Consider the following 70245-nt stretch of genomic DNA (forward strand, 5'->3'; position numbering starts at 1 on the left):
TGGAATATTCTCTGTCTTAACACTTGAGGTGTAGGGCCAGACATTTGTATGGTTCCTCATCCAAGGGAGAAGCCGCTTACTGTGCAGTTTTTCTCTTTGTACACAACATTTTGAGGCAAATGGAATAATTGCCCCTGGGGAGGGAGTTCATTTTATTCAGATAACATCACCAAATAGCAAGATTTGTGGCACATATTTCTGAGAAAACGCTCAGCAGCAGTCAGATGCCTGTCTGTGTTCCTGCTCCCTTGGGATTGCCTGCAGGTAGAGTCATAGCTAACTATGAGAATATACGATAAGGGAGATGCAGAGTGTGGTTTATAAATTATTTTCTGATGCTGTTTATGGAGGATGAGACTATAGTTGGGGTGGATGATGGCGGGATGCAAGATCAATAGGAAATATGTCCTCATCAGACACTCCAAAGACCTTGGAACATAGCTACTTCTCTCAAAGTCCAGAATCAATTCATCACTGATACACTTGTACTCAGCATCCCTTCTGGACGAACCATCATGTTAGGAGACATGGAGGAGACCCCCAAATACTTCCCACATAGACCAGGAGCTCTCACTTTAGTTGGAAAGATAAGATGTTCTTGTGAATAAAGATAAGAGCCCAGAAGAGAGACAGGCAGGAGGAGGAAAAAGCTAACACTGTCCAATCTCCTGCCAGGACGAGGCACTTATTTTATCCCATTTGACCATCACCATCACAAGGTAACACCTTCATCTAATTTTATGGATGAGAATACTAAGAGCAGAGAGGTAAGATGACTTTGCTCCAGGTGCCACAGCAGCGGTCAGGGGCAATAAAGTGTCCGTTCTTAGTCTGCTTAATTTTGATGGGGCCAGAACTGAAGTTTTCAAATTGCCTTCCCTATTGATTTTGTCAGAGATAATCACCAACTTTAGAAAAACAAAATAACACTTGGCTGTCCTTCCTCTTCCCCAGTTCACTGAGTGGGGGAGGGGAGTGCTGGGGAACCAGCTCTAGACTTGAAGCTTTAATGTCCTTTTCGGTTGATAAACCATATTTCTAAGCAAATAATTGCTCTTGTCCATTTGTGTTTTCAAGGCCAGATCTCCATCTCTTTCCTGGCTGAATGCTCCCTTCCCCCACCAACATCTTCCCACGTTCCTTAGCTTCTCCTTTCTCCCTCTCCTTCCCTCCCCTTACACACACACACACACACAATCAGACACACACCTTCCCACCACACACCCATATGCAAAATAAAATTAGAAATACCGCCTGACTCTCAAGGTATTTAGGGAATGGAGATCTTCAATCAATACAGCCAAGTCCTCCATTCCCTCCCTCCCAAGCCAGGGTGAGAGGCAGACAGAGCTTCTGAAAATGGTCCAGACAGCCATGATCTTGACACAGACTCTAAAGGAAAAAAAAAAAAAGACCATTTGTGCTTTCCTGTGCCTGCCCTCTGGCCATCAGGTCTCACAGGGCTGCCAGATTCTCAGAGGCCAACACCTGGCAAGCTGTTCTTTTGCTTATATGTAAGACCCTTGCAGAACACAAAAAGGTTTCCTGGTTGTCTTTTTCATTTTGATGCCTACCGTTAAAATACAGAGAAAATAGTATCTGATGCTTCAAAAATATAGGCTGAGCTGATAAGCATATTGTCCTCATTTTAAGGGCTTATTCTTGTTTTAATCAACCAGTTGAGGAAGCAATAAACAATTACTCGTTTATGATGTTTGCCTTCATCCAGAGGAGTGTAACAGGGTAGTGGGGTGATCTCTGACACCTCAAGAAGCCGAGGTGGTGGTGGTGCCCATATTCCTGCAGGGGTTCTAAAACCCTCTCTGCTCCCTCCAACCTCCATCTGACACACACTGGCCAACTGTCCCCACCCTCTTGGTGCCGCTCAGTACCTACCTCAGACTAGTGGGGTCAGAAAAAAGAAAGGAATTAGGAGGAGTGAGATGGGGCCAAGACTCCAGGCAGACGCTCCTGGTTCAAGCTGTTCAAGCTCTGTGTCTGGATAAATGGTTCAGTTATATCCCTTTCTCCCAAGTCAGAGCTCCCTCTGGGTCTCAGGGTGATGCTGGGCTGTGTAGAGGCTGAGAGCAGCTACATTAGTTCAAATCCAGGCTCTGCCACTTACCCGCCGTATGTCCTTGGGCATGTGAACTTAGCTCCTCCGTGCCTCAGTCTCCTTATCCATACAACGGACGTCACAGAGCTTCTGCTGAGGATGAACAAAGCTGCCTCATGCTAAAGGCTTAGCATAGTGCCTGGTTCCCAGTAAGGGCCCAACAAATAGAGTCAATAATTACAAATGAATGCTCAAATAGCGTTCACCCTGTGCAGGCACGGTTTAAGCTCTTTACATAGATTGTTGTCATATAAGCTCACTTCTCTCTTTTACAGATGGAGAAACTGGAATCTGAAGATCACCCAGCTGTGAATGATGGACATTCAGACCCTGGGGCAGACAGGCTCCAGGGTCGGGGCTCTCAAGCCATCACCACAAGGACACTGATCTTCAAGGGTGGTCGCCCCCCAGGGAAAAGCTGAACTCCTAATCCCCTCCGATTTCCTCAGTATGAGAAGGACGGGAGAGGATGGAAGGGTCTCAGCCACAGTGGGGAGGGAAGGAGCAGATGACGATGAGGGAGCCTCCACATCAGGGCTGAACCCAGAGCTCACAGCTGGACTGGTGGCTGAAGTCAGGCGGGGAGCCCCAGCCCGCTCCAGAGGAACGAGGTGGGGGAAGGTTGGGGAGGGGAGCAAGTCCACGAAGCTGAGCGGGGTGGCCAGAGCGCCGCCCCCAGGAGGGAAGGGAGGGTTGGCGGGGCTCTGGGAAGGGCGGGGTGGCGGGGGGATGCCCAGCTGCCGTCCCCGCCGCCTCCTGGCCCCCACTCGCCGGCGCCCAAGTGGGAGGACGGCAGCTGCCCGCTCCCTCCTCCCGACACCCCCGCTACCTGCCCGGTCCCCCAGCGAAGCGTGAGGAGGCTGAGAGCCCGTGGGGCCGAGCCCGCAACTTTGCAGCCTCGGGGAGGGCGAGAGCCGGCGTCCGGGGCTCCTCTTGTCGGCGACCAGAGCACGGTGAGTTCCTCTCCCCACCCGCTCTGCGGCGGCGCGGGGGGCGGCTTCCCGGGCGTCTGGGAGGCGGTGGCCGCCCAGCCCGCGGCCGCCCGCGCTGTCTGTCTCGCCGGGGCCCCGGCTGTGCCTCCCTTCTCGGCGGGCGAGGCCGGCGCCAGTGCTGAACGGACAGCTCCCCGCGCGCTAGGGCCGCCCGGGCGGTCCCCGCGGTCCCTTCTCCCGCTCGCGGCTGGGGCTGCGGCCGCCGGCCGTGCGCCCCTCGCAGCCCCCAGCCCGTCCTTCTTCCCGGCGCCGCGGCGCATCTGGAAGCTGCTCCCGCGGCCCCCCTGGCGACCGGCGTGGGGAAGACACTTGCTTCTCGCCGGAGCCTGGGTTGCCGGCACTCTGGGGGTGGGCAGAGCCGCCGCCGCCGCAGCCCCCCCCGGAGCGTCTGGCGGAGGGGCGGTGAGGGGCCCCCAGCGACCAACCCCAGTGGTCTCAGCCCTGCGCCGAGACCCCCGCCGCTGACAGAGGCCCGCGGTCCCTACGGCGGCCGCCAGTCTCCTGGGGGCTCCGGCACCTGCAAAGGCGACTCCAAGGTGATCAGTCACCCGATTGGCACGGGACAGCCTGGACCGAGGCCTCATGGCATTCGCCCATCCTGGGTGCAACAACCCTTCCTAGAACTTTTCTCGAGTCTCAGGCTCGCCTACTCCCGAGCCCCTGGAAAAGTTCTCGCGGGCGCCCAGAATCCTATTTTTCAGTGGCTTCCGAAGCTGGGCAGGAACCGGGACTGTGAGGGGCGAGGGGGGATAAATGTATTGGTGCGGGGCTGCAATCCGCGGCGGGGGTAGGTCCGCTGAAAGGCTGGCCAAGCAACCACTTCTGTGCCCGGGGAGAGCTTGTTGGCATCGAAAGGGTTTCGGCGGCGCCATCGGGGTTGTTTGGGTTTCTCGCACCAGGAGGGCGGGAGGCAGGCGCAAAGTGGGTGGCGGTGGGAGGGGGCGCAGGGGGATTTTAATTTCGTCGCCTCTTTGCCAAGAAATAGCTAGGGCAGTCAGCAGTCGGAGAGATGGACTGAGCAAAACCAGCTGACCCTGGTATTCCGGTGTGCCCCCCCACCCCCGCCTCCTAAATGTGTGTGTGAATGTATTGATTGTTGTCATTGATTTTTCTAAGAAGCCAGGTGGCAGCGGCTGCTATGTGTACACTCAGACACACACAAACACAGATACACAGGCGCACACACAGATTACACACATAGAATCACACACAAGGAACAGCCCCCCACACCCCATGCAAACATCAGGGGACCCACAGGCACATGTACCCCCAAAGCTCTTTGGGGTATGGGTAAGATTGCTGAGTACTGCTCAAGATGAGGGGTGGGGCAGAGAAAGGGGAGGTGAAACAGGATCGTCAGGAGGTCATTTCCATCTGCCCCCACCCCAGATCTTCTGCTTTGTCCTCCTAGGGGTCGGAGGGAGAAATCTCAAACCCAGGCACGTTTCCACTGCCATAGAGGAGAAGAGCCCTAGCTCCCCTCCCCCATCCCATCTCCTACAGACTAGGAACAAGCCCTTGACCTAGCCTTCCTCCTGCCTGACTCCCGGGGGGCTCCAGGGTGCTGAGGTTGCTCAAAAATGGAGGAGGCAGACACCAGGACGTAGGGCTTGGCCCCCAGAGGCCATGGTGATCTCAGGGTGTCATGCCTGCTGGGTCACGGTTAGGGAGAAGAGGAGGGGCGATCTAAGGGACGTGGATTTTCATGGAGCAGAACAGACAGAACTGGGGAGCACCCTAGGGCACCCTCGGGACACTGCGGTAAGTCTCCCTCTCCTTGGACCCTTAGGAATGTGATCGAGGATGCTGGCCCTGAGGCTGCTCAACGTGGTGGCCCCCGCCTACTTCCTGTGCATCGCCCTGGTGACCTTGGTGCTGCAGCTCTTCCTGTTTCTGCCCCGCATGCGTGAGGACCCCACGGCCGCCCGCCTCTTCTCGCCCGCCCTGCTCCACGGGGCGCTCTTCCTGTTCCTCTCCGCCAACGCCCTGGGCAACTATGTCCTGGTCATCCAGAACTCCCCGGACGACCTGGATGCCTGCCAGGGGGCTGAGGCCAGGAGGGCCCTGTGCCCCCCGCCCAGCACCCACTTCTGCCGCGTGTGCGCCAGAGTCACCCTGAGGCACGACCACCACTGTTTCTTCACCGGCAACTGCATCGGAAGCAGGAACATGCGAAACTTCATCCTGTTCTGCCTCTACACCTCGCTGGCTTGCCTCTACTCCATGGTGGCCGGCGTGGCCTACATCTCCGCGGTCCTGTCCATCTCCTTCGCCCACCCCCTGGCCTTCCTCACGCTCCTTCCCACCTCCATCAGCCAGTTCTTCTCTGGTGAGTGGGCCTTGGCAGGCAGGTTGGGCCCTACATGGACACCTTCCACCTCAACCCTACATTTGCCAGGTTTAGCAAATAATATACAGGATGACCAGTTACACTGTAATTTCAGATAAAACAATGCTTAACTTTTCATTACAAGTATTTCCCGAATATTGCAGGGGATACATTCATACTAGTTTTTTTGTTTGTTGTTTGTTTTGTTTTGTTATCAATTTGAAATTTAAACTAACAGGGCATCTATGTCACCTGGCAACCTCTCTCTCCACCCCCATCCTCATTCATTATCTCATTGGGTGCCACTGTCCATGCGCTCATAGAACTGTGGCCATCCAGGTAATACATCTGCTCTGTAGCAGGCAGGGCTGAGTGCTGGCAATCCCTCCATGCAGCCTGGAGGTAGCCCCACGCTATGACCTTCCTCTGCCTGGACGCCAGTCCGGCTCACTCATTCCTCCAAGGACTTTGGCCTCTAAAGATCTTGCCAACCAACTACAGGAGGGTTGACCAGGGTGCTGGGCCAGTCCTGCCCTTCTACCCATTATATTTGACCCCACCAGGTTGTTCTCCGGTCTACAGATGGCTCAGAGCAAAGAGCACCCTGGTTGGAGTTGTAGTCATATTTAATGACTCCATCTTCACACCAGTGTCATGGGACTGGCGGGGCATCTGACCCTCCAGGAGGCTCTTACACCTGTAGGAGTCAGGTGTGTGTGGGCCCTCACACTGGGGTCAGCTAGGCACCCTGGTGAGGGCTGTACCTTGTAAAGTGTACCCCAAGGAGACTGGGGTATCAAGGCCCAAAGGGACCTGGCCCCTGGTGGCAGTTCTTACCACCTTACCTGGCCTTGAAATCTGCCCTGACCTCATTTCCTTCACTTCGCCCACCCTGGCCCTGACTGTCTTGGTTCTTACAATCAGTAGCATATATATATATATATATATAGACAGGTAGCCGTGTGTGTATGATGTTATTTCCGTTTCTCATGAAGAAACAGACTCAGATGGGATCAAATGGCTGTCCAGTATCTTTATTTACGAATGACAGCCTCTGGCCTGCCTCCCAGGTCTTTATAGACAACACACAACAGCTCAGGACAAATGGTTTGTGTCCTCCCCCACTGACCTTTCAGGGACAAAGAAAGACAGAATACAGCTACTTCCACTGAGAACCCCAAATGGTTGTGGTATGTCTGGGCTGGATGCTCATATGAAATTCTGCTCTACTCTGGGGAAGCAGCATCTTGGTCTTTCGTTGGGGCTGTAGCCCAGTCCTTAGACAGAGAACTTGGTGCCATTTGGCAGTGGGAACACAGAGGCCCAGGAAGGACTCAGCAATGAGGGCTGTCTTGAGGGCTGGTGGTTGAGTTGGGCCCAGAACTCAGAGCTCTCGGGGCCTTCTGGACCCAGGCGGGCGCCAGCATGGGAGGCTGCCGGGGACTGAAATAACCAGGCTGGGGGAGGGCAGGTGGGTGGGTTAGGGGGTGGAGTGTGAGCACAGCAGGTGGAGGAAGGAGGAGAGCCAGAGAGCCTGATAACACTTCCTTTTCCAAGTAGTCTTATTCACATAAAAATGGATGCTTCCTAAGGGAGGATGTTGAAATGGTTTGATTTGAGATAAGCCTGGCCTTGAGGACTGTCCATATGTGCTAGGTTTGGGAGACAGGAAAGTAAGGAAGAGAGACCTCTTGCTTTAATCTGATGGGGAAACAGAGCCAGTCAGTCCCTTTCTTGGGGCCCAGATCCTGGTTCCAGCAGAAGAATAAGCCCCACTATCTTTTACCTCCTCGCCAGACCCCCTAGTAAAGGAGGCCTCGATTTCTAATCTCCAACTGTCTCATCTCACCTTCCTCCTTTGCCAGGCTTTCATCTTTCCCCTTGGAGAAGGGAATGGCAACCCACTCCAGTACTCTTGCCTGGAGAATCCCATGGATAGAGGAGCCTGGCAGGCTACAGACCACGGGGTTGCAAAGAAGTCAGACATGACTGAGCGACTAACACACACCCACACACACACACACACACATCTTTCCCCTTGCCAGCCTTTCTCTCCCCTGCCCTTACACACACCTCCCCTATTCAGCTTCTCCCTCACTTCTTAACACAAATGGTTGAGGCTCCCCCCGACTTCTCATCTGCTCAGGAAGCTGGGTGGATAGGAGGGTGTTAAAAGGAACAAAGTTGCCCAGGCTGACCTGTCCTCAACTGTGGGGCTGCTCCTAAAGCAGATCTGCCACCAGAGTATGGGATGGCTGCGAATGTGGGCCCTGGGGGCGAAAACTGGGATGGGTCTTCAGATGGCTACTGCCCACACACCCTCAGTTGGTGCCAGAGAAGGACTGGCCAGTGACATTTTTAGAAGTTGTTCTTTCTTTTGGCTTTATGGGACCACGCAGGTTGTGTCACCTCTCTGAGCCTCATTCTTCTCATCTGAGAAATGGAGGTGATGCCATCTGACCTGTGTTCATGGCACTTGGAAAACTATGCCAGTGTGGTAGGTGCCAAAAAAATCCAGTGGACAAATAAAAAGGTTAATGTTTGTTGGGCAAACTGTATGTGCTACTCACCATGCAGATCTTATTTCAGCCTATCCTCAGGACAAGTCTGTAAGATAAGTATTATTATATAATTCTTAAAGACTCAGCAACCAAAGGTTAACGAGGATAAGTTGCTTTGGAACACACAGTATCAAACCCAAGATTTGGACTCAGGGCTCCTAGCATCCAGAGCCCATATTCTTCCTACCATACTGCTTTCCTGGGGCTGCCCCTCTGAAGTTGCTTCTTGATGATTGAGCCACTTTGGGAGGGAGGGAGCTTCTTATCCCTGGATGGATGTTAAAGATCTGGGTGACGTTCTGTCAAAGGTGCTTGGTGGGAAACCGGGCTGGAGAGACTGGATGGTGTGACCGTTTCAACCCATTAGGAAAATTCTGTGATTTTCTAAAAGGAGCAGAGCTATTATTAAATAGTTCAGAGGAGCTGAGGCGGCCAGGCTAGGCATCTTCAAACATTTTGAGAGAAAACAGATCCCCAGAATAGCCTTTTATAGCTGCTGCAAGGGGCCAAGGCAAGGCCACAAGGTCTTTTCTGTATGCCTTGATTTGTGTCAGAAAAAAAGCCTGTGGAAAACAGCTTCCGTCAGCCCAGGCTTGTCCCTGAGGCTGCGTTGCAAGGCAGGCTTGTGGTTGACAGCTCTGATGTTCGCACATCCCAGCTTGCAGGCCCTCTTTGCCTGTCAGCATTCCTGCACCCCAGAGGGCACCGTGGTCCCAGGGTCCTTCATCCTACACGTGGCTGCCTGAGCTAACCTGACGAGGAAGAAGTGGGTCAGAGGCATGGCACAGCCCAAAGTGAGCCTATTCCACTGCTGTTCCCTGCTCCCAGTGCAAGCCAGCTGGACTGAGCGTCCCATCCCTTGGGCAGTGGGACTTATCTGTCCCCAAGTTTGCCAAGAGAAACTTGCTATCAAATCTCCTAGGGCTGAGGGCAAGACAGGGATGCTAATGAGCAAACCTGAGTCATATCCACATCCTCTTGGTTGCTGGGTCCAGCATTGCTCAGATTGGAAAAGTTTTAAAAGCCCAGCCCTCAGGAATCTGGAAATGGAAGCTAGGGGAGATGAGAAGAGGTCCTTGGGGGTCAGGGGAAACTGGAGAAGGGAGGTATATGGTTGAGATTTGCAGGGATGAGTAGGTTGTAAGGTGGGGTCTCTGGCAGGCACTTGCATCTCACTGGAGGGAGTGGTGGTGAGCTTGCCCTGCAGGAGAGAGGGGCTGAGGAGGGCTTTTGAGTTCTCTGCTAGGCCCACTGCCCTGATGGCTGGGCAGGTGGAGGCTGCCAAAGTTGTAAATCAGCCAGGTCTCCAAGCCCTGGAAAGGAGAAGGAGAAAGCTTGATGGTCTTAGGAGTTAAACTTGAGCCTCTTTTGGAGGTAATCTCCTTATCTGTGAAGGATGCTGAGCAGGGAGGGCTGAGCTGAGTGTGAACCAGAATGCTGGCCACTGGGCACACAGTGTCCCTGAATGATGCAACCCTGTGGAATTATTGCTATTCTATCCACTTTACATTATGAGCAAACTGCAACTCAGAGAGGTTAAGAAACTTGTGAAAGGCCACAGAGCTGGGAGATTCAAACTTAGCAAGGACCGACCACTCCAGCTCGGAAGGAGAATGGTGAATCACTTACTCAGTGGATGTTTAAGCCAGTCATGCAGAGTGCTGATTTAGAGGGGTTTAATGGAGGTTCAGCTCAAGGCAGGGGGCTAGACTGACAACCTTGGGGGCCTTTTCCAGCCTTAGCAAGCTCTGATAGGACAGCTCTGGTCGAAAGTTCCAGTGGCCATACTGTCCTCTTTTTAACATTGATAATTGAATTATCCTCTGCACTGCCCTGAAGCTCGTGACTTCTTCTTGATGACGAGGCCCTGTTCTCCATCATGCTGTCACTTTCCTGAATCCTCCCAGCCAGTGCTCACAGCTCCGAAGTCAGCAGGCTTTGCAGTCCAGACAGTTGCCCAAGCACCATCTCCCTGTCCAGGGTCTTCAGCTCACCCTTCTCTCCTTCTGAGAAAACCCCCTTCTCCCTGTTTCTAGCCCCCAAAGAGAAGGCAGAGAGACAGATGGGAAGCACTGACCCTGAGCAAAGGTTAGCATCTAGGCACTGCCCATAGGAGTTTCCTTTCCTTCTCCCCCACGTCCCCAGCGCTCCTCTCTCGCCTCAGAAGCCATCAGCACTAAGAAAAAGTTAGGACAACTAGTCCTCTCCCTCGCCACAGCGCTGAGACTGCTACAAAATGTAGTTTCAGTCTCATTCATCTCCCTCTCTCCGGAGCGGAAAGCGCCTGCCTGGATCGCAGTCTCCTACGTGGCCAGAATGTAAAGTGAGTCTGGTGTTTCCCCGCCCTCTGCAGGAGCTGTCCTCGGTTCTGAAATTTGTTTTCCCCGCCCTCTGCAGGAGCTGTCCTCGGTTCTGAAATGTTCGTCATCCTCATGCTTTATCTCTGGTTTGCCATTGGCCTGGCCTGCGCTGGCTTCTGCTGCCATCAGCTGCTGTTGATTCTCCGGGGGCAGACCCGCCACCAGGTGCGGAAGGGGGTGGCGGTGAGGTCCCGGCCTTGGCGCAAGAACTTACAGGAGGTCTTCGGGAAGAGGTGGCTGTTGGGCCTGCTGGTCCCCATGTTCAATGTTGGAAACGAGAGCTGCAAGCAGCGGGACAAGTAGCAGGTGCTCCCATCACTCCTCTGCGTGTGTGTGTCTGTCTTGACTCCTTGTGAACATGAGACCACAGCACCCCGTCTCCACCCATGACCCACTACAACTTTGGACTGGTAAGGTCCTAGCATCCATCCCTGGTCTATAACACCAGAGAACTGTGTTGGTTCTCAAGGAGGAAAGATGGCCACCCAGGCATTGCTAGGCTCCCCCATGAGCCAGCCTGGTGGCTGATTACTGCTCAGAGGCCTCTGTTTTTGTTTCCATCCCTTGGGTGCCTGCTTTCCCCCTCTGCCTGGTCCATACACTCTCTACCAAGTCTCTTGTCATCATTGCTATCCGCTAGAGCTTTTCCTTTCAACCCTAGACTAGGAGTGGGGAGCGGATTCTTACTGCTGGTATGATGCTCCCTAAAGGCCTGAAATCTGGCAAAAATGTTTAGAATGACCACGGGTGAGAGGCAGCCAAGTCAGCTCTGCCAACTGCTAGTGAGGTTGGGAAAGGAGGATCGTGTGTCCTCGTCTCTGTGGAACTGTGGACAGTGGAAGGAAAAAAGAACTCAGTAGCTTGCTGCCCAGCCCCCAAGTTGCAAGGCCTTTTCTCTGGGAGATAGAAGCCAACAGCCTGAGATTTTCCAGCTGCTGTCTCCTGTCCTCCCCACCCGAGCTGGGCCCCCCAGCCCAGTCCAGGACCTGGCTGGATGCTTCTTTTCCCTGGCACTCTTCCAGCCTTTGCCATTGGTCTCCAAACTCCAGGTCTTCCATAGATGATAGGAAGACAAGGGAGAAGGGAAGGGAGATACTGATGAATGAGAGAGGTGTGTGACTACACAGCCACATAGATGAGGGCACGTGTACATGTCTGTGTGTGTGTGGGGTGGCTGGTGGTGAGGAATGTTGTTACGAAAATAGAGTCAGAATAGGAGGAGAGAGGGTCACGCAGAGATTGGGCACTGGAATATTTTAGGACTGAGAATGAGGGTTGCAAATGGGCTTATTTCTGAAGGACATTCTAGCAGCTAAAGCTGCTCAATGTTTGAATGGTTGCCTGGGGATATAATGAGTGTCCCACAACTGGAGGTATTCCAGAAGGGACTGGGCAGTCATCTAATAGGTGTGCTGTGGAAGGAATTTCTGCTCAGGGCCAGGGAAAGGAAGCTCCTTTCCACCCCACGACTCCAGTGTCCTCTTCCTGAGCACAAAAGGACCCCTTGCCAGGTCAGGAGGCAAGGCGTGCTGCAGAGATGCCTGGGAGTTATTTGCTTTCATAGAGGATGAGGCAGGTAGGGAGGGGTCTGAAAATCATGATGCAAACTTTCAGGACCACTGGGTATTAATGCTAGTTGAGGGTGTCAGCATTTGAGATCAGGGGCATGGAGCCATTTCCGGAGCAGGTTGGGGCAGTGGTGGGGAAAGCAAAGCTGGAAGGGGATGCTCAACTCCGAGGAGGGAGACAGGAAGAGTTGAGGCTCAAGAAGGGGGGAGCAGAATATAGGGGTGCAAATAGGAGACCAACCCTGACTGACTCGGGATGAAGGCGCTGCTGTGCGTTCCGGGGCCCAGATGACCAGACCCCTGGGTTATATGAGGGAGTGGAGACAACACAAATGATCCCTCCTGACTGGGTCCCAAGGCCGTTCTGCCATCCAGCCTGCTGAAGCCCAGACTCTGCAGCGTCCAGCTGGTGGTCACAGCGACCCTGACCATGGCTGCACAACACCTCACAACACCTTGAGCTCTTGAGCAGAGCTTGGGAAGTTTCTGCCTTCATGCCTCCAGAGAACTGATGTAGTAACAGTGCCTCCCGCTCATACTTCTCCCTCTTATATTCATGCATTCATTCATGCCTCCTGCTGTATTTATTGAGCACCAACTATGTGCCAAGTCTCTATCAGGCACTGGTATACAACACTGAACAAGATGGTGAGATCCCTGCCTCTGGGAGCATCCCGTTGCTGTCCCCATGCACTGACTCCCACCCCCTGAAAAATGGTTACTCTGCTGTCTCGTTAGACAGCAGGACAGGTCATTTGGAGGGGAAGGATGTGGCAAAGGGGGTGAAACGGGGCTCCCAGGCTTCCAGGATGGAGGGGTTATTGGGGGGGGGAGCATGCTCACCCTCAGTTCTGACCACACTGAAGCAGTGGGAGTGGAAGAGGAGCAGGGAGACCCCAAAACTCAGGCTTGGAAGCCAGCCCTGCCATGCTCCAACTCCTGGAGGCTCAGCCCTTGTGAAGGAGCAAAAGACAGATGATGCAGGGAGTCATCTCCTGGCTGGTGGTGGGGAGGTTGCCAGGTGTGGGGCTTGAGTAATATTTGTACACATGGCTGAATATTGTCAGTAAAGAACATCAATAAAATATGTGGTTTTAAATTGGATTTGACGTGGTTGCTTTGGCAATGTCATTGGTAGCAGGGCTGGCCAGGCTGGAATGCACAGACACAGTCATACTAACTGCTAAAATGCTGAAGGTAAGAATTAACAATGCTTCTGTCCCAGCAGGTAAATACCCACTGTCCATAATCCACCTCTGCTCTCCCAGCTGCTCCTGCTCCTCCCCTGGGGTCCCGGGCTCTCCTCGCAAGTCAGCAATGAAAAGGGCAATGCCTGGCAGCTGCATGGGACCCCCAGGACCCTGCTCCTGCCCTTCAGCCAGTGCCCATTGTGAGGGGTCAAGGTTGTGCTGTGTGGCTGGTAAAAGCGTGGGCATCACCTGGCTGGAGACAGGTCTGCATGCTAGGATCTGCGGACCCACAGGCACCAGGGATGGAATGGCTAACCCTGCCTCCTCCTCCCTCTCCTTCCCATGTCAGAGGACAGCTGAGGAGTCCACCCAGTCTTCCATCTCATCCAGAACTCAGCAGCACTGAGAATCAGCCAGGGAGCCCTGCCCTCTCGGCTCCTACAGTATCAGGACACCTTGAGCTACCCAGCCCTGGGAGCTGCTTGAGGGCATTGAGGCCTGAGGGAGGGCCTGGCCCCTGAGAAGGTGAGTGGACATAACCTCTGATGGTATCCAAAGACCTGCAGGCCTGGACTGATGGCGGACACAACTGCAAAGTGCTTGCTACTTGGGCTGTTGGAGAACCTCCAGCCTAGGCCAGTGTTGTATACAGTCTGCACTCCCTGAATGCTCACCACCAGGCAACCAGCAAGGCAGCCCCTAGATACGCTGGGGCAGGTGGGGAGGGGGTGCATGGAGTTGCGGTCAGTCCTCAGCACTTTCTAGAGCAGGAGCCATCTGTACTCCACCAGGCAGAGACATCTGCCTTGTTCACCATCTTGCCCTGGATGCCACCGGCGGCTAAGCACATAGCAGATGATTGATAAACACTGACCGAATGTTTGCACAGGTCAGTGCTTATTCGCACGTCCCATATGTCTTCTTCCCCTAATGTGCCCAGCACTGGATTCTGCACACAGTGGGGCTAGAAGACAGATGAGACAGCTGTTCTCCAAGGGTTCACACCCTGGGAGAGGTTCCTGGGAGTGCTCGGAGGAAGGAGAGAGAATACCCAGATGTAGGGGACTTCTGGGTGGGTAGGGTAAGGTAGGGGAGGGTAGATGAGGTCTCAGCAGGTGGAGGGACCTGGGGAGGGCTGCCCGGGTGGAGGGAACAGGCCTGGAGCCTTGGAGTGAGTGTGGAATGGTAAGCATAGGGGACATTACAGAAGGAGTTAAGGCTAAGAGATGGGACCTGAGCAGAGGGGCCTTGAATGCCAAGCTAAGAAATCTAGAATGAATTTGACAGGTCATAGGGAATACTTTGGCTACCTGATGCAAAGAACTGAGTCCTTGGGAAAGACCCTGATGCTGGGAAAGATTGAAGGCGGGAGGAGAAGGGGAGGACAGAGGATGAGATGGTTGGATGGCATCACCAACTCGATGGACATGAGTTTGAGCAAGTTCTGGGAGTTGGTGATGGACAGGGAGGCCTGGCGTGCTGCAGTCCATGGGGTCGCAGAGTTGGACACAATTGAGCGACTGAACTGAACTGACTGAGGGAACCATTGAAGGTTTGAGCAAGGGGATTACCTGATTAGATCTAGAATTCAGAAATGGAGCCTTGGCAGGTAGACTGGAAGTGGGAGGGACCCGATAGGAGGCATTTGCCACAGTCTGAGTGTAGTGTAACCAGGGTCTGGGTGGTTAGCGGCTGTGGGCTGGTAAGGAGGGGGGATGCCAAAGCCACTTCACAGACAGGGAGCATGACCAGAGAGCTACTGGGGAAAGATCCAAAGTGATCCTGAAGGGTAGAAGTGGGGTGATCAGGGTGCCCTCTAGAGGCAGGCCAGCAGGAGCCCTGGAGTTGGGAGAACGTGACTCTAGGTGGGGTCCTGGGTGGGGTTCAGGGCCCCCTGAAGCACTTTGACACTGTCACTGGCCCATCATTGGCTGGCAGTTGATGGTGTCACTAATAACCACCCTGCAACCCTGAGTGGAAGAAGAGGGTCAGAGCTTACTTTAACGTACAACTCTCTGGCTCCCAAAACCGGGGGTCAGGAACCATCTGCCCGTGGCAATAGAGGTCACAGGTCCTCTGGCCTCCACACCCAGTATCAGATGGAGTGATACACTGGGCTCCTCAATGTTCAAGAACCAAAGGAGCTTTGGGATAACGATGTACTTGAGGAGACCTAAACCATATCGCCCTCACTGTAATGAGGAGCCAGTCCTAGGTCCTAGCAGGCATCTTTCAGCCAGTCTCCTCCCCTAAGAACACAGCTGTCCCCGTCATTCCATGCATTTGGCCCCCCAAGTTTCCTGGCTCCTTTCTGTTACCCTGCATCTTCCGACTGGCCTCACTGCTCCCCCTGCTTCTGGGCATGCTCTCAGGGATGCTTGAGAGGCAGCCCCTCCTGCTGGGGAGAAAGGAGGGCTGGGCAGGGAGCAAGGATACCTGGCTCCCATCTTATCCCAGGTGCTATAGAGGTGAGGCAGAACCCTGGTCCTGCTCACCAGCCAAGGTGAGCCTGTTGGTGTGGTGAGGTGGGGAGGGGAGCTCAGCTGTTCTTGATGTTGGTCTCTGCTTCTGCCTTCTTCCTCCCTCTCTGGGTGGTGCAGGCCCAGCTTCTCCACTCATTCCTTAAACTTTCATTGATGCCGACCCAATGCCAGGCAAGATGCCAAGAACCAGGCAGGTGAAGACGACTGAGACCCATTGCTTAATCTAGGGGAGTTCACTGGCAAGACAACCAATGACAGATGGTTGTGGTTCCCACGTATGAGAGCATAGATGGGAGGGAGAGGGACAAGGTGTTAGGGAAGCCTGGGGGAGAGCACTCACTGAGCCATGGGTAAGCTGGAAGACTGCCCAGAGGAGGTGACACCTGGCTCACACAGGATGAATAGGAGTTGGTTGGGCAGAAAAGCAAGGCTGTGGGTGGAAGTGGGGATGGGAAGGACTATCCAGAAGGAGGGATGCCAGGTGATTTCTGGGAATTTCAAGTCTCCATGTACGAGGGATGGGATCATGAGTAGGCAACGTGAGGCCACAGCTGAAGAAGGTTTTTAGTCTTGAGGGCACGTGCTCCCTGTCTCCTCCCTCTGATCACTTCTTATAAAACCTTGACTCAGCCTAAACCTTGGCTCCTCCTAGGTCCAGGCTGTCCCACTTGTGTGCATCAGGCACAAACTAATGTCTAGATCAGCAGGGTCCTCCAGGTTGGAGTCTAAGGCAGGGGGTCATGGTCATTGCTGAGAGTTTCAGCCTGAAGCTGCTGGAGAGCTCAACTGGGACCTCTTTCTGGGCCCAAAGAGGGGCCCCTGGGAACTCCCCCATCCCTCTTTCCTTCCCACCCAGACTCAGCAAATGGGGTTGGAGGAAACTGTTTCTGTCAAGATAGCCTCTGGGAGTAGAGTAGAATTGAAAAGCTGAAAACCCTGAAACGCAGGGAAGACTGCATGATGCACAATCTCCTGTCTTGACTGGTGAGGCCCACATGCCCCTTGTGGCGTGCTGCCCCCTGGTGGACAGCCCCACAACCACATGCCTCTTCCACCCGCCTAGCCCTCTCCCAGCCCCACCACATGCCATGGGGTATGTAGTCCAGCACTGGGGGGATCTTCCTCGACACTTGGCAGCTCTAACTGACTGCCTCCTGCGTGGGTTTGTCTCCCAACTCTACTGTAAGCCGTAGAAGGTGGGAGTGGAGATGATGGATTGCCCCGGATTCCCCCACACCTCGTGCAGAGTGTGGGCCACTGATGCTGCTCTTGCAGTAATTCTGCTGTGAGTGATAATGACCAACATTTTCTGAGCATTCTTTACCTGGCAGATCCTTATCATATACACACTCTACCCGCACTGTTTATTCCTCACAGTAACCCCTCGAGGTGTGCTTTAGTATTACCTCTGTTTTCCAGATAAAGGAACAGAGGCACAGAGAGGTTATATAATTTGCCCAAAGCCTTGTGGCAGAGCTGGAATTTGAACCCAGGCTGCCTGCTCCTGAGTTTATCCTTCTAACCTGACACTAGTTGGTCTTTCTACACGGACTGTTGTAGATACCCAATAAATTTCCTGCTGAAAAGTAACCACGAGTCGAGCTTTTATTCATCAACTCATTGACTGATGGATGCATCCAGCACATTTATTCAGCACTAGGTGTCACTTCCTGGTGGCTGAGACGGTAAAGAATCTGCCTTCCATTCAGGAGACCCAGGTTCGATTCGTGGGTCGGGAAGATCCCCTGGAGAAGGGAATGGTAACCCACTCCAGTATTCTTGCCTAGAGAATTCCATGGACAGAGGAGCCTGGTGGCCCACAGTCCATGGTGTCCAACAAAGAGTCAGACATGACTGAAGCGACTAAGCACGGACTCGCTATGCGATAGGCCCTGGTGGGGACAAAGAGGCCCAAGGCTCAGCCTCTGACTTCATAGAGCAGACAGTCAGCTGTGTAAGGTGGCCGTGCAGATGGAAACAGGCTGACTTCAGAGCCAGTGAGGTGAATCTGGTTCCTCCCAGACTGATGATGATGGCAAGCTGCCCTGGATGAAGCAGCTTCTTCTAGAGGCTGATTGTGGAGGCCTGAGGACAGTACAGGCTGGGGACCCTCCTCCAGGGCTCAGGGACAATGCCCAGCCAGCCGGAAAGGCCTGAGCTGTCTCTGGGCTGCTGCCCTCCCAGGCAGTGTTGTGGCGCCTGCAGGAGGGGACGAAGCGCTGCCAGGAGGCTGAGCTCAGCATCTCTCACACCCACCCCTGGGGACCAGAGCAGGGGAGGCACCAGAGACTCTGAGACGGCCTGGGCTCCGAGGAGAAAGCAGTGCATGCGTCAAAGCTCACCTACAACATACGGGGAGAGAGAAGCCTCCGCAGGGCCCGGAGGACAGCCCGAAGCGAGAGCACGTGGTAACGTCCTCCCGGCGGAAGGCAGCGGATGGCCCATGGCGCAGCAGACGGAGCCGGGCGCTGACCTGGAACCCTGAGCCGACAGAGCTGAGAGCCGGGGCTGGAGGCTTCCAGAAGGGAGCAGTCCTGTGTACGGGATCCTTTCCAGAGTCTCTGTCCCCAAATGCCCCTTTCTGGCCCTCTCGTAATGCCTGAAATCCCCACCACCAATATCTCCTTAAAAAAAATAGCACTGCCCTCATCACCACCAAATTCCTCCTTTCAAATTCTGGGATTGGCTTGAGCTGCTTTCCTTTCCTGTCTCATAGTGAGCTGAGAGTTGGGCCAGACATGGCCTGAATGGGGGATTTTCTCTTATTTTTTTGGCTGTCTTGTATCTTAGTTGCAGCATTTGGGATCCAGTTCCCCAACCAGGGATCAAACCTGGGCTCCCTGCATTGGGAGCAGAGTCTTAGCCACTGGACCACCAGGGAAATCCCTGAATGGGGGCTTTTAGATAGAGAGGAAGCGGGAGTGGCGTCCAAGACGTGGTGCTCTGAGGGGAAGGGGGACCCTGCATAAGCAGAAGTCAGGGTGGGGGGCTCACATATCCCCTATCCAGTAAGTGGCATCTTGGAAAGATCACCACACTGAGTCCAGAGTACCCAGGAGTTCTGATGCTGAGTCCCTGTGTGACCCCGGGCAACTCACTGTCATGACTGGACACTGGACTCTTTTTTTAAAATAGTTAAATATGCAATGTTTAAAACTGAAACCTAGACAGCATATTAAAAAGCAGAGACATTACTTTGCCAACAAAGGTCCGTCTAATCAAAGCTATGGTTTTTCCAGTGGTCATGTATGGATGTGAGAGTTGGACTGTACAGAAAGCTAAGGGCTGAAGAATTGATGCTTTTGAACTGTGGTGTTGGAGAAGACTCTTGAGTCCCTTGGATGGTAAGGAGATCCAGCCAGTCCATCCTAAAGGAAATCAGTCCTGAATATTCATTGGAAGGACTGATGCTGAAGCTGAAACTCCAATACTTTGGCCACCTGATGCGAAGAACTGACTCATTTGAAAAGACCCTGATGCTGGGAAAGATTGAGGGCAGGAGGAGAAGGGGACGACAGAGGATGAGATGGCTGGATGGCATCACCAACTCAATGAACGTGAGTCTGAGTGAACTCTGGGAGTTGGTGATGGACAGGGAGGCCTGGTGTACAGCAGTCCATGGGGTCGCAAAAAGTCGGATACAACTGAGCAACTGAACTGAATGCAATGTTTATTACTGTAATTCACAGTGTTTCAGGTATATAGCAAAGTGATTCAGTTGTATGTATATTTATTTATATGATTCAGTTGCGTGCATATATATATATATATTCTTTTTCAGATTCTTTCCCATTATAGGTTTTTACAAGATACTGATCCCTGTGCTATACAGTAGGTCGTTGTTTATTTTACATATGGCAGTGCATATCTGTTCATCCCAAATTCCTAATTGATCCCTCTCTCTTCCTTTCCACTTCAGTAATGATTAGTTTGTTTTCTATGTCTGTGAGTCTACTTCTGTTTTATAAATTAGCTCATTTGTACCATTTTTTTAATCCACATTTAAGTGATATCATATGACATCTCTTTCTCTGACTTATTTCACTTAGTATGATCGTCTCTGTCGCATCCGTGTTGCTGTAAATGGCACCATTTCATTCCTTCCGATGGTTGAGCACTACTCCGTGTAGATGTATATCATATATTCTTTATTCATTCATCTGTCAATGTACATTTAGATCGTTTCCATGTCTTGGCTATTGTGAAACAGTGTTGTTATGAACACTGCGGTACATGTATGTTTTTTAATTAGAGTTTTTGCCTTTTCCAGGTATGTGCTTAGGAGTGGAATTGCTGGATTGTGGGGTAACTCTATAGTTTTTAAAGGGACTTCCCTCCCGTTTTCCATACCTGCTGCACCAATTTACATTCCCACCAACAGGGCTGGAGGGCTCCCTTTCTCCACACCCTCTCTGGACTTAGACTTATCAAGAACTGGACATTCTCAGCCCTCAGTGGGACACTTGGTCTGAATGACCCCCCCAAAGGGGCAACACAGAGGGCAGCGGGAGGCTTCTGAATTGTGACCCCGAGAGGCTAAGCCTCAGGAGAGCTGACTTCTAGTCCGGATCATGTCCTAGATTCGCTGGGTGCCCTTCCACCAGACACTGGGCTCGGTCTGGCAAACTTCTGCCTAGCGTGATGTGCAGTGGGCAGTGGGGGAGAAGGCAGGAAGGGTGCTTAGGCAAAAAAAGCAGTGAAGAGTAAGCATGACTCCAGAACTGGAAAGACACAGGAGGTGAAACCACATATGAATTAGATTTTGACAGATTCCAAGCCAGCAGCGCCAGGAAAAGGGCTGTTGCTGCTTTTAACCAGGCTGGTAAGGGCTGCTCCCCAGGTCCAGGCGGAAAGGGCCCTGGGAGACCCGAGGAGGGAGCCGCCCAGGCGGCCAGTAGAGCCAGCAGCGAGGTCCATCCACCTGGGCACGCCTGGCAGTGGAGGCCAGGACTCCCTGGCAACGTGCTGGGTAATTAACGGAGAGAGGGGCAAGGAAGGGGAACGACTGCTAGCCGAAGAAAGGATTTAATTAGCAACGCTTTCAGGAGAGAAAATTAAATTACAGGAAACGGTGGTGTACTCCGAGGGAACACGAAACCCCTAAACCGATTGCTCAGACCCCTGCGTGGGCCAGGGTCGCAATTCCACTGCCCGGGCTCACCCCGTGGGTGCAGGACCGCGGGGGGCTGGGTGTTACCCTGGCTGGACTGCGCTTCCGCGTCGCGTATGGGCATCCCTGGGGCCCGCCAGGGCTCGCTGCCGTGACTCGGCTCGGCGGGAAGGGGGCGCCCGCGCCCCGCAGGCCACGGTGGCGCGCCGGAGAGGACCTGGGAGGCGATCCAAGCCTGGAGGGGCCACATGGGGTGTCTTCTCCTCACCGGAGCCGGAGCCGCAAAGACCTTCAAGGGGCAAAGCGGCGGGATCGAGGCCCAGACTCACGCTGCCAATAGTGGTCTGACTCATCTCGTCTGAAAAGTGGGGAGAACCAGCCTGATCCGGAGAAATAGGGCCAGAGAGTGCGAGGACAAGTCGGCCTCCTCCACACCCTGGCCCTTCCCCCATGCATCACCTCCTGGGAGTTTTTGGCGTCCAAGATCTTCGACCTCACTCTCTTCCCTGCCCCTCTGCATCCACAGGAGCCTGGTGTCCCTCTACCCCGCCCCACTGCACCTCCCCCCACAACCTTGCAGTATTTTTTTTTTCTTTCTTATAACAACAGCAACCATCCTTGAGCTCAGGCTAGATCCAGGCCTTCAGGTGAGCACTCTGCCTAGGGAAGAAAATCACTGAATAATGACCACAGCCCAGATCAGCAGAAGAGGAAACTGGAGTTCAGAGAGGCCAAGGGTGTCACCCAGGAACACACAGCTGTCAAGCGATGATGTTGACGTCATACCCCACTGGCCTCTGAGTACTTGATCTGCAGGGGAGCATCGTTTTTGATCCCCAGTCCCTGGTAACAGAGCTTCTCTCCTATTGGGCACTCAATAAGGATTTGTTGAACAAATGGTGGGTTATCTCCTTGTTTGTCAGAGAGGGTGTAACAGCAGAGAGGCTGTGAGGCTGAACCGAGATGGCGTGTGTAAACACTTGGCTGTGTACCTGGACCGCTGGGAGCTCCTGGAAGCTGCTGCCAGTGCCTCTCCAACTTGACAGTGTGCAGGAATCACCTGGGAACCTGCTAAAAATGCAGATTTGCAAGCAGATGGGCCTATAATTCTTCTGCACTTCTAACAAGCTCCTGGAGATGGCCATGCCCTGGATCGCACTGCACCGTGCAAGGCTAGTCCCTCTCCTTGGCCCCAAGCCCAAGCCCACAAGGGGGAGCCACTGCAGTAATTCCCAGTTTAGTGTGCACGTCCTCTGCTGCTGCTAAGTCGCTTCAGTCGTGTCCGACTCTGTGCGACCCCATAGACAGCAGCCCACCAGGCTCCCCCGTCCCTGGGATTCTCCAACACCGGAGTGGGTTGCCATTTCCTTCTCCAATGCATCAAAGTGAAAGTGAAGGCGCTCAGTCGTGTCCGACCCTCAGCGACCTCATGGACTGCAGCCCACCAGGGTCCTCCGTCCATGGGATTTTCCAGGCCAAGAGTACTGGAGTGGGGTGCCATCGCCTTCTCTGGCACGTCCTCTAAGGAGCCTTAATTACTGGCAGGGGTGGGAAGGGAGGTCCTACCTCCCAGAGAATCTGACAGAATTGGTGTGGCCTGGCCATCGGGATTTTAAGGCCTTCCACTATGGCTCAGACTGTAAAGAACCTGCCTGCAGTGCAGGAGACCCAGGTTCAATCTGAGTCGGGAAGATCCCCTGGAGCTGGGAATGGCTACTCACTCCAATATTCTTGCCTGGAGAATTTCATAGACAGAGGAGCCCAGTGGGCTACAACCCATGGGGTCACAAAGAGTTGGACACGACTGAGCGACTGACACTTTCACTATGCAGCCCAGGCTAGACCCGCTGCCCTGGCGGGGCGTGTGGCAGTAATGTGAGCAAGGGGGCCTGAAGTTCGCCCAGTACACGTGTGAGGACGGAATGTGCGGAGGCTGCAAGCTGAGTCACCAGCCAGGAGGCTGGGCCAGGTGTGAGATTACAGCGATCCTGGCTAGGGTGGGGCCTGCAGTCAATACCGATTCCTCAATAGCTCCCCACCCCTTGGTGAACCGCCCTAAAGAGGGGTGAGGCTGAGGACTGGGGAGCATGCTTGCCAAGTACTCTGCGAGGTATGTGCTAAGGAGGGGAATCTGTTTTCAGGGCAGCAGAGTGTGGAAGTCTGGCAGGGAGCTGGGCTGCTTACAGCCTCTTTGGGTCTATGTGACAGGCTGTGACCCTGGACACAGGCCAGTCCAGCTGGCCCATCCTCGCCCCTTCAACTGCCTGCTTCACCTGCAGTAACGATTGTACATTTAGTTCCTTGAGCCCCCCTTCCCCCCCGCCAACTCTACACCTTACGGCACAGTAGCCTTTTGTTATGGCACAGTAATCTAACAAACTTGGAAGTGAGGCCCAGGGAGGTTGTGTAACTTGCCAGGATCATGCAGAAACCCAGGTCCAGGTCCAAAGTCGTATTTCCCTCTCACCATGATGCCTCTACTCAGGCTCTGTGTGCGCGTGCAGCTCTTCAGTCATGTCCGACTCTGTAACCCCATGAATTGCAGCACACCAGGCTCCTCCGTCCATGGGATTATCCCAGCCGGAATACTGGAGTGGGGTGCCATTTCCTCTTCCGGGGGAACTTCCCAACTCAGGGATTGAACCCTCGTCTCCTTCATGCGGATTTTTTACCCCTGGGCTACCTGGGAAGCCCCTGTCTCTTTCCTTTGGCTAAAATGCTGGTCCCAGCAGCTGATGCTGGGAAAGATTGAAGGCCGGAGGAGAAGGGGATGACAGAGGATGAGATGGCTGGATGGCATCACCGACTCGATGGATGTGAGTTTGAGCAAGCTCCGGGAGTTGGTGATGGACAGGGAGGCCTGGTGTGCTGCAGTCCAAGGGGTCGCAAAGAGTCAGACGCAATCGAGCGCCTGAACTGAACTTCCTTGCAGCTTATCCAAACTCCACCCGACGCCAAGGCTGAGCTCAAATCTCAGCTCACCTTGCATTCCTTTTGAAGCCTTGGAGAGCTCCTGCAACTCTGGTCTGTAGCTGACCTGGGCACGTCACACCACCTTGCCCTGCTGCTCTCTCTGTGAGTCACGTCTCCTGACTCAGCTGTGAGGGTTCCAAGGTCAGGGCCACGTGGGCCCTGGGCCTCAGGAAGCGTTTGGTGCTGCCAGGACTGGGCCTTGGGTGAGGCAAGAAGGTGCCTACAGTGCAAAATTTAAGCAGGTGTTCAGGCCTGGGGTCGTGTGAATGCTTCTGCTGGCACCAGCTGGGGGGAGGCTGAGGAAAGCAGACGCAGGTGCTGTTGTGGGTGAGCCCTAAGGTCTGAAGGTGCCACCAAACAGGATAATCCGCTTTCTAGAACTCTCTCCTAGTGTACTGGATGTTGGGAGTGAAACTTATCAACTCATATACTGTGCCTCTATCAACAGTTCTATTCTCAATTAGCAGTTTAACATGAAGGACTCTTGCCCTAATCAAAGGATGCTAAAGCCAAAGATTATCAAAACATTAATCTTTGAAACAAAAGTAGGAGTGGGCCATATCACCTTGCCCAGGCTCACACGCCCAACTCTGGGTGTGTAAGACCTGGTGAGACACAAACCATCAAAGGAGTGATTGACTGAGGGTCTCTTCTACCCTCCCACTCCAACAGAAGCAGAGAGAATGGGATTCTCCAGGCAAGAATACTGGAGTGGATTGCCATGCCCTTCTCCAGGAGCACTTTCTTCCCTTGATTAAAAAAAATCAGTGTGAGAGACATTTATGCCCGGGTATAAGCTCTCCCACATTTCTCAGTGCCCTGCCGTTAATGGGGCCAGGAGGCCAGTCCTGCCACTGCACAACGGGCAACCCTGGTAACTGAGCCGTCAGGGGCTTCAGAGTGTGACTGAGCCTGGAGAACGCCTCAAGAACACAAGCAGCACAAACTTCCAAATACATCCGTACTAGACAGACAAGCATCGGCTTGAGGCTTTAAAAAAACGTCTTTGAAGTTACCCTGGCCCACCTGGCCTCACTGACATCAGTGACCATCAGTGAAAGCACCGCGTCTGACCCAGGCCTGGGGCTGCCTTGTCCGCTACGGGTATCCTGGGCTGTTGGCTTGGGTGGTCCACCGCCCTTCCTCTGTGTGTCTTGCTTAAGTGAACCCTCAGTTGCATTTACCGAGCAGCCCAGTGACAGGTGAGCAGCCCCGAAGCCTTGCTGGAGAACAGAGGAGTCAGAATGACTCATGCTCTGTGGGGACCACCTGACCTCCAGAACCAGGCTTTCCTGCGTTTGTCGAACAGGACGCAGGGCCTACCGAAGGTGCAGTGTATTTGTGGGTGTCTTTCGGCTTCTTCTCTTCCCCTGACTCTGGGGTGACATGAGTTTGTTATCAGGGCTGAGCAGAGATGGCAATTTCAGCTCAGCTCTCTGGAGTGGTATTAGGGTTTTCCTATCAGCAGGCAGGAACACATCTGGGGTTTCTGGCCAGGACTCGGGAGCTGCCATGCTATCGGCCCCGGACGAAGGATGGGCTCCAGGCCAAGCGCTCCCATCTGCCCAGGCAGCAGCCCAAGGTTTGTGGGTGCCTCTGGAGAACAGAGGCCCTGGCCCACCTCTGTTATACAAACATTTACCAGAACTAGCGAGCAGTCTTCCAGGGCCCCTGCAATGCCTGAGATGAAGTGAGGTTTTAGGAAAAGTAAAGGCAGCTATTTTTACTCTCCTGCTCGCCAGCCACTCCGACGGCCTTGTCCCAAAACGCTCATCATCCGACCTGACTCACGCGGGCTGGCCTCGGGGTCCTACTTCAGTTTTCATTCCCTTTCATCTCCTAAGAGCTTCCACCTACTCCCTGTGTTACTCTGCAGGCTTTTCTTTCTTTCTCGTCTCCTCCAGATGCTGTAAATTTGAGGCAGGACCCACACAGGCTGTTCTTTCAAGCAATTCTCTCATGTCTTGCATAACCATCCTTCAGAAAGAGATGGGAGTGCCACGTGTTGTAAGAATGGAGGAGGAATTCTGAGAGGAAAAAGCCAAAGTGCTCACAGGAGTCCAGGGATCCACAAAGCACCTCCTTCCGGGAAACCAGTTAAGAGGCTGGGTTGAGACTTGCTCTCTTCCCATTAGCTGTCAATGAGATTTTGGTAGAAGACGGTGTTAATTATTCCAAGCAAAGGACAGCCCTTCAGGGGTGGAATGCCATCACGTGAATTCCACTGCTGGGCTTCTGTGCACAGAAGCTACCTTGCTCTGTGGAGCAACTGAAAAAACACTTCAGAGACATCTTTTTTTTTTTGTACTTCACCATAATCTCAGCATGTCGAGTGGACCGAATGTCTCCTCTTCTAATGAAGGAAACAGATAAAGCTGCTTCCTGCTACCTCTTTCTCTCCAGCTACTCTGCTCGTTCCGTGTCACCCAGGCAGACCTCATCTCGTCTCTAACACCCCTCCCGGTGGGGATGAAAGGTGACACCCAGAGCCTGGGTCCAGAATAAAGTCCTGACAAAGTACCACCATATCTGCACAGTCTATGACTATTTACCATTAAAATAACTGTAAATCAACCTAAGAGGCTCCTTATAAAACATGCAGCAATATACTGTCTCAAAAGAGGCTTCCTAGCACGATGCACAGAGCGGAGTACCACACAGGTTCAGGGGAGGCAAAGGGAGTGGGCCAGAAGAAGAAGTGTTAAAGGCTGTGGGTAGAGAAATCCAGAACAAAATAAAAGAACACTGACATACTCTCTAAAACGTAAAATCCCATTAAATGTCCTTCATTTCAGAGGAAATAGCTATTTGCAGCTGACTGACTAGGAAAGGACACAATTTGATTTCAGTTCAGTCATTCTATCGTGTCCGACTCTTTGCAACCCCATGAACTGCAGCACGCCAGGCCTCCCTGTCCATCACCATCTCCCAGAGTTCACTCAAACTCACGTCCATTGAGTCGGTGATACCATCCAACCATCTCATCCTTTGTCTTCCCCTTCTCCTCCCACCTCCAATCTTTCCCAGCATCAGGGTCTTTTTAAATGAGTCTGTTCTTCGCCCCATTATTCTCCTTTGGGGGTAATATTTCTTCATTTGAGAGCAGTCTTTTATATGCGAATGAGTGAATCCATGTGAGCTCCAACCAGGTAATCAAAATCAAAGCAGCCTGGCAAAACGCTTCTCCCAGCCACATATAATAAGTTTAGAATCTGACAGAATGCTTTAAAATCAACTAAGCACTAGGAACCTGCTTTGTGGGCACCCCAGGGTTTTCTTTAAAATTTAACAGATTACAGGCGGTCTCTGACTTAGGGTTTTCCGGCTCTACAATGGTGCAAAAGAGATGGGCCTTCTGTAGAGACCCTACTTGGAATTTTGATCTCTTCTCTGGCCGAGTGACGTGCGGTACAATCCTATGTCCTCATGGTGGGCAGCTCCCGGTCAGCCATGCCATCGCGAGGGTCAACAACAGATACACTCACCACCATTCTCAAGACAGCTGTTCTGTTCTCACTTTCAGTGCAACAATCAACAAACTACGTGAGCTATCCAGAGTCAAAAATGCACGATACACCTAACCTTTGTTAGCCCCTATGGTGGCTCAGATGGTATAGAATCTGCCTGCAATGCCTGTGTGAGATGAGCTCGCCCAGCCGCAGGCTGATGTGTGTGTTCTGAGCACATTTAAGGGAGGCTGGGCTAAGCTATGATGGTTCGGTATTTAGGTGGATCACATGCATTTTTGACTTAGGGTATTTTCAACTTATGATGGGTTTATCAGGATGGAACCCCACAGTAAACTGAGGAAGAGCTGTTATTGTCAGATAACATACCATCAGGCTCGCTGTAATACAGCCAGAGATCTTACACGTGGTTACAGCTGGGAAGCACCCCAGAGAGGACAACTTCCGACGCTCCATTATTCCACTGAGAGGAGGGATGCCTATCCAAAGTCAGCCGGCCAATGAGGGACAGATGGGAGAGGTGCATGCAGGGCTCTGGACCCCACCGCACCAGGCCACGCTCTGCAGTGATGCCCCAAGGGACGTGGATGAAGCGGACATGCTTGCAACAGGCTAGTGTCTCCACACGCAGGAATCACGCCAAAGGGCCAGGAGCAACGGTGAGAGTGACCCAGCTCTCCCGAGCCTCTCAGGATCCACTCTGGGCTCCCATGTCTCTGGTCTCCATCTCTTATGGGAGGCTGGTTCTCTGTTTCATGAGGGGCCACTTCCAGCCATATTTTGAAAAGTTGCTTAAAAAATTGTGTAGGATAGGAATAACGCTGTAAGAATTAAGACTATGACAATCCTTCAGGACTTTAAATGAGGATAAGTTTCTTATTTTCCAGTGACTTAAAAAAATCCCAGGAGGGGTGTCCTGACTGGCCTCAGGACAGGGAAGACTCGACAGATTTCCCCACTGAGATTCAGTAGGTGAATTTTGAGGAGGAGCAGAGTCTCAGGAATCAACTCAGAGAAGTATGAACGAAAAGGCATGGAGAGGCACTCATTAAGGACCTCCCTGTAGTAGAAAGATCTTTACTTAATGTGGCTTTAGTTTATCCCAGTAGACAACTACAGTGGTTTTGTCATTTAAAAATTCCGTATGTGAAAGTATCGTATCAGATGGAAGAAACCAATGGACTGTATTCTCTTTTCTCCTCCCAACCTACCCAATATAAACCCTCCATGACTCTAGAGAATAATGTCAAACCACCCATTTATCTTAAGAGTGCCTGCATCGCCTTTAAGTTCACACTGGTGGGAGTCTGAACAGTGAATTTCCACAAGTTCAGTGTCTAATCTCAATATCCCCAAATACCTTGAGAATATGTGTATGAAACCTTTATCAATCAAACATTTACTCTTGATTTCAGTGTTTTAAGCAGTTATAAATCCCAAAGGCCAAATAGTTTTCAAGTAAGTGACTTTTATTTTTCTCTGACGTTTCACAGTCAATTTCTACAAAACTTCATACTTCCTCAAAAGAATTCACATTTGGTAAAGAAACCTCTACCGTAAAGAATTCATAGCTGGAAAGACACTTCAATATATGCACGAGAGTTACTGTTCTGCCAAAGGAATCAAACTCAGACAATACCATAATCAATAAAAGCAAGGAGAGTGTAATAAATTACAAATGTCACCAAACTCCATTCCCATAACCAATTAAATCAGCAGCTTTTTCTAGATGTCTTTCAACACTGCCAACACCATCTTGCCAAAACTTAAGGGTTGGTGTGAGTTAAGAACGGCTCTCAGAAAACAACAGCTTTGCCGCAGAACTTCAGATGAGATCAGGTCACGCATCAGGAAGACCGTGACTACTTACAGCCGTGTGAGACCAACGCAGGTCCTTCCGTCAACTCTGAGGTTCCTCCACTTGTCTGTCTGGCTTCTGGCCCCACACGTCTGCTAGTCTCAGTGGATGTCTCTTTGGTGGACCAGCTTCTCTAGCTGGCTTCATCTGCTTACTCCTCCACTAGGGAAAGACACCCATGCCAACAGCCTAGAGGGACTCACGGCACCAAGTTACAAGATCAGAGAGGAGCCAGGGTGGGTGCTGCTTCCCCCTGCCCCTCAGCAGCGAGCACTGCTGATGGCTTTCGGCATCTTTGCCTGACAGGAGGGAAGTGCAAACCTTCATCTAGGAAGAAGAGTCCAAGACGCGTACGGCTCCACAGGGGAGTTTTCCGATGGCGTAAATTTGGTTCTCAGCAAGTGTGTTCAGATTTTTGACTCAGTAAGACTCATGCCTGGTGCCCAGGCTGTTCTGAATGCACCTGTTTCTATGGCTTTGCTGCCAAACATATTCTGCCAAAAAGGAAGCTTCCTAGCATGGTGTGCAGAGCGGAGCTGCGGTAGCACCACACAGATGGAGGGGAGGCAAAGGGAGTGGGCCAAGAGAAAAAATATTAAAAGCAGCTGAGCCTGCTTAAGGACCTATTTGCTCCGATTTCTGAAACTCTTCCGGAAAGCACATGGCAGGTACTAATTCTGTGTTGATCAGGAGAGTCTAAGAGAGTTTACCGGGTTGTTTATTTCTAAACTGTGTTTGAGAACAAAATGCAGGCAATTCAAAGCCTTGTAATTTTAAAACTATATGAAGAGTTATGACTACATAGTAAATATGAGCATTAGCTTCTGGCCTTGCAAGAACTTCAAGACGATCTTCCTTGCAGAAAAAATGAAGTTGGTCATCCAGGATTTCTTAAGATTTTCAAGAGAATGAAATTTTTTAAATGGGAGGATAAGAAGTTGGCAGCTTTACAACCTAGAAATCTGGTTTACAATGAAGCCAGAAAAGTGTGTAAAACCTGCAAGTCCTCATAATACTCTTCTACTTCACAGAACCCACTATACCTCTGGCTTCACTGCCAAAATCCGACGCATAAAAGAAACACGGAAGACTGCTCCACATCACTGTGACATCAGACAAATGAAAACTCTGGATGTGGAAAGAAAATGGGTAACAAGAATGTTTTCCAATTTTTTGTAGACTTGTATGTCATAACCTTGCAATGATTTTAATTCAAAGTTAATCAAGCTTAATATTTTCTTTCTTCTTTTGTAAAAACAAGCAGGAAAAAAAAGTGGTAGCAGAGGGCTGACTTGGATTACACAATTGGAAACCATGAAGCTGTCTTTAAGATTTTAACATATAAAACAGGTTGCATTGTTTCAAAAGGAGAGAGGAAAAAAAGGCATAAATTACTAGAATCTTCCAGCTCCTAACCAAGAGATGCTAGCCATTTCTCCTTTCTTTAGACTGCATGAGTCAAAAATGCAATTCATCAACTGTAGCTCCAGATGGTCCTAAATCCATTCTATACTTTACAAATCTGAAGTATTTCGCCTACCAGTTTAAGAAAAATCTGGCTTATGATTAAAGTGTAAGAGTTAACAGTGCTACTCTTTCTCTTTGACTTTCAAGTTTAAAAAAACAAAGCTTTTAGTGATTAAGTGCTTGCATCCGAAGAGCAATCTGTGCCAAAACATTTCAGGTTTCTGCCAAAGGGCACAGGGCCTTGTGGAAGGCAAGCACCCTCCTCTTATATTTTCGTCTGTGACTAAGACCTTCAAGGGAAGATCCATGAAGGGTTCCTCATGTCACCTGCTCCCTGACTTGACAGGTGCTGCTCTGTGCGCTCGTCTGCGTCACTGCACCCTCGATCAGGGCTGGTGAGTGGGGTGGCGGGAGGTGACAGCTAGCAGGGCCCCGCACAATCACCTCTCACATTTTGCCCCGTGAGCCATCAAACTGCCTGCGGCTGAGGAAGAGGGACTCAAGGGCACCCAAACCTGAGGTCCTCGCTGGAACAGAGACAAAGGTAAACTGCATAGACCACAGGTTAAGACAGCAGCCAGGTCCTGGCGTGTGGCTTCGTAAGTGAACCATTGAACAGTCTGAGTTTAAAAGGAAAAGATCTTATGTAAGCTTTGGGAAACAGGAGTAGTAACAGTAAAAGAGTTAAAAAGAAGCACTCAAGTAACAGGAGAATATGCCTTCGATGTTATATGTCTGGCTGCTCAGAGAATGCTTCCAGGTCACTGCCGGTATGACCTGACCCTGATGATAAAGATGCCTGCAGCCTGGCCCAGGCCTGAGGAGCCCTGCTCTTAGTGGCCTCTATGAACAGCCGGGTCTGCTCCTTGAGCTGGTCGAGTTCCACCTGAGTTGCCTGGTTCTGACGAATCAACTCCTTGGTTTTCAAAGTGATCTCCAGCAAACCAGATTTGTGCAGGACTACCAGGGTATTCTGAAAGCGCCTGTGCTTGCTCTGCCGCTGCTCTGGAAAGCTATCTGGGCTGCGGCAGAAGTGCTCGGCGGCCCACAGAGCGGAGCTGTAACTGGCCGCCGGCGGGGACAGCGGGGAGCTGCTCTCCACCCCGTGCAGGGTACTGTCAGACGCACAGACGGGGCTGGCGGGGGAGGCAAAGGTCAGGCTGGGAGCTTTAGCCACATGGCTGCTGGACACTGGCTGCAGAGTCTGTGGACTGCCACCTGCCACCAGGGAGGGCACGCCCTGCAGAGCCGAGTCCTCGGCAAGCTTGGTGCTGGGGGGCGCGGGGGTCGGGGGCTGGGGTGGGCCAGCACCGGTCTTGGTTGGCTCGCGAGCAGACAGGCCGGAGCCGAGTCTCTCAGTACAGACCTTCTTCTGCATGCCGCCTTCTCGTTCTTCTGCACTGTGGGCAGGGCCCCTTTTGCCAGGGTGAGGAGCTATTTTGGTGTAAGAATTGAGAATGGGCAAGTAGTTCCTGGAGTCCGATTTTTTCTCACCAGCGTGACCCGGGCTGACAGGAGACGGGACAGGCGGATGAAGGAATAAGAGCTGTGGCTGGGCAGAGATCACTTCAAAGGAGGGCTGGACAGTCCACGACTGGAGCTGGGAAGAGCTGCTGCCCTGCAGACAAAGGGAAAGAGCGGCAAACTGCTTGTTACCCGAGGCTGTCCATGGGGCAAAGCACATACTCAGATGGAAGGACAGAGCTTTCCACACACGGGGTAGCCCTTCTTGATAAGACGAGATGAAAGTGGCTTCAATATTCACTTGAGTCTGACAGCGCAGATTTTCTCTCTTAAGGGAAAACTGGAGGAAATGGCTATCTTTAATTCAAGTGCTGTCACTCAAGAAAAAGAAAAGCGTAGGTAAGTGGAGTAATGACGTAGTCAAGGCCACAACTGAGGCAGTAAAAGTATGGACAGTACGATTTGCTGGCGTAAATTAAAACGTGCTTGTCTCAATACCATAAATGTGACTTTACACCAAAGTAAGGTCTTCCTTTAGTTACTTGTGGAATTTCTTTTACTTGAAATCAACTTTTGATTAAAAAGTTACATATTTTTTTTAAAAAGTTACCTATTGTCAGGAGTCCACAGGTCTGCTTTTATGGCAATGACCCTCAACAACCACAAAGCTCTGCAAGGCAGTAACAGCCACCACCTGCGGGGCTTCCACACTGGGTGTGATTTCACATGGCTGTCTCAGTATTCTCCTGTCTTTGGGCCTGGCTGGAAGCACAGCTCTCCTCACTGAAATGAGGAGATTTGAGAATAAAGTCATAAACACCTGAGGCCAGGCAGAGAGAGCCCTGACAGAGGCTCTCCCCCTTGGTGGAGTCACGTGATTTATCTGCAGAAAGTGATGCTCCCACGTGGGCACCTGATTTGCATACATTTCAGATCCTTAGGTACCTGGTTAGGAACTCTTAGCCAAGTTCAACTACAGTGCATCTCCTGTGCAAAGGGTGGGATGACCTGGAAAGTCCATTCTGGAGTCCTCCTGGTGTTCAAGTATACTGAGAGGTGCTGCAATAACAAGCAAGCAATGCTGGGCCTAGCAACCACGCTCCCCCAGCAGAGGAGACACAGAAATCAGGAGTCTTTCAAAGAAGACATCAGCCCAGTGCAGCTCAGCCACAAGCAAAACTTCAGGCTGTCCCCTTGGTCAATCACACCACAGGGATTGACCTCCAAGGCAAACAGACCCAGAAAATACCCAGTTCATTGCTTTCCCAAGATTACTCTTTCTAGTGCTGCTGTTATGCCCACTGACTTAGTCTGTTTGTACCAATTATTAGATTTGTACAAGGATACCACTCTTGTTAAAATCATCTAAGGGAATACCAGACAAGATTTTAGACCTGCACAGGATCTCAGGATCATTTCACATAAAGCCTCATGTTAAAGATGAGGAAACTGAAGTCCACAGTGATGAAATAATTTGTCTGTAAGAAGACATAGTCTGGTGACAGAACTGGAATCAGACTCACAAGAGAAAAATACCTAAAACCAAGCAGCAATAATTAAGACATTATATAATAAGCAAAGATTTTTAAAATTTGAAATGTGCTGGAATTCTAGCATATGTGAAAACACAAAACTCCTAGACCGCTCCATCAGGTCAGTCTGCCCCCAAGCCTCCTGTCTCCTGATCAAGCCTTCCCAGTGGGTCTTTATCCTGAAGACGACGGCTCTGCTGGGCCCGCCTCCTCACCAGCAACTGCGGGCTGTTCTCTGCCTTCAGGAGCTACAACACCCACAACAAAAAACACAGACGCCTAAGAAAGAGCGACAAGGGGGCCGGAGAGGAAGGCAGAGAGGAAAGAGCAGGAGACAGGAGTTCTGAGGAGCACTGGTGGGGCCTGAACAACCTCATTTGGGCTCCATTTCATGTCTTTATTCAAATCTCCTCGTTTCAGAGAGGAGAGCCGTGCTTCCAGCTGACATATGATTTGTCAAAGCAAATACCTTCAAATTCTTTTTCCAAACTCACCAGGTTGCCTTGTTGAAAATCAGTTTGAGTTGCTCAGTGATAACTAGGTAAGAGTTAAGACATTAGGGTTTCCTATCAGGCTACAGCCATGTTCTTCCACTTAAGGTGGGAAGGTCACCTACACACAGCCAGATTGCAAACTTCACTAGCTTCAAGCAGCCTCATTAACAGAACCACGAGAGGACTAGTCTGTTTCAGAGAAAAGCAGGATAAGGTTACATGTTCTTTAATTAAGTTCATGCGACTGAGTTCTCTGACTCAAACACTGGAGCTAAGCTTAGATTTTTCATCTAAATCTTTTCTTTCGTATCTAGATAATAACCACATAATTTGCATAGTTATATAATAAAACCTGAAACAAGGTACTATTCAATTCTATGGCAATGCTGTGTGGAGTCTGCTGGTAAAGTCATACCTATACCAAAGAGTTGCTTTTTCGCTAATAACATAGCTCTGGCTGATTACTAAGAAAATGCTCAGAATATAACATGAGAAACAGGGAAATTGCCTCTACTTCTTAAATACTTCTCAAAGTCCCCAGGGAAATTCAAATTAAAAGAGCCTTTTGCTTCAACCCTAAACTCTGTTATATCTTAGATGTACTGTGGAATAATAGAACATTTCTGCTTGGTTCCTTTAAACATGACTAAGGTATTCCAGACACCTTTGGACAAATGAGGGGCGCAGTCTTACTGTCTGGAAAATGAGAATACGCGTCCTGCCTCTTGTATTCCTTTCTTCAGTCCAGGTCAGTAGCTAAAAGGCCACGCCCTCTTCCCAGGAGCACAGCACTTGTTGGTGTGGTTTCTGGTGGTCTGCTTCTCACATCCCTCCTTGGCGCAAAGAAACTCTGTGCACAGGAAGCTCAGAAACTCGAGTGTGCAAAGAAGTGACGAGCGCGCGGTCCTCCTCACCTGTTTGACCAGCACATTCTTCATGACCACCATGGGGGACAGTGTTGGGAAGGCTCCGCTCGCGGGCTTGGAGCTTGGCCTTGGCTTGTCCTCTCGGCTCCAGCCTAAGGCGCTCAGCATGTCCTCGGACTCCATCTGCTCGGCCGAGCTCAGGCATTCTGAGCTCCCATCTGCTGGGCAGAGAAACAGTCAGTTCACTCAGGCTCCCAACCAGTCCTCCTGGGGAGCCACAGACCCCCTGAAAGCGAATGGAACATTTGTGATCCGTGCTTTTGAGAATTCTTCCAGCATGTCTATCTTTCATGGGATTCTCAATGGGATGCATAATTATCCCTCCTACCCCAAGAGATTAAGGATCACTGCCCTAGGACAGCAGACTCCATTCTAACTCTCTTATAGACAAAAGCCAGCATCAATTAGGGTTCATGTAAAAGTAATCATCGCCAATCTACAGAAGTGGGTAAAGGCTTCAAAGTTAGCTCATTACTTTTAAGAATCTGTGGTTGAAAAGGGAGAGGAGTGTGCATGGAACCTGAGAAAAGATGAAGATCTTTAGTGGCTCTGGGCACCACATGATGTAGTAATAACCAAAACAAGTAACAATAAAACCCCAAGACTTACCACTTTGCTGAAACTAAAATAGATGCCTCCTAAGTTCCCTAACTGTAAAAGTCTGGATAAGTTCATCAAGCGGAGGCTCAGGATGTCTGTCTTTGTTTTCCTCCTCCACCCAGTTAAGCACTTCCTTTGTTAGTGTCCTAAATGCATGGTGAGTGTGCCTACTGGGGATCCTGTACAACGGGTGATGGAAAGATTCTCTCCACGGCCAAGAAAAGAAGGTTGCTCTACGTGACATCCATAAAGAAAGGACTTAATTAGTTCCTTGCTGGAGTAAACCAAGAGACTGCAAGTAAGGAGGCTGGGAATACCCTAGATGCTCGTCAAAAATCTCAGTGTCGTCTGGATGAGGCAAGACTGGAATGTGACTATAATTTAGAAGACTGCAACTGTCAACACTTGCTTTAATCAGATTCTCCAGAGATGCTTTTCAGAAATTATGGGTCTTGGGGTCTTCCCCTCAATCTATGGAATTGATTTATCTGGGGTCCAGGCACACGTATTTTCACAAAGCACCACAAGTAATCCAGATGTGTACCTTTAGTTAAGAACTACTGGGCCGGAAACAAAGAACTTCAGAAGAAAAGTACGTACCCAGTACATGTATCTTGTTTTCTATGCAAATACCATTCTGCATGAAAAGGAAACCCGGGCTCCTTGGAGAAATGGCTGATGTCTTTGGCAGGGAAGCCTAGACATCTTATTGTCTAGGCTAGAAAGCAAGGAAGCGCTCAAACACAAATGCGAGACACGTCCAAGACACAGGTGCCATCTAGAAGGGACCCCCACTGACCCAATGTGGGACGACCTGGTATCAGAAAGAATACTGATAATGGGTTGACAAACCAAATCAGAAAAGAATTCCGTGAATCCCCAGTGATGCTCAAAAAAGGGGGCAGAGAAGTGTTTCCTTAAAGAAGATCAACAGCTAATAAAATGTAAAGGAATGATACAGAATTAGATCACCATTTTTCAAACCACAAATTTAATAACTGGTTCAGGTAAGCATCATCAATGGATGCAAAAACCAGGGTCAAGAGGCTGTTGGCAAAGAGTCACACAATTGTTGAGTCACACAATCTCAAAGTATCATCCCACAAACTGCTTATTAACTACAAAGAGAAAGGAATACTTTCATAATAAAGAAATCAGGTCTACAATTACTCCCTTAATCAGAGCATCACCAAGAATAAGACAAACCTAGGAGTCACCTCATGTGTTGCAATGAGGATATAACATCAAAAATTTAGTTTTCTATTTAAAAAATGTTTATTCTGTTTCTAATACTGGGGAAGCTACCAGAGAAGTGCAGTGTGAAACATCCTACAAAACAACAGGCCTAATCATTTAACGATGCTGATTTCATGAAAAAAAGAAAGGAGAGAAAAGGGAAGACAAGGGAACTGTTCTAGACTAACGAAGATCGAAAAGACAGGACAATGAAATGAAATGCACAACCTTCAACTGAGTTCTGCGCCCAAAACAAGCAAATATACAAAAAAGACTAACAGTTATAAAGGACACTACTGAGACAATGCGAAAAACCTAAATATGGACTCAGCTAATTAATAACTGCCAATTACACATCCCAAGGTAACTGAAAGGATAACTCCAGCAGCGATGACACCACTGGCACCTGGCCAGAAGTGGCTGGAGGCCTTCACTAGGACCACCTTCTGGGGCACATGAGTCTGAGTATTTTTAAGACTGCCTTATGTCGGAACAGCACAAAACTTCTTAAAGCACTGCTGCATTGAGAACAGGAAACTTTCAGAAAAACTACCCAGACTGCGCAACATGCTACAAAACAGGCGGCCTGATGGAGCTGAGGTTGTTAGAGGAAGTACCAAAACGGCCGCAGTATTGAGAACAACAGGGGGTGGGGTTACGGTCAATATTTATTTTCTTCTCTGCATGTACCTAAACTTCTAAGCTTCTACAATGAGCATATATTACCTTTATGATATATATAAAAAAAAAAAACAACAAATATGATATTAAGACAGAAAGAAAAAAAAAAGACACTAGGCCTGCAAAGTTTCCCAAACCTGTTTGATCACAGGCATCACCAGAGACACTTGTAAAAATAGGAAACCCACACTCCAGGCCCTCCCCGCAGACCCTCCATGTCACAATCTCCAGGAGAGGGGCCTGGTGTTTTTTAACAAATGCATCAGACGAGCCTTATGATGAGGTGAGCTTGGGAAACAATGTGAAAAGATTGAGAAGAAAAACCCAAAGAGCTATACGCTGGCCCTAACTTTCCTGAACTGCCCTTATTCTAATCCCTGACGCGGTGCTCTGCTCCTTTCTGAGCAACAATCTACTGGTAACCTGGCTTCCCCTGCAGCTTGACCTACAGAGAGAAAATTTACCAGTCTAAGGGTGAGAGAGTTCAGGGTTCCTAAGAGCTGCATTTCTCACTATAAATTCATAAATCGACAAGATGGACTGATTAGTCCTGTGGGCTGGAAAACAGAAATCTTCCTCCAGGAGAGGGCTCTGCTCTCGGGATGTTGGCCCAGATCAAATCCCCTGGCATCACCCCTCTGCATCCCCTGGGCCAAAAATGTTGCCACTCAAGCCGTATTTAAGCCACTACTCTCAGACCTGGAGATTAAAAAAAAGCCTCAGCACAAAATTACAAGATTTACTGGGTATGCAGCTAGTTGTTCCAGAAAAACTAGGAAGAAAAAGTGTCCTGCTTTCTCGTCTCTAATAGGTCCTCAGGTCTGGAATGGGGCCAGGAGACTCACAGACCAAGCACAAAGAGCAAACACTGGCAGGGATGAGCTGTCAGGAGGAAACGTTTTTAAACTTAACAAAATACTTTCTTAGAAAAAAGATATCTTAACAAATTATATACTACCTTTGTTAAATTTGTTATATGTGGTGACAACATGCAGTTTTTTTTTCCAATGTGATTACTGGAATGCAGGGTAACTGCAATATAACTATTCCTGTGAGAAAGGAGGAAAGACAACAGAATTACGAGTATTTTATATCTTTTCTCCCATAACCACTTGCCACAGTGGGAAACGTGTAAGATTTGAAGTTGAGAGTCTGAGCTGAAAAAAGACGTCAAACCATTCCTTCAGAACTAACCCCACTGTGACTCTGATGAATACCCTGCCATGTGGCAACAGAACTACCATTTTAAGAGACCAGAGAGCCATTCATTTCTCCTGTGGGTGAAATCTTCCCATCCTTATCACACAAATGAGTTTTACGGAGGACATTTTTCAGGTAAATCATTCACTACAGTGTAGAAAGGATAAGGTAATTTTAACCTGAAAATCCAGAGTCCTTATCTGACTCAGCGGCTGCCAGGCCGAGCTGACGAGCCGCCTTTTTCATCTCTGAGCCCTTGCTTGGTTTGGCTGACAGCCTTCGAGAGCCCTCTCTGGACGGGTTCTTCCTCTCCATGTTTTACTGGGCAGCAAGGGGACTCATCAGTACTCTTTTCATCTGGACGGCCCTGTGAAAAAACAACAGTTACGTAAGAAGTCACTGCCTGGAGAGCTGGGACAGGTGAGCAAGCTGTGAGTAAAGTCGGGGCAAAGGACACGGGCCTCACCCACGTTCTCTGCAGGCACTTTCTCAGAGGTCTCAGCTGACAAAGGCTACACGTTTACTCAGCAGGAGAATGGTTTCCACCCAAAGGCAGGCTCACTGTCCTCTCCCTGCCCTCTAATTCCATTACAAATGCAAAGCACACAGACCATTCAGTGGAAGCTTTGTAAACTGCTAACAAAGGCACATTTGATTAGCTCTCTGGAATGCTCCCTGAGGGAGAAGAGAGGAGAGGGGATGCCTACCTCGGACCAGGCCTGCTTCCCAGGATACCTCCGCAGGCCCGAGACTTTCTGCCACCTCCCAGAGTGTAGTTTCTCAGATTAACCTTTCAGTTCTTTAGAGGTAGTGAACAGAGAAAAAAACAACTCCTTATATATGCATGCCACATTCTGGCTTAGAAAGTGCGTCTATGCACACGGAAGACCAGATACACAGTGCTTTGATCCACAAACGCCCGTAACACTATTGATGTTAAGATTATCTCATTTGAGCCTCAAAACGTCCTTCTCAGTTGTTATCCCATTTTACAGAAGAGGAAGTTGAGGCTCAGATAAGTTATATTCAGTCATTTTAAAATATTTCCTGAGCGCCTGTTGTGAACTAGGCATGGTGCTAGGAACTGGGGGGTACAGAGTGAATCGAATAGACCTGGTTCCCCTCTTCCTGGAGAGACGCCTAGATTTGATCCAGTGACACACAGCTAGTTCAAAGCAGATCCAGAAATAGGTTAACAGCGCAAACTGTGAGACCAATGAGCCCTTCAAGATATTTTAACAGGGCCCTCTGAACAGCCAGGGCTTCCATGGTGGCTCAGATGCTAAAGAATCTGCCTCCAATGCAGGAGACCTAGGTTTGATCCCCAGGTCGGGAAGATCCCCTGGAGAAGGGAATGGCAACCCACACCAGTATTCTGGCCTGGAGAATTTCAGGGACAGAGGAGCCTGGTGGGTTACAGACCATGGGGTCGCAAAGAGTCGGACACACGCCTGAGCTTAACACTTTCACTTTCTTTTCTGAACAGCCACGGAATGGCAGCTGGAGAGGCGGCACAGTAAGAACACAGGATACTGCAGGGATAAAGAGAACAGCGGACCAACAGGTGAAACAACAACAACAACGCAACTGGTAAGTGCTCCAGTCTGAACGTCTGTGTCCCCCAAAATTCATATATGGAATCTTAATCCCCCAAGATGATGGTATTAGGAGGTGGGGCTTAGGTCACAAGGGCTTCACCTCATGGGATGAGTGCCTTAGGCTCCAGAGAGGTCCCCAGCCCCTTGCACCACAGTCAGTGAGAAGTCTGTGACCCAAAAGAGGGCTGTCCCTGGACCATGCCAGCACCCTAAGCTTGGACTTTCAGCTTCCAGAACTGGGAGAAATAAACTTCTGTGGTTTATAAGCCAAGCGGTCTGTGGTGTCTTGTCATGACAGCCCAAATGGACGAGGTGGTACGTTTAAGCTACAGCTGGTGGCATTCTTATTCATGATTCATTTTCGACTCCATCCGTTCATCCTTCTGAGTAGAGAGAAACATGGGCCCCCTGTGAGACAGCTGCGTATCTAAAAACACCCTCAAAATGCCGAGTGTGAAAGTTTCTGCTAATACAGGATCTAGTGAAGAACATCAACCACTCCAGAAGCAGAGGAGGGATTGGAAATAAAATTAAATAGAAGCCAAGGATGCTTACAGGCATCCTTGAACAGCTCTCTTGCTCTTTTGCATACAGTAGAAGTGGACTAATGCATGCATGCTGATCAGAACGAGCCTGAATTAAATACAATTACCAATAAAAATTAGTCTGTACCGTATCTAACTCATTCAAGGCCAGCGGCTTCCCCACTCAGTCCGCTCCATGCTGAGCACTCTTTGATGGAGCACATTTAGTCCCACGTGCGTGAAAGCACCTGTCACACCTCTCATTAAAAAAAAAGACAGCGCTAAGTCGTGTCCGACTCTTGTGACCCCATGGACTGTAGCCCACCAGGCTCCTCTGTCCATGGGATTCTTCAGGCAAGAATACCGGAGTGGGTTTCCATTTCCTTCTCCAGGACTTCTTCCCAACCCAGGGATCGAACCCAGGTCTTCCAGGCCCTGTCACACCTCTCATGGCACTATGCAAAAGCATGTCTCTCCAATGGACAGCGAGGAAGTCTGACAGCACGGACAAGTCAGTTTAAAAAGCAAAATAAAATGCAAAACTGTTCTCTAATTAAATATGGGTCCTTTTGTATGAAACCCAACAAGTGTATACTGCTGTCTGAAACTGAACAGAGGGCTTCTTCAAAAACAGCAGCAGCTCTCCCTGGTGGATGGGCCATCAGACTAAATTCAAGCCTGACCCTGCTACTGATTTAGATTGGGAAGGTAGCTTATGGCTATTGCAACTAATTCAGAACGTGACAAAGTTTCACATTATCTTATGAAATGGATTATTTTACAGGCATTTGAGATAAAGCATCCCAACTTCTTCCACAATCCTTGCAACAAGACAAGGAACAAGGTCTTGCTACTGTTATTAAGCTGCAGTCAATGAACAGAAAATACACAGGAATTTATCCTGCTCATCTGAGAATTTTCAGGACAATACTGATAGTGGGGTCAAAATGCTAAAATGTGGACGTTAAAAGGAGAACAGATGTAAAAATTTTAGATTCTGGGGAATTGGTGGCAATTGGAAATAGAGACTGCATAATCTACTTCAGAATAAGAAAGTGACTGCTTTCGATGTGGAAGTGCTAAAAATATGAAAGCCTCTGTCCTAAGTAAAATTCTCTTTCAGCAGTCTCAGTGTCCTGGAGAAGTTCAAGTGGGCATCAGAACAAAGGGCTACATGCCATCCGACCTTTCCCCTGAGAGACGTGCTTCCCTCCTGGGAGTGGCGCTGAAGATGCCAGTTAGCCAGTGAACAACAGACCCGTTCATACACAGCACAGACGAGGCCCCCGACCACAGAGAGGCAGAGCGACGGCACTTACCACTGGTGGCCACGATGGTGGCAAAGTCCGAGAACTTTAAGAAGATTATGTTCCTGGTTGTTATCATTTTACAATAAAGTCAGATGCTCATAAGCTGACCAGGCGTTGAAGATGGGTTACCAAGCTCATACCCACTGTGCCATCTCTGACTCCTGGCACAGACTGGAAACCACGACAACTGTCTTACACACATCTCAGATCCATGAGCCTAACTCTGCATTAGAAGGACTCCGAGCTAAGCTTGAATTGACCTGAAAAAGGCCTCTTATAAGTGCACATGTAACACACGATCCAAAAGGTTCCCAGAGAGAGCAGTATACACTAAAACTCCCAACAGAAAGTGAACCAATATATCTAGAGGTTTACATCCATAGGTGTAAGATAAAAAATTCTAACAAGCGTGGCACGGCACTTGGTTCTCCTATTTATGCACTTCTTACATTAGACTTTAATTATCTGTTCATCTCTTCAGCCTCAAGGGTTGACTTCATCTCTGCAACCTCAGCCCCTAACAATTCATGTGTGAGGTATACTCAGAACAATAAATTCCAACAAACCTTCTGTCCTGCCAAGTCTCAGGACAGCTCTAACAGCTTAGCTGTCACCAAAACACCTGAACGGCTTGAAGGTCAGGAGTCTGCATTTCCTGGTCACCTCAAACACCATGGTCACCTCAAGATTTAATGTCTAGGTCTGGTCTCTTGCAGGAAACAGGTATTTCATCCACGCCTCATTTTAAGCCACCCCTCATTTTGCCTTTAAATCCAGCAGCCAAACTAAAGGTTGGTCTAATCCACAATCTCTATGGAGATTCAGGCTTCTGATAAAAAGGAGGCCCAAGGTACACAAGGGAAGGATCTGAAAAGCTGCTTGCAGATCCCTCTGTAATAGACAACTTGGCAACTTTCCTGAGAGCTCAAGTTCCCTTTAAAATGTGTCACGTGTATAACAGGCGTGCACAGACAGAGATGTGCGGTGAAAGCCCAAGCAGAGGCTTAAATACAATAAAGATACACCACCAGAGAAAATTAAGACTTTACCACCCAGAAAGCCATGAGTAATCCCAGTTGGAATTATAAATGCATTACTAGGTTTTTCTCTGAAGTCATTTTTTCTTGGTCTGCATTTTCAGAGATACCAATCTGGGGGGATGTCTGTGGATTTTAACAAAGGAGAAAAAAAAAACCACCAGCCAACCGTCTACCTACATCGCTAATACTCCTCTTCCCTTTCACAAACATTTGCATGCTTCGATTTGGCTGTAAATTCTGGTCAAAGGTCCCGAACCCGGATTCCATACAAATGTCCTCAGGTATGTATGGCTTACTCATTTTGCTCTTTCAAAGATTAGATGAGACTAGAGAACTTCCTCAAAACCCCCTGCCTGGAGAAGAGTTCGCAGTGAACAGTGCGCACCGCCCCTCCCCATTCGCACCAGCCCACGATACATCTGCGCCAGACAGCAGGAGCGCCCTCCAGGCACCCACCAGCCTGCCGGCTCAGCAGGGCAGAACTGGGCAGACCCTTGGACTGTGCTGTGATTGGCATGCCACCAGCCTGCCAGGGCAAACGCCCAGGCCATGCAAGTACTACCAGGACTTGGGCAATCACAGGGAGCCTGGCTGCGGCCCGGTGCCCTGGGGCCTGGATGGATCGGAGGTCCCCTGAACCCACACACTGGCAACCACTCACTCCGTACCTGGCACTGGCCACCTTCTCGGCCACCTCCCCGCCCCCTGGCACCACGCCTGGCACAAGCTGGTCACCCGGGGGGGGGGAAGTACCAGCAAAGTGGGTGACAGCGAGTCTCTGGAAAAAGCACACCTGTGCCCCGGGTCCAGATTGGGCGCTACCCACCCCGCGCCCCTACCCCACAACCCCAAACCGGGGCGGGGGGGCGCGGGCAGGACCCTCACAGGGTTACCAGCGCTACTTGGTCCCCACACACAAACCCCTCCTCACCCGTGACCTCCTCTCCCACGCGGTCCTAACCCTCGCAACAAAACCAACCGACTAAACGGGGCAGGGAGCATCACCCCCTGCTCCAATCACCCCCAGCTCCCACCATCTGGCCCTCGGCACCCCGAAAGTGCCCGCTCTCCGTCTTGCCTGTTCCCTCCTCCTCTCCCTGGCGCCCGCTTCCTCTCCGCCGGCTCCTCGCCCAAACCCCTTTCCCCTACCCCCGCAGCCCTCCGTCGCTCACCTAGGACCGGGGTCGCAGCTCCACAAGCGGACGACCCGCGGGTACGGCGGCGCATGCGCGAGCCCGGCCTCGCGGCTCCATGACAACCTCGTCGTCGTCGTCGTCGCGTCTCAAACGATCCCCCCTCTCGGCCGCCCGCCCATTTCTCCTCCCCACTCCCCGCAGCCTCGGCAACGGCTTTCGCCAGTCACGTGACGCGGCTCGGATGACCCGGCACCACCGAGACTGCTCGCTGTTCTGCTAGAAGGGCCCTTGGAGGCGCCCGCTCTTCCCGTCTCAGCCGGAAGACGACGCCGGCACGTCGTCCTCGGGGGGGGGGGGGGGGGGGCGGGCGTCCCTTCAGAGGTCGGCGCTCTATCCGTGGAAGGCGGGCATCTCTATGGTTAGTAGTTCCTCAGGCCAAACCGCCATTTTGTACGGGGACCTTGTGCTACAGGAGCTGCAGTGGAGCAGGCGTGGGGCGCAGTTCTGAGGCGGGGTCTGGAGAAGCCGGGGCGGGTCGGCTTCTAGCAGACAAGGCCGGAGGCGTGATTCTTCTTAGGGCGTGGGTGGAAGTCAGTCCGGGAGAGCGCTCTCGGTTTGTACCCCGAGACCCCGTCGGCGTTGGGGACCGGGACGGGCCATAGGCTGACTTGCGCGCAAGCCCGAGCGGAAGCAGCCGGGCAGCTTCGCCGGGTCTCGGCCCGAAGGAGGCTTGCCCGGACCGCGCCCCCACCGTCCCCAGCACTGCTCATCTTGTTGCCGAGCCTGTCGCGGCGTCGGTTTGCCTTCCTTACCTCCAGACAGTGCTTCACGTGGCAGGGACGCAATCAGTATTTTTTTGATGGGTGATTTCATGTCATTTGATGTATGACTCATTGTGCGACTGACCGAGATGTTGAGCTTCAAATGGATTCTGTTTCTCAGGCCAGTTCTTGAAGTGTCACCACGAACAACGTGTTATCAGCTAAACAAACAAACAAAAAAAAATGGGGTTGCGATCAGTTGAAATTCCGATGCATTGAGTCAGTGAAGGTTACCTCCTAAATTAGAAAAAGTTATTTTACAGCTGGAAAAGGGGACACGGAAGAATTTAAAGATTGCCACCGGTAGAGGCAAGTTCTGGAGCGACCCTGTCCAGTAGGGTAGCCACTAATCATGAGGGGGTACTGAAACTGATTAAATGAAATGAAAACGTGGGTGTTTTCTTCATTCAGGCTGTGCACATTCAAGTCCTCAGCAACCACGTGTAGCTAATGGTTACTTGGTTGGACAGTGCAGATTGTGCAGCGCATTGATTGCCAGCATCATTGAAAGTTAGTGTTGGATCTAGAAGATGGGCAGGGTAAATTTGCCCTCTGTTGGTAATTCAAGCCTTGTAGAGTCATAGGTAATCCCATTAGTCCTCCAGACACAGATAATGCTAATGCATTAGATGTATTTATTAGCATAAGCTCTACCAACAAATAATTGAGTGCCTGCCGCATATATGGCTTTTGTTTAGGTGGTGGAAGGACTGTTAACAATTATCAAGTAATGAAGAGCCAGGCAGCTCTGCATGTATTCTCTTTCGTGTGTGTGTGTGTGTGTGTGAGTGTGTGTGTGAGAGAGAGAGAGACAGAGAGTTCTGTCATTGAGTTGTGTCTGACTTCTTTGTGACCCCATGGACTGTAGCTGTCAGATTCCTCTGTCCATGGGATTGTCCAGACAAGAATACTGGAGTGGGTAGCCATCTCCTTCTCCAGGGGATCATCCCCACCCAGGGATTGAACTCTGGTCTCCTGCATCGCAGGCAGATTCTTAGCCATCTAAGCCACGAGTGAAGCCCATTGTCTTACTGATGTCTGTACAAGTTGATGAGGTCGCTGTTTATTAATGTTTCCATGTTTTAGATGAAGGCACTGAAGCTTTTGTCCATGATGACAGAGCTCCTAAGCCCTGGATCTAAACCATTAGGCCATACTGCCTCTTCTGGAGGCAGAATAAAACTGTCTGCCCTCAAATACCTTAGAATCTGATACAGGAAATACAGACATGTTTTAATAAGTTGTATGAGAGAGAATATGATAAATGCCAGTGGATTCTGAACAAAATCTAATAAAATCAAAGGAAAAATAACCTGCTTGTTTTCTGCTGTTGAAGTAAAGCTTTAAGAAGGTCAGGTAAAAGTAGGATATCCAGTAATGGAAGTGGTTGAGAGCAGGATACATACCAGCCAAAGAGAAAAAGTGAAATAAGCAAAAGCATGAAGATTATTTTAATCCTCCACAAGTGCAAATAAGTCATACTTCCCTGGTTTCACCTATCTAATGACCAGACTGCCATGCTGTATCAGTCATTTGAACTTCAAAAACAGATTTGGTAGTGGAACCAAATGAATCAGACTAGTTTACTGATAGGCATAATTTTAACTGAGTACTGTATGGTTCTATTGTATATAATTAGATACATAGAATAACCATGAAAATGGTTATTCCATTTCCATTTCCATTTCCATTACGAGGCTAACCAACGTAAAACTTTTTCTTTCTTTGCTGATTCACCGGGTTTGCAAATCAGCATCCTCTGATGACAGTCTCCTATCAAAGTGCCATGAGTTCTTTTAATCTTTGTCGTCACACTCAGGGTTCTGTGACGGAGAGTGGTTTTCCAAGCACCGTCTCTTCTTGCTGTGGAATCCTTTCCAATTTGAGTCCTCAGTACCAGTCGTGGTTTAAGACTCATTCTGCCACCACCACTGCCAGCAGGGGGAGACCTGCTCCTTTAAATGCTACTCTTGCTGCTATTGCTGCTAAGTCGCTTCAGTTGTGTCCGACTCTGCAACCCCATAGAGGGCAGCCCACCAGGCTCCCCCATCCCTGGGATTCTCCAGGCAAGAACACTGGAGTGGGTTGCCATTTCCTTCTCCAATGCATGAAAGTGAAAAGTGAAAGTGGAGTCGCTCAGTCGTGTCTGACTCTAGCGACCCCATGGACTGCAGCCTACCAGGCTCCTCTGTCCATGGGATTTTCTAGGCAAAAGTACTGGAGTGGGGTGCCATTGCCTTCTCCGAAATGCTACTCTTAGGGGTTTGCAAAAAGGCTTCTTTTCCTTTCTGCCCTCACAGAGTGCCTGCCACACAATGGAGGTCAGGAACTGCACCTCTGCTCAGCCTTCTTTCAGACCATGTGAGGATTTGAGTTTTCAGTCCTACATAGGATGCCGCAAAGAGTTAACTTTGTGCTGAGTTTTATTTGAAGATATTTTCAAGTATCCAATCTAGTATATAATTTGCAATATAAGTAATTCTTTAATACTTACTTTAACAAAGTTGAATTTAAAATTAAAGTTATTTAAAATTAATTAAAATAGTGAAATAGCAGTGAAGGTATTCAAAAGATCTAATTTCAAATCCCAGCTCCTATTGATACCATTTTACAAAGGATGGGACATTTCAATATCTTCCCTCACATAAGACACAGGAAAGAAGATAGGCCATAATCTCACAAGTCAAAAACTGAATAATTGCTGCTTTATGAATTCTCATTGCTATTCTTATTTTTCCAGTTTTGCTGAGGAGCAGTGAAAACACCACAAGGACTGGCATTAGTTCTTGAAGCAACACTCGAGAACCATCTTTTTTTTTTCCCCTTGAACCTCAGTTTGGCCATCTGTAACAGTTATCCTGAATCTGGCATTCAGCGTTACTGCTGACCACAGATTTTTGAAGAGGATTTGATGGAATGGTGGTTATGTGTGTGCCCCCAGAGTCCCACCACCATGGTCAGTGAGCGGAGAGGAGGGGGATGTTCCAGTCTGTGTGTGGGGATGGCAACCAGCAGGTCCTGGGCTGGCAGAGGCAGAGATGAGTGACAGCAGGATGCATATTCCATTTTTCCTCAAGAATCAACTGCCTAAGCCCCCACCATCCAGGTTAGTTCTCAGCTCATATTTTTAGGGCTATCTGGAAGAACAGAGACAATAGAAGGACATCTGGGTTACAGTCATGGTGTCAATATACTAGGCATGGGTTTTATTTCAGGGACAATGGAAACCTCTCCCACAAAGCTCCCCATCTTCTTGCCCAAACCTGAAATTCCTCAAGTATAAGTGCTCAACCTGCAGCTGCTCTAGAACCCAGGACAAATTCTCTCATCATAACTGACACAGAGTGCTATTTCCAGACACTGTCCTAAGTGACTTGCCCAGATTTACTCCTTTAATCCTCCCACAGTCCTGTGACATGGTTGTGGTATTGTTCTCGTTTTACAGAGGAGACTAAGGACAAGAGGCCATGTCACTTGCCAAGGTCACGAGTGGTAAGCGGTGGAGCAGGAATTGAATTCTGAAGTCCTTGCTTCTGGCCGCTCTGCTAGGCTGCGTGTTTGGTGGAAATGGTGCTACCATGCCCTTTCCCGCTGTGCTGAGCAGGAGACCAGTGGGGAGCAGAGCCCGAGGCACTTGGTCCAAGCACTTGTGTGGGAAAGGATGCCAGGAGTGGAGACTGGGCACCATAAAGGCAAAGTCTGCAGAAAACACCTCCAGCTGATCCTCTCTTTCTTTCACTCTGCACATGGCAGAGAGATTTCTTGTGTGTGACAGGGTATATGCTGATTTCAACCCACACATCTTTCCAAACCACTCAGCAGCTGCCTTTTGCTTGTTTTATCCCCTATCTAGAATCTTTCCAGTGGAAAGGTTTTTAAAGTGTCATCTCCCCTCACTGAAGATGAAGTCTGTGATTTAAACTCACAACTTTTTCTCTGGATGACTCCGAAAGCTGTTCAGTTGTCCCTTTGGGTAGACCAGTTTGACTTTAGAAGTTCTCCTTGGCCTTGTATCTTCCCTCCCTTCTTGTAAACAGCTTTCCAATCACAACTGAGTTCCCCACCGTGGGCTCACCAAAGACAAGAAATACAGGCCAGCACAGCAGAAAGCCAGACAGAGCTGTGCAACCTGACACTCCAGTAGTAGGAAGCTGGCTAGAGAGCCCAAGATAAGAGGCAGCCTCCACGTAGACATCAATCACTCTTGAAATTGAACGCTTTCTGTGTCTTGTGGCTTGATCTAAACTGGTTTGCACTGTAATTTCTTGGGTACCCATCTCCCCCACTGGGTCTAAGCTCTTTCAGGGCAGGGATTATACTGAATGTTTTTCTCCTACAAAGCAAGTTCTTCATAGTAAGCATTCAACCAACTTGACATCAGGGGGACCCCAGGTTCCTGAAAAGTTGACAATGGGCTTCCATATCACTGACTGGACTTCAGAGAAGGAAGACACCGCCAACCAGGATGGTGAGGGGTTTCCAGGGCCTCTGGTGCAAGGGTTGAATGGTCATGCCTTTTTATTTTATTTTGTTGCTCCACTCTCTCCCACCTCCAGGCCTTTTGCACATGACTGTATGTGTCCTTTTGAGAGGCTGGAGTGAAGGTGGCTGCTCACGGGTTTTGCTCCACACTTGTGATTCTGGCAGAGAAATTCCAGAACCTTGTGATTCTGGCAGAGAAATTCCAAAACCTTTGTTGCTCGTGCTGCCTCACCTCACCGCATCCCAGTCTTTGGAGGGTCTGTTGTGCATTTGCTCAAAAGTGCCCTTGAATTCTCCCTCACTTTCGATTTGGCTCGTGGCTGACTTATTTGGAATCCCATGAAGCACCATGTAAAGACTGGTAGTCAGAGATGACGAATGCCATGGCTTCTGTTTGCAGATGCAGAAATGCCCCCGAACTTCCCCACCAGTACTCCCCTTTCCAGCACCAGATAGGCTGGTGAAGGCTAAGGCCTTCACTCCACATGGGTGGGCCAGCTTGGCGTCAGTCAGCATCTCAACAGGCTGGATAAATCAGGATGGCACAAGATGTTGGGTTCAAGCCTTGCCCAGTTGTTCATCAGAACTACCTGGTTGATTTTATCTCCAACTGATTACCTGATCCCAGGGTCCAAGATCTTAAATCTCAAACTAGAGACTGAAAAACAAGAAATTTCCTAAAAAAAACTTAAGCATTAGTATCATATCTGTGGGAACAGGGAGTAGACAGATATCCTTTTTTTTTTTAATTTGGGGGAGTGGTCCTTTTGAAATTCATATGAAAAAGATGAGTACTCTTAGACTCCCAAATCTGAAGTGGCATTTAAATTGAAGCCCTTTTCTTAATGTCAGAGACGCTTTCTGACATTCCTTATACATTCTGCAAAGCTTTATTGGATTTTTCAGTCTATTTTAAAGACTAGGATGTCTGTACCTACAGCGGAGTAAGGCAGCTCATTTGCCTAAAATGTCTGGGAAATCATTCCAAAGAAATTACTGAGAGTATTCTCTTCTGATATAAAAGAGTAAGGTTTATTCACCCAGAACTTGGGTTTCTTTGAGATGTTGAGTGTCCCTTTTAAGACTTAAAGGCTTCTTTTATTCAGTAAGATTTCATCCCAGCTGGAGTCATGGGACCCGCTGATCTGGAGCCCTTATTGAATTGACAGCATCCACATGCAGAATTTCAGGGCTTTTGGTCCCCTGCTTTGTGGACAGGGATAACAGGATCACCCACAGGACTTACCCACAGGGTAAATCCAAGAAAATTCACTGGATGTCTTGTGCTAATAGTTTAACGAAATTCTCCCTCCAGCACTTTCTGACAGGGCCTGGGGATTTTCTCCAGTGTTATCACATTTCGGGAGAGATGGTGTCATCCAGGTGTAGGTGTTCTTGGCCGTCCTTTACCTATTGTCTCCTCAAGTCACATATAGCCGAGAGAGCAGATGACAGGTTCATCTGTATTACACGGGGAATTACCAAGTGGTTGCCTGGCAACTCACGCAGCACAATCAGCATGGTCTCTGTGGTAGAATGTAGAGTGGTTGACTTTGCCTTTCGAGAATGTCTGTTTGCATATTTCTTTTGGGCTTCTGGAAAAAATAGGTCATGTTTTCCTGGATTTGAGGCTATTAAAATGGACTTCTGTACTGCTTTACAGCACAGAAATTTAGTATTCATTTTAAAGCAGCCTGTTATTGTCAGAAATGACAACGATCTGATTAAATCATTAATGCAGCAATTGCATCAATTAAATTCAGTTCAGTAAGCATCTTCCATGTGCCAGCTACTATGCTAAATACTGTCAGGAGTTATAAGGATGAACAGGTATGGTCCCTGTCTCTGGGAATGTGTGTGTTTAATTGATGTATAGAAATCATTTGTTTACACATGTGAGACAGCTGAGATGGATATGTAAAAGGAAGGTATTGTTATTTGGAAGAGTTCCTTAGTGTTTGATCAAAGGATTTTTCCCTTTTATTTAGATTCCTTCCTTTACAGCTTACAGCTGCAATCAGTTCAAAAAGCTGCAATCAGTTCGAAATCACTTTTAAGACAGAGCTCTTACTGGAATCTCAGTAATTAGCAGCTTTTAAACAGCTCTTTTGGAGTCTGACCCCACCAGTGTTGTCGGGAGGACGGCGCTGCCCTCTGTCTGCACTGCCATCTTCCCGTGTGATTGCTGCTGAGGCGTTCACAGCGTGCCCCCACTCTAGTTGACACATTTCCGTTATAAGAAGCCACTTGCTTTTCTTTGTCTACAGTGCCATCAGCCTCCCTCCACCTAAGGAGGGACTTTGGCGTGTTCCAGATCTTGCATTAACGAGTCTTTGAGCTTGACCCCTTGAGCGAGGTCTTTCCCATCTGGTAGACCATGGCTAGAGAGCACCCGGGTTTGACTAGCCCCTTTCCCTGGAGTTGATTCTCCTGGGGGATTGATTTGGCATCTTTTCTTCCCCAGGAATCTGCCAGGCCATGGAGTGAAAGATCTGTCGGTTGCAGCACTGGTGCCCAGCCCGGCACACACTCACTGGCCACCCCTTCTGAATGGACTCGGAATCCACAGATGAAGGCGGTAGCTTCCGTGGGTAGCTGTATTCTGGCACCAGAAATGTCCCCCCGCCCCCATGTTTTGTGAACCCACTTGCGTTCCACATCCCAGGCGGGACCGGCAGCTTGCTCATCTCTGCTGCCCAGTTCCCTCAGACGCTTTGCCATTCGTGAGAAATCACTCAGACCTAGACTTCCCGTCTTCACACAGAGCGCCTGACCTTTGCTTCCAGACCCAACGTCAAGCAGAAGGGGACGCCAGGAAGGGGACAGAGGGGAGAAGGGCAGTAAGTGAGCCGGCACTATACAGATGTTTTCCTGATGCTTTCTTGTTGCATCCTCTGGGCAGCTTCTGTAGCTCTTGGCGGCCCATTCCCCAGGTGAAGCTCAGACGTGTGAATGCCTACTGCTCTAAGGAGCCCTGATGTAGCCTCCTGTCTCCAAGCACCTTTTCACTTAGGATCAGACCAACCAACATTCACTGTGTGCATTGTACCTCCTGAGGGTCCAAGGACACATTAAAGACCAGGACACAGTCTCCACCCCTGAGAAGTTCACAGCGCAGAGTTGGTAAGTGCGATAATGAAGATGCTGAACATGGACAGAAGACCAGTGAACTCAGGAAGAGGGTGGGAGTCAGGAACAGAGAGAGTCAGTTCAAGATCTGGAAGGTTAGCAGACAAACGGAGGCCTCTCTGTTTACCTTTCAAAATGGGCCTGGAGCAGGGTCCCTTTTAACAGCCTTCGATGTTGGGAAATCCTTGACTTCTTTAATCTACCTCATCCACATTGCAGCCTACCCCACAGGTCTTCTCATTCCAACTTCAGCTGAAACAGCAAAAACCTTTGCCTCATCTCCTGATCATTTAGAAACCTTTAGCAATCTGCTGCTCTGCCCTAACACAGAAAAGAGTTACTTTTTTTCCTTCCGGCCCTGAGCCCTAGGATTCCCCCAGGGGGAATCGCACAGTGTGATAAGCTAGTGATTGCACTGTTTTCATCAGTCACATTTTTACAAATAGGTAGACTCATTCATGGGAGAAGGCGATGGCACCGCACTCCAGTACTCATGCCTGGAAAATCCCACCCACAAACGGAGGAGCCTGGTGGGCTGCAGTCCATGGGGTCGCGAAGAGTCGGACACGACTGATCGACTTCCCTTTCACTTTTCACTTTCATGCATTGGAGAAGGAAATGGCAACCCACTCTAGTGTTCTTGCCTGGAGAATCCCAGGGACGGGGGAGCCTGGTGGGCTGCCGTCTATGGGGTCACATAGACATGACTGAAGTGACTTAGCAACAACAACAGCCCACCAGAGAAGGGGGAGGGGAATCAGGGCCGTCAGCCAGTGGGAGAATTGCTCTTGGAAGAAATCTGCTCTGTAAGCATATTTCACGGCATCTTTACTAAAGATGGGATGTTCAAAGTTGAATGGCACATAGAGGAAAAGAATAAAGTGCAGTGTTTCACAGCAGCGCGTCAGTAGACTTCACCAGCCTAGGGTGCCAGTGAGTTCACAATGACATCCAGACTCAATCTTGCCAGCTCTGAGCCCCTCTGGAAGGTCTGTAGAAGTCCCTGCTTATCTTCTGTCCTGTCAACTCTTCCTCAGTCACTTCTGGAGGCCCCTGAGGTGTCTCCCGAGGAGACGGGGTTAGATCCACTTTGCTGTTCCATTGTGACCTCCCGCTGATGGTCCTACTCTTCACAGCCCCTTGGATAGAGTACCTAGGGACCTCCCTAATGGTCCAGGGGTTAAGAGTCGGCCTGCCAATGCAAGGGACATGGGTTTAATTCCTGGTCTGGGAGGATTCCCCGTGCCATGGGCCACTGAGCCTGTGTGCAGCCCTACTGAAGCCCGTGCACCCTAGAGCCCATGCTGCGAAACAGTACAAGTGACTGCAGTAGGAAGCCCACACATCACGACCAGAGCAAGCCTGCATGCAGCAACAGAGAACCAGTGCAGCCAAAAATAAGATAAACAAGATAAATGAATAATTAATTTTGTAAAGAAGTGCACCTCATCAGCGTGTGTGTCTTCAGTAAGAACACTGTTCTTAGAGCGATCACTCCTGTTGCCTGGGGATGCCGTTCTCTCCTGGGGCCACTACACCACCAAGTTGCCAAAGCGGAGGGCGGGATAGATCTATAGGGAACCAATGCCCTTCTCACTGATCTGTTGCCCTTTACAGCCCGTGTGCCCTAGCAGAACCGCTGGTATCTTTTAGTTGCTCAAAGTCTCACACGATTACTTCTCTCACCATCTATCAGGCTAACTCTTTCCTCCCTGGGGCTGGAGACAAGTCTCTCAGGCAGGATGCAGGATGGCAGCTCCATCAGTTCCTTCCCTTACTCTGACCTTCCTCCCCAAGGAGCTCTGCACCCAAACAAAACAACCCCACAAAGCAAAAGGAGTAAAACTCAAACCCTCTACTTCAATAAAAATAACAAAACTGTGCCAACTGATGCAAACAGATACTAATACCTGGGGTGGAGGTGGAGCGGGGAAGTTGGTGGTGTTCTGTAAGCTCCCTCCCAGAATTAACAAAAGCCAGGAGTACTGATGGAGAAGGCAATGGCACCCCACTCCAGTACTCTTGCCTGGAAAATCCATGGACAGAGGAGCCTGGTAGGCTGCAGTCCATGGGGTCGCTGAGGGTCGGACACGACTGAGTGACTTCACTTTCACTTTTCACTTTCACGCATTGGAGAAGGAAATGGCAACCCACTCCAGTGTTTTTGCCTGGAGAATCCCAGGGGCGGGGAAGTCTGGTGGGCTGCTATCTATGGGGTCGCACAGAGTCGGACACGACTGAAGTGACTTAGTAGCAGCAGCAGCAGGAGTACTGAGGCTTTTTTGTGTAACTTGAAAATAAAGTAAAGATTACCCACCCCATTCTTAAAGGTCCCTCTTGTTTCCATGGGATGTAATGCATGAAAGTGGCTATCTCATGGGCAATTGATGAGGGTGTCATTTAAGAGAAATTAGCAGGACTTCCCTGGTGTTCCGGTGGCTAAGACTCCAAGCTCCCCTTGCAGGGGGCCCAGGTTCGATCCCTGGTTGAGAAATTGGATCCCACATGTTGCAACAAAGAGTTTGAATGCCGCAACTAAAGATCCTGCAGGCTGCAATGAAGAGAGAAGATTCCTGCGTGCTGCAACTAAGACCCAGTGCAGCCAAATAATTTTTTTAAAGAGAAATTAGCAATGGTGGCTGTCAAATGGGATTCTTGCTCTACAAGAATTTTGATTGTAGACTGGAATCATGTTTCTCTAAAACAACAACAACAAAAGCCAACCAACACAGAGCAAAACTATTTAGATCCAGGTAATGCAAAAGACAAAGACAGAAGTGGAATTTTCCTGAAAGTAGACTTCATGGTATGGTAGACAGAGCTCAGGGAGTGGCATTAAAGATATCAGTCAAATTCAGGCTTTGTCACAACCCGTGGTTGGTTTCCTGATTAAATCTCTTTCCCTCTCTGGGCTGCCATTTTTCAGTTTTGAAAGGCAGCGAAGATTAACGTCTGCCCTCCTTTCCAGGGTTGTGAGAAGGGGATAAGACAATGTAAGTGAATGTGCTTTACAAGCTGTAAAGCGTTTGTTGTTCTCTAAAGGCACGCTGGAGGAAGGAAATACAGCAGCTGTCACATCCATGTGACTTTCATGAGGCTGGTGGGATCTTTCCGGGGGTAGCTCCGTGTCTACACATCATGTGTCTTCAGCCCAGATGTGAGGTCTGGACCCAACAGAATCCATCTCGACACGGTGCCTTGTCCTTGTTTTAAGGCCGAGTGGGAAATAGTCCATGTCTCCTCCACTGCTGAAGCCAGTCCTAGAACCAGAGGCAATGGGACTGACTTAGTGCACGTGTGTGCTCGCTGACATGCTGACATCAAGCATCCACCCACCTCCGCCATCAGGGGCCAGCTGTTCTGAGCCACTTTCCATCTTGGAATCATTGGTACACTTTCCCCAGCATCATTCTTCATGTCGAGAGCGCTGGTGACTGACGCAGCTTATCTTAAAAGAGTTTTCACTAGTATCTTTGGGATTTGTTTTCCAAGGTGGGGACACTCTTCAGGTTTTGATGCTGGTACTTTCTTGATCTTGCAGGAGGGATGCTGCATAAGCAGGAATTAAGTAACACCAGTACCAGGAAAAGCAGAACCCTGCTCTGCTACCTGCAGACCTGGAGTTTTGGGGGCTGGGACCTGCCTGAGGTCAGGAATGCAAGTCAGCAGCTACTTTACACCTTCTTCAAATGGTGAAAGGAACTATAGAATCTGGCCGTTATGGTCTAAATATATTGTAAGTTCAAAACTCAAGTGTTGGGACTTCCCTGGCAGTCCAGTGGTTAAGATTCTGCCTTCCAATGCAGGGGGTGCAGGTTTGATCCCTGGCCAAGGAGCCAAGATCCCACATGCCTCACGGCCAAAAAACCAAAACGTAAGGAAAAAAAAAAAAGCAATGTGCTTAGTTGCTCAGTCTTGTCTGATTCTTTGTGACCCCATGGACTGTAGCCCACCAGGCTCCTCTGTCCATGGGGATTCTCTGAGCAAGAATACTGGAGTGCATTGCCATGACCTCCAGGGGATCTTCCCAACCCAGAGATCAACCCAGGTCTCCCGAATTGGAGGTGGATTCTTTACTCTCTGAGCCACCAGGGAAGCCCTCAGAAGCAACAGCATAACAAATTCAATAAAGACTTTTAAATGGTCCATGTTAAAAAAAAAAATCTTAACAAAAATATGTGTTCTGTTACTAAGGTTGCTTGTTTAAAAAATCCATCTTTCACCATTAGCTTTGGCCAACAAGGGTATCTGGGACCAAGAACACATAGGATCTCTATCAAATGGACACAAAATGCCACTTCCACACAATACATTCTTTCCAGAACTGAGAAGAAGCCTCAGTAAACATGAAATGGCCAGTGGTATGCAACAAAGTGCTTCCCTCGTGGCTCAGATGGTAAAGAACCTGCCTGCAACGCAGGAGACCCAGGTTTGATTCCTGGGTCGGGAAGATCCCCTGGAGAAGGAAATAGCAACCCACTCCAGTATTCTTGCCTGAGAAATCCATGGACAGAGAGGAGCCTGCTGAGCTATAGTCCATGGGGTTGCAAAGAGTCGGACACGACTAAGCAACTAACACACGTGCAAAAGAGGCAAGTAAAGGCCGACACGGAACTTTGTCACTCTGTTCTTGAAAGAATAATATTTATGTGTCCAGTATTTAGTCAACATAACAATGTGTTGCCACTGTTTCCTCCTGGTGCGAGACACGAAATTATGAAGAGGTAGATTTCTGGATCTAAACAGGAAGAGATGCTGTCTGCCCCGGAGGAAGATTCCTCATGTGCATTAATGAGACAATAAAAAATAAATAAGCAGCTCTTCTCTACCTATTATTCTAAATCTTCATTGATAAATCACTATACCTCACATGAACTTACAAATTTTTGTAAGGTGTTCATTTTAATTTGTTTATACAGACAAGAGCCTCACAAGAATATTTTCCTGAGGCCTGACTTAAAGGTGGCCACTGCCTGGCCAATGGTGTCATGGGTTTCAAAGATACTAGAATATGAAAATAAAAACTTGCATATTTTTTTTCCTGCAGTCCTTGCAAAGTGTCATTGCATCTTAAAATAGCGGAAACACAACAATTTACTGGCTTAGAAAAGATAGGCATTTCTTTTTCACTTGAGATAGTCATTCCAGGCTAGCAGGAGGCTCTACCTGGTCCTTCAGGGATCCAGGTTCCTGTGCATTTTCCTCTATCATCCCTTAAGGCATCATTCTCACTTGCACAGGCAAAGCCTGGGTCTCAGGCAACTTCTTATTCTGGTTCAAGGGAAGGAAAAAGAGTGTGCATGGCACACCCACCATCTTAAGGTCTGGTCAGCTCTTCTGTTCATTTAGTGTTAGCTTAGTCTCACGGTCACACCTAACTGCAAGGGAGGCTGGCAAACGCCGTTCCTAGCTGGGAAGCTTTGAGCCTAGTGGCAAATATATACCTATGAAAGAGGGGGGAAGGATCCTGATGAAACTCTGGTGGTCTCCATTTCAAGAAGCCATTTGAAGGAATCATGACAGTTGCTAGTTTGTCCCAGAGACACCTAAGAGAGTGTTTGTCACCTGGAGGTTGATGTGGATGACCATGGCACAGCCTTTGCAGTGCCATTCAGTCAAGTCCTCCTTGAACTCTCACCGGTCACCTTGATGGATGAGCTTATGAGCCCCCTTTTGGTCTAGACTGTGGTAGGGACCTGTGGCTTTTTGTCATCTGGAGTCCTCTCCCCTGGGCTTTATGGTTTTCCTCTTGGGAACCCTTTCTTTTCCATCTTTGGTGCCCTGCATGCAGAGTTGACTGTGCTCTCAGATCCGGAGGTGGGCATATGACCACAGCCTGGCCAGTTAGGCCTGCATGTTCTCTGGCCATGGTGTTTTGCTTGGTGACAGACTCTTGACCAAATCAGAGCCAAGAAAATACAATGATACTTTTGCAAGGCCTGCAGGAAGAAAAACACTTCCCCTTTTTCCCCTCCACAAGTCTCCAGCCTGGGAAGATGTAGCACTGGAGCACTGGTGACCATCTGGGCCCTCTGAGAATTCCAAAACTGAAGAGCAGAATCCAGAACCAAGTCCTGGTGACATTGTTTGAGTCTCTGGTTCAAGCTGGGCCTGAGCCAGCAAGGTGCCTGAATCCCTGGTCTTCTCAGTTACAAGTGACAGCATCCACCCCTCACCCTTGTTAAGTCATCTAGAGTTGCATCCAACAGAGCACTAACTGAGACACCCATGTAGATTTGGCCTCTTTTGTCCTGGAGTGAGAATTCCCTTGAGGTATGTGTGGCCAGCTTTCCCCTGAATCTCCTTAGCTGTGTAGTCATTGAATGAGAGCTACTCCTAGCCAGGAATGATTTTACCCCCAGGACATTTGGTGGTATCCAGAGGCAATTGGCATGATAGGGGGGGAGTGGGGAGGGGATACTATTGATGTCTTATGGATGGAAGCCAGGCATGGTCCTAAATATCTCACAAAGCACAGGATTTCCCCCACCACAAAGAATTATCCAGCCCAAATACCTTTAGTGCTGAAGTTGAAAAGCCCTGCTAACCCCACACTGTCCCTTGGACTGCAAAGAGATCCAACCACTCTAATCCTAAAGGAAATCAACCCTGAATACTCATTGGAAGGACTGATGCTGAAGCTGAAGCTCCAATACTTTGGCCACCTGATGTGAAGAGCTGGTTCATTGGAAAAGACCCTGATGCCGGGAAAGATTGAAGGCAGGAGGAGAAGGGGGCGACAGAGGATGAGATGGTTGGATGGCATCACCGACTCGATGGACATGAGTTTGAGCAAACTCTGGGAGGTAGTGAAGGACATGGAAGCCTGGCGTGCTGCAGTCCGTGGGGTCGCAAAGAGTCAGACACGACTGAGCGACTGAACAACAACAACAAACCCTATGCAGCTCTCAGCACTCTGGAGTTACTTCCCAGTTCGAACATTCTCTGAGGAACCGAGGCTCCCAGAAGGGCTGTGTTCTCACCAGGGAAGGCCTCATTCGGAGATTCTCCTGGGCTTGTCAGCTCCAGGCAAAGTGACAGCAATTTCTTCATGATGAAGTTCTTCGGGAAACTGATCCAGGAGTGTTGCCGCTGGCTGTTGGAGGGCTGTGACTGCCTCTTGGCACCAGGGCTCGAGAAAGAGAGAGAAATGGGTGGCCTGGTGACAAATGGGATTTTATTTAGGGCCTAGCATCTTTTAAAGAGCGTTAGGAGCCCTCGGTCCTACAGACTGTGAAAAACTAGGCTTGTTTATGTCCTGAAATATTACTGACATCATCAGCATGAAAAGCGCTTTTCTCTGAAATATAGAGAACAACAGTTGCTACTCCCTGCAGCCTCTGTGCTGGGGACGGCAGGCTTTTTTAGAAGCACTGACTGTGGAAGGGCCCTGCTTTCCAGGCCTCTCAGCCCCACTTGCATTCCAGCCTAATGCCTCTGCTCAGCTGGGTCCTCGCTGGGAGCTGGAACCTTCTTGGTGTGTGTCTGATCCCAGCAGGGACCTTCCGCGGCTTGTGGGCTGAAGACCCTGGACTCTCGGACTGCAGAGCCCCAGCTTCTGCCTGGTCCTGTGTTGAATCTCCAGGGCCCTTCTTTTCAGAGCCCAACTCCTAAAGAAGGAACAAAGCTTTAGTCCCAAGCTTGGTGCAAGGACAGTGTAAGAGAGGAGACGCAGAGGCAGCCCTTTCCCCCCACCGCCCCTCAATAATACCAAGACACTGAAAGGACTGTTCAGACCACCGCTCCAACATCCTCGGGGAATTTTTATTTTTTTTAGCAGAACTTTCTCCACTGGTGCTCACTCCTGTCTTTGCTCAGGCCCCTCCCCCACTTAGTTCAAGTGTGAAAACCGAGCTTTTGGAAAAACAGCTCTCGTTCCCAGACAAGGCTTGTCCTCCCAGGAACCTTCCCGCCAACCTCATCCCTCGCCTCCCCATCCCGGGGTGAAGTCAGACTACGGCGGGTGAAGAGTTCACAGGGTGTGGGTGTTTTGCACCGGGACAAGGAGTCCTTTTTTTTGCCCCCCTGTTCTTGGTGTCGTTTCCAGACAGATAGGAAGGAAACATGAGTAAACAGTCCTCAGATCTGGACAAAAGCTGAGACGGCCTTTTCTTCAGGAACTTCCCTGTGGGTCAGTCAAGGCTGTGCCCTTGGCCGGGTGACGCACACAGGTGGAAATATAAGACCCAACTTGCCTTCAAACCCTTGAGCTCAGCAAAACCAGTCCCTGAACGTGGGATGTGATCAAAGGGCAACTCAGCTTGTGCCTCTCACTGTCCGCTTGAACTTTTTGCTTTTGGCCATGCTGCACCGCTTTGTGGGATCTTGGCTCGGGGCTGAGTGAGAGTGTGGCGTCCTAACCACTGGACCACCTGGGAATCCCCGCTGCTTGAACTTTTCAGCCAAGGAGGCAATTCCCCGCTTCACGGATGAAAGCCCAGCTGACCCCACACCTCTTCTGGCCAGGCTCAGGTATGGCCCTCCTATGTCACAAAGCCCAGGATCGATCCAGAGGTCTAAAGCAACTGGTTATAGATATGACATGATGCATTCATCTTCCTTCAGAGACCTACCTGCCTCCTGCTCCACGGTCTGGAGTTGGGGTGCTGGCCTTCAGGGACTTGGCTGTGGGAGTTCTCCGTCTGTTTTCTCATCTGACAGCCTCCGCTCCCACCTGCTGGCAGCTTGCAGGGTCTAAGGGAGAGAGGTGAATGGTGGGGGGCAGAAAGGAGGGGATGGAAGAATACGGAAATTTTTCTCTTTTTTTCTTAAGAAACTTTTTCAAAAACTTTATTCACTTTTTGGTTGTGCTGGATCTTCTCTTGTTGCAGAGCACAGGCTCTGAGCTTGTGGGCATCAGTAGCTGTGGGGCACGGCTTAGCTGCTCCACAGCATGTGGGGTCCTCCCAGACCAGAGATCGAACCTGCGTCTCCTGCACTGGTAGGTGGATGCTTCACCACTGAGCCACCAGGGAATCCCCTGCAGTTCTTCCATGATTGCAGAACTGCCAGCTCTCTGAGCCTGGCAGATGGCGAATGCTGTTTCCCAGGGAGTCCCTTGGGTGCTCCAGAGGTTTCCATCTCTGAGGTTCCCAACCTGCATCTCTGGTTCAGGTAACGGCCAGTGACGTCCATCTTCAGCTTCAAGAATCCAGCAGTCCCCTCCGCCTTCTTCCTGCCCATTAGGAGGCGCTACAGGACCTCAAATGATGCTTCGCTGAGCCTCTCTCCCCAGAGGCCCATGGGGAAGCACTCACAGGGCCCCTGCCCAATCCAGGGCAGCCGCTCCTCTTGTGGGCTCTGCCATCACATGAGAATTGCTGGGGATTCCCTGGTGGCTCAGTGGTGAAGCATTCACCTGCCAGGGCAGGAGATGCAGGTTTGATCCCTGGTCTGGGAGGATCCCACATGCCGCACAGGCCTGTGGGGGCCCCCGGCTCTGAATGGCCTATAAAACCTATACCAGAAGACTTGAGATCGAGGTGATAGTGTCCCCAACTCCACTGGGGTGGAGCTTTCAACATAGCTTTACTCTCTCAATTTCTATGTCCAGATCCTTCTGTTCCCTTGCTCTACCCTTTGTAATTTTTATTTTTTGGCTGCACTGCATGGCTTGTGGGATCTTTGTTCCCCGACCAGGGATTGAACCCGTGCCCTTGGCAGTGAAAACTTTGAGTCCTAACTGCTGGACTACCAGGGAGGTTACCCCTCTTTATACTCTTGTCCGTAGAGGGGCGCCCAAGTGCTGTGCAACTGGTTTCCCATTGTTTCCTAGTGAATACCATACATGGGGGTGTGTCTCAGGCTGAGTTTGCCACCTGATGTCCTGAGAGCCAGCCTCCAGGATGGCCCCCAGTTACCCTCACCTCCTTATAGTCACCCCCTGTGTGGTCTCCTCCCACCCTGAACAGGGCTGACCCTTGTACCCACTACATACCTACAGAAATGAAGGTATGTAACTTGCAAGGTTAGGTCATTGCTGTGGGCCAACTGTGTACCCCAGAAGGATATACTGAAGCCCTAATCCTGCCAAGGGAACATTTCATCAAAGATGGACTTGATAAAGGACAGAGATGGTATGGACCTAACAGAAGCAGAAGATATTAAGAAGAGGTGGCAGGAATACACAGAAGAACTGTACAAAAAAGATCTTCATGACCAAGATAATCACGATGGTGTGATCACTGACCTAGAGCCAGACATCCTGGAATGTGAAGTCAAGTGGGCCTTAGAAAGCATCACTATGAACAAAGCTAGTGGAGGTGATGGAATTCCACTTGAGCTATTTCAAATACTGAAAGATGATGCTGTGAAAGTGCTGCACTCAATATGCCAGCAAATTTGGAAAACTCAGCAATGGCCACAGGACTGGAAAAGGTCAGTTTTCATTCCAATCCCAAAGAAAGGCAATGCCAAAGAATGCTCAAACTACCACACAATTGCAGTCATCTCACAGGCTAGTAAAGCAATGCTCAAAATTCTCCAAGCCAGGCTTCAGCAATACATGAACCGTGAACTTCCTGATGTTCAAGCTGGTTTTAGAAAAGGCAGAGGAACCAGAGATCAAATTGCCAACATCTGCTGGATCATCAAAAAAGCAAGAGAGTTCCAGAAAAACATCTATTTCTTCTTCATTGACTATGCCAAAGCCTTTGACTGTGTGGATCACAATAAACTGTGGAAAATTCTAAAAGAGATGGGCGTACCAGACCACCTGACCTGCCTCTTGAGAAACCCGTATGCGGGTCAGGAAGCAACGGTTAGAACTGGACATGGAACAACAGACTGGTTCCAAATAGGAAAAGGAGTACGTCAAGGCTGTATATTGTTACCCTGCTTATTTAACTTATATGTGGAGTACATCATGAGAAATGCTGGGCTGGAAGAAGCACAAGCTGGAATCAAGATTGCCGGGAGAAATATCAAGAACCTCAGATATGCAGATGACACCACCCTTATGGCAGAAAGTGAAGAGGAACTAAAAAGCCTCTTGATGAAAGTGAAAATGGAGAGTGAAAAAGCTGGCTTAAAGCTCAACATTCAGAAGACAAAGATCATAGCATCTGGTCCCATCACTTCATGGGAAATAGATGGGGAAACAGTGGAAACAGTGTCAGACTTTATTTTTTGGGGCTCCAAAATCACTGCAGATGGTGATTGCAGTCATGAAATTAAAAGACGCTTACTTCTTGCAAGAAAAGTTATGACCAACCTAGATAGCGTATCAAAAGCAGAGACATTACTTTGCCAACAAAGGTCCATCTAGTCAAGGCTATGGTTTTTCCTGTGGTCATGTATGGATGTGAGAGTTGGACTGTGAAGAAAGCTGAGCACCGAAGAATTGATGCTTTTGAACGGTGGTGTTGGAGAAGACTCTTGAGAGTCCCTTGGACTGCAAGGAGATCCAACCAGTCCATTCTGAAGGAGATCAGCCCTGGGATTTCTTTGGAAGGAATGATGCTAAAGCTGAAAGTCCAGTTCTTTGGCCACCTCATGCGAAGAGTTGACTCATTGGAAAAGACCCTGATGCTGGGAGGGATTGGGGGCAGGAGGAGAAGGGGACGACAGAGGATGAGATGGCTGGATGGCATCACTGACTCGATGGACGTGAGTTTGAGTGAACTCTGGGAGTTGGTGATGGACAGGGAGGCCTGGCGTGCTGCGATTCATGGGGTCGCCAAGAGTTGGACACGACTGAGAGACTGAACTGAACTGAACTGAATCCTGCCCTGTATTTGTAAATATGACCTTATTTGGGAGTAAGGTCTTTACAGATGCAATTAAAGGTTGTAATGGATTAGCTCAGGCCCTGAATCCAATGACTAGTATTAAAAAAATGCAACTCATTCTGTTTCAGGTTATACTGGGGCTCCAATACAATAAATATATCAGTATCAGCTATCTATTGCCGTGTAACAGATTACTCCAATACTTAGTGGCTTCAAACTATATTAAACATCTATCATCTCACAGTTTCTGTAGGCCAGGGACTGCGGAAAGGTTTAACTGGATGTTCTGGCTCCAGGCTTCTTAGGAGGTAGCAGTCAGATGTCACTGAAGGCTGCAGTCATCTGAAAGCTTGACTGGGGCTATAGGACCTGCTTCTGAGGAGGCTCATTCACATGGTGCCAAGTTGGTGCTGGATGTTGGTACAGGAGGCCTCAGATCCTTGCAATGCGGACCTCCCATAGGTCTAATTGAATAGCTTCATGACACGGCAGCTGACTTCCTGCAGGACGAGCGGTCCAAGGGAGAGCAAAGGGAAAGCCCTGATGTCTCTTACGACCGTGTTCGTTTCTTTGAGCTGCCATAACAAAGTACCACAAATAGGGCATGACTGGTTCATAGCACCAGAGCTTCTGCAGATGCCTGGAGGCATGGACTCGAATCCTGCCGGGACACTGTTTTTTTACATAACGTTGTCTCTGTGGAAAGATGGGGCCCAAAGTTACAGGATCTCATGTATGCCCTGCCGGCTTGGTTAAGTCACTCCCTTTGGGGATCTTTTGAACCATGACACATGAGCTGCTTCGTCTGAACCAGCACAAACCTAAGGATGAGAAGGCTGGCCCTCACCTTCATCCTAGCCCTTCTTTTTTAATTTATTTTATTTTATTTATTAATATTTGGCCGTGCCGGGTCTTCATTGCTGCTCTGGCTTTCTCTAGTTGTGGAGAGTGGGGGCTGCTCTCGAGTGGTGGTGCTCGGGCTTCTTTTGTTGTGGAACATGGGCTCCCAGGCTCTAAAGCTCAAGCTCACTAGTTGTGGCACACGGGCTTAGTTGCTCCGAGGCACGTGGGATCTTCCCCAATCAGGGATCGAACCCGTGTCTCCTGCATTGGCAGGTGGGTTCTTTACCCCTGAGCCATGAGGGAAGCCCCATCCTAGCCCTTCTTAGTAGTGGGGTTTCCTAAAGAGGTCGAATTAGAATTTGCCACCTACAGAAATCTTCCAGGCTGGCTCCTCCCAAGGTCAAATTGCACACCATACAGTTGAGAATAGCCACTATTTCTGGAGCACCTACTCAGCACCAAATGATTTCTCTAATCTTCACAGCACCCTCCAAGGCAAGAGAGGCAGAGACCTGACTCCAACCCAGGCCTATTGAACCCTAAAGCCCTTCATGTCCACTCACCTATCATTGCCCCAGAGGGTGACTCAAGGGCATTCCATTTGAGGAGTCAAGCCAATGCCCCAGAAATTGGGATTTTTCTCCAGCCTCGAGGGATTACCATGGTCAGTAGACACTGGGAGAAGTGAGGTTGCACAGACTGTTGGTTAAACAGAATGGAGGGGGGTCTCATGTCAAATTGCCCAGGCCTGAAACCTAGCCTTCCCTAATGCTCCAAGTCTCAAATTCTTCCTCTGACCCTTGGGAGTGAAAGCGCATACCTGCACGGTTGGCTGGAAAGATTAAATCAGATAATGCATGAAATTCATGGCAAGAGTAAAGAGCCATTTACACTTTTCTTCTATTAATATTATAGACATTATTGTTGACATTACCCTCCCTCCACGGCCTCTAGACTCTTAACATCAAGTCAATATTGGAAAAGGGGCAAATTGAAACGCTGTCTATCTGGAAGCAGATGGAAATGTGCGGCTGGGTGGCTGTTTTCTGGGTTTTGGAGGGATTCTTTTTCAGCTCTAAGACAGCTCCCTGTGAAAGGTGATGAGCCTGATTAATTGCAATCAGCTCCTTTCCACATAATGAAGAAAGTTGGATGTCGTCCTGTGGCTTTCGTCCAGGTGCATGCAGTTACCCATTGTGTCCACAGGGTGTCGCTATGAATCATGCTTCGATGGTCAAGGTTGCTCAGTGTTGTCCCCACTGTTTGCAACCCCGAGGATGGTAGCCCACCAGGCTCCTCTGTCCATGGGATTCTCCAGGCAAGAATACTGGAGTGGGTTGTCATTCCCTTCTCCAGGGGATCCTCCTGACCCAGGTATCGAACCTGGGTCTCCTGCCTTGCAGGCAGATTCTTTACCATCTGAACCACCACCTGCCCACAAACCCCAGGTGCTCAGGGCATGGAACTCATTCCAAGACCCCCATGCAGGGAGGAGACGCTGCCAGGGGCTGAGCATTATTCAGCAACACTCTTTGAAACCCTTCTTGACCCTACAACACTGGAAGTGGAAGGGGAGCTGTGGTGGCAGGAGTGACTTGACCCAGGTGGCCAGGTACAGAGCTAGACGAGTATCAGGGAGGGTCTCCTCCTCTCAGTCAGATGTACCAACCGCTGCATTTGTCCTGTGTGTGTATGAGCTGATTGGAGGGCGTGGGAGCCTGATTTCTGGGTCCCTGGTGATGGTCACCTCTGGGAATGTGATTTGAAGACAGGGTTCAGGGTGACACTAAATGTCCTCTGTTCCTTTGCCTTGAACCCTGGATTCTTCTGGGTGGCCGGCCAGCTCCTGGGGCTCTCTAGGCTGCCTTGCTGATGGCTGCTATTCTAGTGGCCAGAATGAGGACGTTAGCCATCTTCATCACTAAAGTAGCAGGCACTCAGAGAGCTGGCCCTCTGGGAAGAACGCTCGGTCCTAGCCGCCCTTTACTCCCCCTCGCCCAGGAGAGGGGTGTCTGTGGTTCTTGGGGAGCCTGGGCAGTGGCTAACATGGTCGGGGAGAGGTGGGAGAAGCTGCCCACAAACACTAAGTTCTCCAACCAGAGGCCTTTTTCGGAGCTTACCTGATGTGAGGCTCGGGTTGAAGCACCAGAGGTGTAGGAAGCTGAGGCTCAGGCGCCATGTCACCCTCACCTGCACGAAGGGAGGGCTGACGTCCGTGTGGTCAGTGCTCAGGAAGCTCGTTTCCCTCGGATCCTTCTGGAAGGGGCCCGCACAACCCCGTCCCGAAGCATGGCTCTTTCTTTTCTGGTGATCAGGAGCTTCTGTGGTTTCTTTTCCCTCCTTCTTCATTTTGCCAGGATCACCTCTCCCGCGGTGGAGCCATTTGCCTTGGGGCTCCGGTCCTCGTGATTATGGGGGGGCAGGGGGCTGCCTCTGAGGATCTCGGCCTTGGGGAGGGGGGCTCAGCCTGCAGAAGCTAACAGTGCAGGGCATTTCCTCCTCCGTGAAAGGGCACCGAGGAAGGGAAGAGGGCCTCGGGCACTGTGCATCTGGACAGAGCGGGGTCAGAGAGAAAAGGGCCCCTGGGCGAAGCCTCCACACCTCCCACTAGTCAGGGGAAGTCTTCCTGGAGCAGGTAGGAATCTCTCCCCCACCCTCAACCCAGCACATACCCGCTGAGATGTGGAAACGACAGGAGAGAGAAAGGAAGGTCCAGAATTATGGATCTGTGACTATTTTTTTGGAGAGCTGTTGGGGGTAGGGATGAGGACAGGAAGATGTACAATCAGTCTGGGATTGGTTTATTTTTATTGCTTTTTAAAATTATGTGGGTAATTGATGTTCATTGAGAAAAAGAGAAAACACAGATAAGCCAAGACAACAAAAATCATCTGTTAGCATCCTGGCAAATATCCTTTTTCTATGATTAGATACATAGAGAATATTTTCTTTCATTAATAAAAGGTTTTCTTACTGTTTTTGTGTTGTTGTTCAGTTGCTAAGTTGTGTCTGACTCTTTGTGACCCGATGCACTGCGGGCCCCAGGCTTCCCTGTCCTTCACCATCTCCCGGAGTTTTCTTAAACTCATGTCCAGTCAGTGATGCCGTCCAACCATCTCGCCCTCTGTCGCCACCTTTTCCTCCTGCCCTCAATCTTACCCAGCATCAGGGTCTTTTCCAATAGTTTTAAGACCTGCTTTCTTCCTTTTTTTTTTTTTAAACAGAACAATAGACTAGGGCATCTTTTCAGGTCAACAGATAAGTAGACTTCATCTCCATTGATGTTATTGGCTCCAGGGTATTATCTGGTGACCGGGAATTTCCCTGGTCTTTCTGCCACCTTCTCCTGGGCACCTGCACTGGGCTTGGCACTGGATGTGTGTCCTTGGCATTGGGGAAGACGGGAGACCAGCAAGGAGGATGTAAGGAGGAGAGACACGCAGTGGTCGCAGGCCCAGGCCACACGAGGGCAGCAAGCCCCTCTGGAATGGGGGCCGCCTCTCTCTCACCCACCTCCCAGCCTGCTTGTGGATGGACAGCGCCGAGACCAGCTGCCACCTGGACCCAGGTGGGGAGGTGGAGCAGAGAGGAACTTCCACGGTCTTCAGGCTGAGATGGCCCCCTGCAGCCAAAGTGCTCCCTGGCAGGCAGGGTGACCAGTCAGGGCTTACTGGTCCGGAGGGGACTGGGTAAGCTCATGAGAGAGTCAGAGAATCCAGACATGGAGGAGATGGGAGAGTCTTTCCACTCAGCTTCAGCAATCACAAGCAGCAGCCCCACCCAGGCCCAGGGTCAGCCCTGGGAAACTGACCAGCTCAACCTGGTCTCTGGGACAACCCGGAAGAAGAAATGAAAGTGAAGTAAGCAGGGTAGCACAGGGGTTAAGCCCACAGACTTGGAGTTTGATGGGGACCTGGCTTCCAGTCCTGGCTCTAGCATTCAGCAGCTGTGTGACCTGGATCAAGTCACTTAACCTCTCTGAGCTTCCATTTCCCCACCAATAAATTCAGAGCAGCTTCTACTTAATGGTTTTGTGAAGAAAATTGTCGGATCATATCCATAAAGTACTTGGCACACTGCCCAATGAATGTAGCTAGAGTTATCTTTTCATCATTAGCCGGTAAGTCGGCCTGCAGAGCCAGGAGACAGCTGCTTACAGAAAAGAACATGGTTGCGTGTTTCCCTGTGTTCATCGCTATTGCTGGGTTTTGTGTGCAGGGCTACGTGTGGGTGTGGGTAGCTGGGATCTAGAGAAGGAAGAAAGAGGGGGGGGAGGTGCAGGGTGGGGGGTTTATAAACCTAGCTGCTTTGAAACCAGGAGAAGTCTCGGGTCACCCTCCTGGGTAAGGAAAAGGCTGGATCTGTCCATGTTGTACCTCCCCAGTGCCCTCCGGAGCCCCTCCTCCCAGAGGGGCAGGGCAAGGGGGTGCAGCTGGATAAGAAGACCTGAGGTGTGATGCCAGCACCTGGATCCCAGCAGGGCGGGGGGTCAGGGGAGGGTGGGTGGGGGGCGTGTGCTCAGCTGCAGCATCCGTAGGCCCAGGGGCGGGGTGGAGGGCAATCTCTGAGGATCACTGCCTGGCTGCCAGATGGTGCCTCTAGGGGCCCACGGAAGGGGGCGGGTCCCTTGACCTTGAGCGGCCAGGGCCCTGTGAGTTCCTCTGGGTCCACCCTCCAGGGAAGCTGGCATCCCCGCTGGTCTCCTGGCCTGCGCAGTGGCAGCCTGGGCCCCGGACCAGCCTCCCCATCCCAGCAGGCCTGCTAATGAGGAACGGCTTCTCCAAAGACAGAGGGCTGTGAGCCCGCAGGTAGACCGCTGGTGGATGCTGGAGGGTGAGTGGTGTCCTCCTGCATTCCTTTAACTCCTCCCGAGAGGTCACCACGGGGTCTCCATCACAAGCGGTCTTGAGCCTGGTGTGATTTTCTCCTACAATTTCATCTACTCCCTGGACGGCCCCCAGTGCAAGCCGCTGACAGTCCTCAGTCTTTGCAATTGATTTCCTGGAAGCGGCGGCCGGGCCAGCAG

The 70245-nt window shown here is 50.1% G+C and overlaps 2 protein-coding genes across 7 annotated transcripts; one reads left to right on the forward strand and one right to left on the reverse strand.

The window, feature by feature from the left end:
- Positions 1 to 1696: 1696 nt before the first annotated feature.
- Positions 1697 to 13030, forward strand: ZDHHC22 (zDHHC palmitoyltransferase 22). 2 transcript variants are annotated; one of them, XM_086318903.1, is made up of 3 exons: positions 1697 to 3069; positions 4898 to 5437; positions 10396 to 13030. In XM_086318903.1, exons 2-3 carry the CDS (start codon positions 4912 to 4914, stop codon positions 10659 to 10661), a joined length of 792 nt encoding a protein of 263 aa, XP_086175029.1. In that variant the 5' UTR covers positions 1697 to 3069; positions 4898 to 4911; the 3' UTR covers positions 10662 to 13030. The 2 variants fall into 2 exon arrangements, with proteins under 2 accessions (XP_086175029.1, XP_086175030.1); XM_086318904.1 differs by lacking the exon at positions 1697 to 3069 and adding an exon at positions 3149 to 3644.
- A 15567-nt stretch (positions 13031 to 28597) lies between these two features.
- CIPC (CLOCK interacting pacemaker) lies at positions 28598 to 44399 on the reverse strand. 5 transcript variants are annotated; one of them, XM_086319491.1, is made up of 4 exons: positions 44252 to 44399; positions 38787 to 38974; positions 34879 to 35048; positions 28598 to 32092 (listed from the first exon to the last, which is right to left on the reverse strand). In XM_086319491.1, exons 2-4 carry the CDS (start codon positions 38920 to 38922, stop codon positions 31202 to 31204), a joined length of 1197 nt encoding a protein of 398 aa, XP_086175617.1. In that variant the 5' UTR covers positions 38923 to 38974; positions 44252 to 44399; the 3' UTR covers positions 28598 to 31201. The 5 variants fall into 5 exon arrangements, with proteins under 5 accessions (XP_086175617.1, XP_086175620.1, XP_086175618.1 ...); XM_086319494.1 differs by having other exon boundaries at positions 34658 to 35048; XM_086319492.1 differs by lacking the exon at positions 38787 to 38974.
- Positions 44400 to 70245: the final 25846 nt, after the last annotated feature.

This window comes from Bos grunniens, chromosome 10 (assembly GCF_055505025.1).
Source record: "Bos grunniens cultivar Pamir isolate PY7600 chromosome 10, Bosgru_T2T1.0, whole genome shotgun sequence".
Lineage (NCBI taxonomy): Eukaryota > Metazoa > Chordata > Mammalia > Artiodactyla > Bovidae > Bos > Bos grunniens.

What these genes read in the sequence shown, in the direction of transcription:
- ZDHHC22 (XM_086318903.1), top strand. Translation starts at nt 4,912, where the DNA reads ATGCTGGCCCTGAGGCTGCTCAACGTGGTGGCCCCCGCCTACTTCCTG. An exon ending in CATCAGCCAGTTCTTCTCTG is followed by an intron (nt 5,438 to 10,395) that starts GTGAGTGGGCCT and finishes CGCCCTCTGCAG; the next exon opens with GAGCTGTCCTCGGTTCTGAA.
- CIPC (XM_086319491.1), bottom strand. Translation starts at nt 38,922, where the DNA reads ATGGAGAGGAAGAACCCGTCCAGAGAGGGCTCTCGAAGGCTGTCAGCC. An exon ending in TAAGGACTCTGGATTTTCAG is followed by an intron (nt 35,049 to 38,786) that starts GTTAAAATTACC and finishes TCTGCCCAGCAG; the next exon opens with ATGGGAGCTCAGAATGCCTG. An exon ending in AGAATGTGCTGGTCAAACAG is followed by an intron (nt 32,093 to 34,878) that starts GTGAGGAGGACC and finishes CTTTGTCTGCAG; the next exon opens with GGCAGCAGCTCTTCCCAGCT.